Below are 72,089 nucleotides of genomic sequence, written 5' to 3'. Positions count from 1 at the left end.
TCATGAGTCTTGTACTATCTTAATGTTCTTTTATTCTTGTCGCGAGTTTTCTTCCAGTTTTTACAATGCATGGAGGAACACGGAATTTCATAGATGACGTTTTTAAGATTCTCTTTGGAAACAGAGAGGAACAAAACAGTCTATCGTTTCTTGACATATTCGTCAGCAAACAAGCAAGACAAATAACCAAAACTGTATACAGAAAACCCACCCGCTTCCAGTCCTATCATCCAACCTCGATAAAACGTGATATGATCCAATGCCTAAACAAGAGAGCATAAAACATTTACGATAAGACTTCCATCAAAGCAGAATGCCAAAAATCATAGATAGTTTTAAACAGAATGGTTACACCACCTCCTTCATTGAAAACTCCTTGAAGAAGATCATGACAGAAAGAAAAGATCAGAAAGTCACCACCACTACCACCATTTACCTACCATACCTACAACATTTCAGTGAAAAACTCAAACGCATAGCTAAAAAATTCAACATAGAAGTCTGGTGGAAATCCTACAATACCTTAAGGTCAATTCTGGTAAAAAAACAAATAGCGACCTACCAATGATAATATCTGAAACATCATCTATGAAATTCCGCGTTCCTGCAACGACACATACATTGGAAAAACGGGAAGAAAAGTTCCAACAAGAATAAATGAACATGAAGATAGTAGAAGACTCATGAAAACACAAAATTCAGTCATTGCAGAGCACGCCACGTCAACTGGACACACAATATACTGGAAGAAAACTAGAATAATCGACAGACAAATTCGGGAAAACAAGAAAAATCAAAGAATCATTTTATATCAACACTATTAAACCTTCACTAAAGAGAGATTCTGGATTAGAGTTGAGTAACCTGAGGCTGCCATTGGTTGAATCTACAGGAAATCTCTCCTCCAATCAGAAACAGTGATAATCCAACCAATCATAACATGCTCTCCACAATCCACCAGAACACTATAAAAGACCAAGAACATCTGCACACATACTGACTTTCTCCGGGTACTCCGGTTTCCCCAACATCTAATTTCTCACCATTGGATTTATAGATCCCAGGCATCCTGGCCCTGAAAGGACCTTCTGTCTCTATTCCTATCTCTCTCCACTCCTCCCTTTCCTTTCTCTCTCCCCCTATATTATTCTCTCTCTATCTATATCCCTCCCTATGTCACCGGTCTCCTGAGGAATGTGTGACCTGCTGCAGCCTTGGTCTCCCTGCTCGTGATCACGATGATTTCCGTCCAAAGCAGACCAGTCCAGCTCTCCCGGTCCTCAACTTTCCTATTTTATAGTTATACTCTGTCATACATCATTCAATTTGGGTGTTGTTGTTTTTTCTCATGACACTTACTTTATACACGTGTGGGGCTGAAGAGAAACAAAAGTTTCTGAGCGCCCCAGGTTTATTTTAAGGGTCTCCCCTAAGGTCTTTAAAACCTAAAATTCTACCAAGTTTTAAAAAAACAACAACACACACACTGACTTGAAGACGAAAGGCGGAAGACTTTTGAAACGTCCTCTACACTTGTGTCTCCACAACAGGCAGTTGCTGTTCATTCTACAAAGTTTCATCATGAATACTCTGCCTAAACAATTTATCAAAGAATAGCTATACCATTAGTTTGGATGAGTATTTCTTCACTAAACTAAGAGTGGAATTCTTTCGTTGCAACTTCTACAATCTTTCAAAGACTAATTTCTTAATTTCTAAAGTTTATCGTTAAGCACAAAAATACATTATGAATAGCCTGTGTTGTTTCCAACGCAGTAATTGAACCCGAAATCTTAACATTGTAAACTTACCACTGAGCCATCAAGGATCCATTCAGAATGGCAAACTTGCTTAAACGTACTGTTTAATTTAATGATATGTTGTTAAACAGTGACATAACATTAAAACTAACCAACACTTGTCCAAACTTGTAAAATAAATGTTTATAAAATATCTATTGAAAATTAAGAAAGAAGGATTAATGTGTGAAATGATTTATAATGAAATTAAACCAGTTGGCTTACGCTATAGGATGTTTTAAGAATTACTTAAAGAATAGAAAAATAGCTGACCTATGATACTGATTATATCATGTATAGGTACTTTCACTAGCAAATATTTTGGTTGGGTTTTTGAGCCTTGCAAAGTTATTTTTAAATTAATTTTTGATAAACTAATCTACATTAAGAATTTGGACATCGCGTATTTACACAAAAATGTACCTTTTATAATGATGAGCAAATAGACAGAGCTTATGGGGATTAAAGGTTGCACCATATTTGTGTAATCTACTTTTAAATCACCATGAAAAATGTTGGTTAAATACGTGTCGTGAACAGTTTAAACCATGATGTTATAAAAAGTGCGTAAATGAAAATTTTGCTCTATTCAAATATAAACATGATGCTTTTGAATATCAAAAAAATATTTATATAGTAAAAATGTCAATATTGAATTTACTCTTGAAGAAAACGTTGAATCCAATCTACAATTTTTGGATAATAAAATAGTTCATTTGAGAAACGATCTTGAAAAAGTAAATATTACTTACCATAAATCAGCATCTACTGAGTTATATTTTCACTTTGATAGTTTCTTAATTTGGAACATACGGAGCTTACAAAGTAGTCAATCTGTTAAAGAATTTCATTTATGGACAGTATTATTAAAAACTATTTGACTGGTTTGTACAACTGTAAAATTACTATGTGTACTAGAACTAAAAAAATGAAAAATCGACTTATTAAGTGTTCTTGGGATAACGGCCGAAAAAGCCACTACACAGCGAATGATACTTAACTAACAAACTATGGGAAAGTGATCACAGACGTTTTTAATGTCTACCTGTCACTCATAATTAAGAATAATTACAATTAACAATTACAATTAACTTGTAACTTTTATTACATACCTTTAACAATTGTTTTGGTAGAAGTAACTACATAAGTTATGTGAACGTGGGGTGACTTTGTTCTTTTACGACAACAACAATGAACTAGAAAGAATTCTAGCCTTAACTCAGAACCGTAACTTGAACAACAATGTAAGAATAGGCTAGAAACACAGGCATGGAAAATGGAATAAGACATAATAGACTCATAATTTACGGTTTCATTGTAATTTTTTAATGTAAGACATCAAATGGTGCAAAATTATTAGTATTTTAAATCTGATTTCGTGGTAAGGCAAAATTTAAACACTGAGCAAATGTTAGTAAAATTAAACAAGAGAACTTAAAAGCAAAACCTCTCTGTGATTCAGTAAATACCGAGATTTCATTGAAGCAGTGAAATGTTTTCAAACAGAATAAATTTATGTTGTTCACGCTGGTTGACCACGTGTGCAAGAAGCATGTTTAATGAATAACTTGCAACAATAAAATAGTTTAATTCACCAATGAGGTTCTTATTTTAATTTCTAAATCAACAATTTTCAGTCTTGTCTGGCTGAATTATTTTAAATTCAGAAAATTAGGTTTAACATTTGCTCTCTTGCATTGGCTGAGATAATTTAAGTGTAGAATACATACATGCAATTTAAGATGAGTTTTTATGTTTTCGGTATAATAAAAAAGTTGGTTTACCATATAATTTATTACATGGTAGGATAAAGAAGTTCTTCTTTAAAATTCTAACATTGATCAAAAGTTGTAAATCGGGAAAATAAACAACCATATTTTAAAAATAATTAAATGTATGGTACTCACAATTAAAATAAAAACTGTTTCATCTCAGCCTGCATCACCGCTCTTAAAAGTAGGAGTAACATTACAATTTACGAACTTAAGTAACGTTCCTGTTAACAATTACCAAAACAACTTTTCTTCCAGCTAGAGAGGGCTATGTAGCTAGAAGGGGTATTACTGTCCATTAACTTAAACTTATGTGAAAATACTGTTAACAATTAACTACAAAACATTTCCTCCAGCTAGAGAGGACTATCTAGCTAGTAGTAGCATTACTGTCAATTAACTTAAATTTATATGAATTTACTGTTAACAACAAAATAAACAATATTTCCTCCAGCTCAAGATGATATGTAGCTAGAATGGGCACTACTGTACATTAACTTAAACTTATGTAAAGTTACTGTTAACAACTAGCTACACAACATTTCCTCCAGCAAGATAGGACCATATAGTCAGAATGGGTATTACTATCCAATAACCTAAACTTATATTATGTTACTGTTGCCCACTAACTAAACAACATTTCCTCCAGCTATAGAGGACTATATAGCAATAATGCGTATTACTGTCCATTAAGTTACATAATGTTACTGTTAACAACTAACTAAACAACATTTCCTCCAGCAACAGAGGACTATGTAGTCACAATGGAAATTACTGTTAGTTAACTTAAACTTATGTAAAGTTACTGATAACAACCAATTAAAGAATATTTCCTTCAGCTTGAGAGGACTATGCAGCTAGAATGGGTACTACTGTGCATAAACTCAAAGTTATGTAATGTTACTCTTAACAACTAACTAAACAAAATTTCCTCCAGCTAGAGAGGACTATGTAGTCAGAGTTGGAATTACTTACTGTCCATTAAGGTAAACTTATGTAATGTTACCGCTAACAACTAAATAAAGAATATTTGCTCCAGCTAGAGAGGACTATGTGGCTAGAATGGGTATAACTGTCCATTAACGTAAACTTAGGTGATGTGATTATTAACAACTAGTAAAAAATAGTTCCTCCAGCTAGAGAGAACTAGGTAGCTAGAAGGGGCATTACTATTAATTAATTTAAAGTTCTAGCTACATAGTCCTCACTAGTTGAAGGAAATATTGTTTAGTTAGTTGTTATCAGTAAGTTTACATTAGTTTACGTTAATGAACAGTAATTCCAATTTGACTACATAGTCCTCTCTAGCTGGAGGAATAATTGTTTAGTTAGTTGTTAACAGTAATATTATGTACGTTTAGGTTAATGAACAGTAATTCCCATTCCGACAACATAGTTCTCTGTTGCTGGAGAAAATGTTGTTTAGTTAGTTGTTATCAGTAAGTTTACATTAGTTTACGTTAATGAACAGTAATTCACATTTGTCTACATAGTCCTCACTAGTTGAAGGAAATATTGTTTAGTTAGTTTTTATCAGTAACTTTACATAAGTTTAAGTTAATGAACAGTAATTCCCATTCCGACAACATAGTTCTCTGTTGCTGGAGAAAATGTTGTTTAGTTAGTTGTTAACAGTAACATTACGTACGTTTAGGTTAATGGACATGTTGCTGTTAAAAAATTTTAGTTAATGGACAGTAATGCCCATTCTAGCTATATAGTCATCTCTAGCTGGAGAAAATATTGTTTAGGCAGTTGTTAACAGTAACTTTACATAAGTGTAAGTTAATGGACAGTAATATCCATTCTTCTGAGACATATTGTTTTCTAATTAATGAAAACACTGCATTTTTTTAAAGTAACCTAGATTAATGTAGTTCTTAACAGCCACTCAACTAAGTTTTCCGCAGCTGGAAAGAAACAATATTTATTGCGATTATTATGGATTTTAGATCAGAAGCATAGAAAAGGCCATATCGGTTTAATTTCTAGCGTACGTAATTATTATAACATTCTGAGCAGACTAATCTAGCAACACGTCCATTCCAGATGACGGGTTCTTGCCCTATATTAAACCAAGAAATTTAAAATGGAATTTTTACTTACTTATAGTTCGAAATTTCTTATAGACTAATTAAATATGCAAAATAAAAAATAATTGCAGTCTAGTGTGATTTTATTAATATTATTTAGACCTGTTGGTTTCATTGCTTCACTTCCTTTTAGCATTAAAATCCAATATGTCATTCTATTTAATTAGAAGAGTTGCTCCAGGTCAGAAATTTGCCTCCAAATAACGCCACCTGTCAACTTAACCATGTTACTGAGACAACTTTTCCCCTGTAGCTTATCCAAAGATAATACTACTATAAATACATTTTGTGACAAACTTCTCTCGAACTGGAGAATACACTAGAATTCAATAGCTTGTCAAGAGACAACACTACTGCAAATGGCTTTTGTGATAAACTTATGTCCAGTTAGAGAATACACTATAACTGAGTAATTTACCAAGATATAATACTTTTATAATACGTCCAACAAAAGAATACAATAGAATTTAATAGCTTATCAAGAGATAATGTTTCTGCCACCAGCTGTTGTGACAAACGTACCTTCAACTAGAGTAGATAGTGCTCTTCTTAACTGAATTATAACTCACATTTTCATTATCAACTACAATCTGTCTTAATAAAACGATTCTCTCATATAATTACTGTCGCTACCGTTTTTTATTCTCTTACATATCAAACTTCATACAACAACTTTCCATTGTTAAGTTCTCTGATAAAAAGCTGACATAATATTATGAATTTTATTGTAATATGCCCTCCAGTGGCAAAAGGGTATGCCTGTGGATTCACAGGTTTTGATACCCTTGGTGGGCAAAGCACAGATAGCCCATTGTGTAGCTTTGTGCTTAATTCCAAACAATACAATTTATTGTGATATGCTGTGTATTAAGATACTTCAAAAACTGCAAAAAGTACAATGAGGATCACCTAAAGTTATAAAACTAACATGACCAGACTTACAATAGGATACAAACTTATAATAGGATACAAACTTACAATGGGATACAAATTTATAATAGGATACAAACTTACAATAGGATACAAACTTATAATAGGATACAAACTTACAATAGGATACAAACTTACAATAGGATACAAACTTATAATAGGATACAGACTTACGATAAGATACAGATTTGAATTTTTAGACAATTTTCTTTCTTATAACATCAAAGGATCAAGGTACCAAGTGAATGCTACCATTAATCTTGCCATTCGAGGATAAAGATAGCAAATAAATGCTACCATTAATCTTGCCACTCAAGGATAAAGATACCAAATAAATGCTACCATTAATCTTGCCATTCAAGGATCAAGATAGCAAATAAATGCTACCATTAATCTTGCCATTCAAGGATCAAGGTAACGAGTGAATTCTATTTCATGACACAAAAACTATCTATGTATTACAAATTGCTCAAAAAATTTTAAAAGTCCAGTTCAGTATTATGTAAGCCTATGTTACAGAATATAAACCTAACAGTGCCACTTTTTTCAATGTTCTTTTGGAACACCATAAAAATATTTAGATGAAAACCAAATGAACTTGTACTAAAACATTTTTCTTGTGTTAATAGCTTAACTCTTTTTAAGATTCGTAAATAATGCTATTTTAAATTCTTTGATTTGATCTAAAAGAGTGTTTTTAAACTTAACAACCTTTGTTGCATCATACAAAATATCCTCCAAATTAGGACCCCCCCCCCTCAGTGGCACAGTAGAATGTCTATGGACTCCATCGCTAGAAACCGGTTTTCGATACATGTGGTGGGCAGAGCACTCTATTATGTAGCTTTGTGATTAAGTTACAACAACAACAACAAATCAACTTAGAGCTATCATCTACTTTATTTAATATGATTTTACGATTTTCATCATGTTTCCTCGTCACTAGAGTAATATTTTTTACAGTTATGCAATCTGTTTAACAAGATTACCAGGTTTATAGTTTTGAAAAGAAGAAAAAACTAGAACAGTTATTTGAGTTTTCGTACTATCAAATGACTTAAACTACTGGATGATATATTTTGTTTTGAAACTTGTTTGAATAATTGTTAAAAACTTAATTCTGAAATATAAGTTTCAAAGGAAAAATAAGAAATTTTAAACTAAGTATTAATATTATTAATTTCCAGTTTCACCAAATAAATAATTATAAAAGCTAAATGATTAGCGTTAGTATCATTTAGTCGATGTCATCTAAATTCATTAATTGTTTCTCCAAATTTTTGTTGTTAGTAAATATTTTATTATTTTGTGTGCTAATTGAGTTGATGGCATGTATAAATTCACACATACTGTCGACAATATGTAGTCATCACTAACTCATTATATATAAGAGGAACTGGGAACGTTAGTTGACCACTGCCTTTCTATACAGTTTATTTTATAAACGATTTCGTGTTTGTTTTCTTTGTTACCGTCTTTCTGGAGTTTGTTTTACGGAAAGAGCACGTGCTTATTTTCCTGCTTGGGATTTCTCCGATTTCAAGTTTTTCATTGTTCTACACTTCCAGTATTTATATCACGGACGAGTTGTGACTTTTCTTAAGTCGTCTGTTTCCTGTGAGCTTGCTTACAGAGAACATATATAAAAACGGACGTGGAACCGAGCGGATGTACTTAGCTTAAATCAAGACTGGTAGAGACAGCAGTGCAAAAAGTATTGATCTAATCTGTAATAGCGATTTTTCTAACATACGTGCCTTTACTGTTGTAGTCATAGCAACTATGTAATGCGCAACCTGCACAGTTTTACCGGAATAAATAACCTTTACTAAAACACGCTGGACCTTTAGATAGCACACGCTCAAAGCACTGGGATCGTTACCGCCTGCAGATTAAATTATATAACATATTATCTTATACTCTGTACTGAGCACTCTCCCTTCCAACTGTAAAATAATAACTGTCATGTCCTTACAAAATATTACCAATTAAAATAATTTTTATTGGATTGTTATTTTTTTCGCTGACACGTAGCTATTCTACAGAATTGCTAACAACTGCATCTGCTTAAGAATAATAAATTAAATAACATAACATTGAGAAATTCTGTTATTATCTTAGAGTAATAAAGTAGCTTTATAGCAATAACCATAGTATATGCTACTGTTTCATAGGCAATTATTATAACAGCTGCATTAATGATGGTTGTTCACGATCTGTGGTTTTTGTTTGTTTGTCGTTAAGCACAAAACTACACAATGAGGTATCTGTTTTATGCCCACCACGGATATAAAAACCTAGATTTTTTTGCATAATAAGACTAAATATTTACCGCTGGCCCATTGGAGGGCCTATTAATAGTAACAGTTTGTTTATCCAATCACCTCGTCCATGGTCATTCCTATAGCCTGTGAGTACACAGGCTAAAGTTCTGAATCTTTTGTAGTTTACTGATTTAGCATAATGAGGGTAATCTTTTGACCCATTTAAGCTGTTCTATCCATTAAATTCAACTAAACCCCAAAAAATCATCATTTTCGATCCAATCTTTATCATTCAAACATTTATTAAACTTTCTTTTAAACTTTCTTAAATTAACTGTACCCACCACAACTGAAGGGTTTCTGTTCCAGAGAGCAACCAGTGATTTAAATAAATAAAATTCTCTCAGCTCAAGATTAGTTTTGTCTTCGAAAGGTTTTATTTGTTTTCTCCATTCTTATATTTCTCATCATTAAGTATGATAAAAAGACGTATCAACACTATCAACATCCTTAACACCTTAAACACCTCAATGAGATCCCTTCTACCTTTTTTTTTCAAGGGAATAACATATCAGAGATCTTAACCTGTTCTCATATGATAGCATTTCTATTACAGGTATCGTCCTAGTAGCCTTCCCTCGAACTATTTCCAACGGTAAGGAGCCTGAACACATTAGTCACAATTTAGCCCAATTATCTATACAATGACATTATAACCTGCTTATACTTGTATTTATCGTTTTTGTTGATACAACATAAAATCATATTTCCTCTGTCACTAGCAACAGCATTTGGATGGCTTAAGAGACTGATCAACCAAAATACCAAGATCCTTTTGCCACCATAACATTGTTAGGGTTATTCCCATAATGTTCTTAATTCAAACTCTGTTATCCCACATGTATTACCTTGCATTTTTTTATGATTAAAAGCCGTTTACCATTTATTTGTCAAACTCCCCAAATAATTTATCTTCTTCACAGACAGCATCATCCAAAGTTTTAATGTCAAAAGCAAATTGAAATAATCTATTGATTATTCTTTTGACCTATGCCATTAATGTAAATTAAAATAAGCAAAAGTCCTAACAGTGGGCCTAAGACACACCATTTGTAACATTAATCCAATCTGATTGAACTTAATTTATAAGAACACTCTGCTTTCTCCTATCTTGTCAGTTCTCCATCCAATAAGTCAAGCTATCTCCTATATCTAAAGAGATAACTTTTTAACGAGTATTTTATTTGTCACTTTATCAGACGCTTTTTGAAAATCCGTATACATGCTATCCACCTTGAACCTTCAGCTACACAAGCAATAACTCTTTAAAGAATGGGCCTGGCATGGCAAGTGGTTAGAGTGCTCGACTCGTAATCTGAGGGTCACTGGTTCGAATCCCTGTCACACCAAACATGCTCGCCCTTTCAGCAGTGGGGCGTTATAATGTGATTGTCAATCCCACTATTCGTTGGTAAAAAAGTAGCCTAAGAGTTGGTGGTGGGTGGTGATGACTAGCTGCCTTCCATCTAGTATTACACTGCTAAATTAGTCACGGGTAGCGCAGATAGCACTCGTGTAGCGTTGCGCAAAATTCATTTACATCACCAGATGCATATCTAATGGACTTATGTGTCATTGGATTGCTTGAAAGAGTACCCTAAAGTCGTTGTCCGTGTGATGAGCTTCGGACAGCATGGAAATGTATTGCCTAAAATTAATTGAAGACGTTAATGTAAGGCTTAGGCATTCATCTTTATGTTGTTCCTATAGAACATAACTACTCTTCTGTATATGCCCTTAATAAATGGCATCTAATTCAAGGTTTCTACACAGAAAAAGAAGGCATAAACGAGACATGGGGCTAAGCAGTGTAAAAGACTGAAAAACCATTTATCCTTTTAATATTACTTAAATTTTTGTGAGAACTGTCTTATTTATGCCGATTTTTCTCAATACAAACAAATATCACTGTTACAGATAAAATAGAAACAAATTACTCTAACACTCTACTCAGGCGTAAGTCTGAAAGCGATAATTTGCTCAGTTTCTTTATAAAAAAAATCATACTAAAGCATAAAAGCCAGCTCACGATCCTGACAATAAATTAAGGTTTGCTGTTATTGTTTCGTCGTAAGAAATCTGATATACAGTCATGTGAAAAAGTAAGGACACCCTATGAAAGCCTGTGTGTAATTTTGTAACATTTTCGGATATATAGATATTTAATCTCAATTTTAACAATATTGAGATATTATAGGAATATAACTAAACAAATAAAACTGAAGAAAAGACTTTCAAGATCTTCTGTAAATGCCATACTACAAAAATGCTTATTCTAATTGAGGAAAAAATTTGGACACCCTATCCCTAATTGCTAGTGTTACCCCCTTTGGCTGAAATAACTGCAGTGAGACGCTTCTTGTAGCCATCTACCAGTCTCTGACATCAGTCTGAAGAAAGTTTGCCCCACTCCTCAATGCAAAATTCTGTCAGCTGTGAGATGTTTGAGGGGTTTCTTGCATGTACAGCCCGTTTCAAGTCACCCCACAGCATCTCAATGGGATTAAGATCTGGGCTTTGACTCGGCCATTTCGCGACTCTCCATTTCTTAGGTTTCAGCCAGTCCTTGGTGGATTTACTGGTATGTTTTGGGTCATTGTTGTGTTGCAGGGTACAGTTCCGCTTCAGCTTTAATTTTTGTACAGATGGTCTCACATGATCCTCAAGCATCCTCTGATACACAGTAGAATTCATGGTGGATTCTATGATTGTGAGTTGTCCAGGTCCTGCTGCTACAAAGCAGCCCCACCTCCATACTTCACAGTTGGTATGAGATTCTTTCCCTGGAATGCTGTATTTGGTTTACGCCAAACATGTCCTCTGTTCTGGTGTTCAAATAATTCAATTTTGGATTCATCTGTCCAAATAACATTTTTCTAGAAGTCCTGGTCTTTGTCTACATTCTCTCTGCCAAACTTCAGTCTGGCCTTGATGTTTCTCTTAGAGAGCAAAGGTTTCCTCCTTGCACACCACCCATGCAAGTTAAACTTGTGCAGTCTCTTTCTGATTGTAGAGGCATGCACTTTCACATCAACAGTAGCCAGAGCCTGCTGTAGGTCCCGTGATGACATATTAGGGTGTTTGGAGACCTCTTTTAGCATCTTGCGGTCTGCTCTCGGGGTGAACTTGTTTGGACGACCAGACCTGGGCATGCTGGCAGTTGTTTTGAAAGCCCTCCACTTGTTGACTATTATCCGGACAGTGGAATGGCTGATTTTAAAATCTTTTGGGATCTTTTTAAATCCCTTACTAGACTCATAAGTTGCTACAATTTTCTTTCTGAAGGCCTCAGACAGCTCTTTTGCTCTCATCATGGTGCTCACTCTCACTTCAACAGTCAGGAGCACACCAAACTAAATGTCTGAGGTTTAAATAGGACAAGCCTCATTCACAATGCTGAGTAACGATCTTCTAATCATGTGTACCTGGTGTGATACACCTGTGTGTGAGTTGAGCCATTTTAAGTTGGAATTAATGTGGGGGTGTTCTAACTCTTTCCTCAGGTAGAATATGCATTTGTGTGGAATTACATTTACAGGAGATCTTGAAAACTCTTTTTTTCAGGTTTACTTGTTTAGTTATATTTCTATAATCTTTCAGTGTTGTTAAAATTGAGATTAAATATCTACATATTCAAAAATGGTACAAAAATACACAGGCTTTCATCGGGTATCCTAAATTTTTCACATGACTGTACTTTCCACAGTGCACAGTTAAAACTGTAGTATTAACAATCTAAACACACTCTCTTGTTCTTTCATAACCTATAAAGAGGTTGTTATTCGAGGTTCTTTTCAGCACGTAGTTTAAGATAGGGATTGTGCATGGCACTTAAGATCTTGAATAGTCTATAAATTAACCTGTAGAGCTTCAAATTATTTTGCTTACTATCACGGCCCGGCATGGGCATTTGGGTAAAGACATTCGACTCGTAATCTGAGGGTCATGGGTTTGAATCCCAGTTGCACCAACCATGCTCGCCCTTTCAGCTGTGAGGGCATTATAATATGAAGATAAATCCCACTATTCGTTGGTAAAAGAGTAACCCAAGATTTGGCGGTGGGTGGTGATGACTAGCTGCCTTCCCTCTAGTCTTATACTGCTAAATTAGTGACGGCTAGTGCAGATAGCCCTCGAGTAGCTTTGCGCGAAATTCAAAACAAACAAACAAACAAGCTTACTATAACAAGTTTGTTTTAGAGCAAAGTTAGAATGGGCTATCTACTATGTCCAGTACGGGGAATCGAGCCCCGAATTTTAATATTGTAAGTCCTAGTCTTATCGTTATCCCACTGGGTGACTGCAAATAGGAAAAAAATTATAGAATTAATTAATCGCACTTTAAAGAGGGATTATAAAGCTTAGTTAAGGCTTAAATATGATATGAAGGAGCCAAAGCGTTTCGATGTGTGAAGTATAAATCTTAACAAAAAACATGGTTTGCATACGGAAAATTACTGAATCCTTGTAGCAAATAATGTGTTACTTAGACAATTACACAGGTTGTCTAATATGTTATATTAGAACGGTTTTGGAATCTCATCATGTCACACAGTCAATACTGACCATCATGCCAGGTTCCATTTGTAAACCATGTATTTTAACACCAATCCTGCAACGCAGTTTCTATTATAAAAGACTCAGTTGGTAAGACTGTCATATCTAAAAAACACTATTCCTCCACCTTTGCTTTCTATAAGCTATCTAGTGTACGAGGAAGTGCTTTCCCAGCGCATATTTCAACAGTCCGATCACATGGAAATCCACAGATGCTGTGTCCGGTATGTTGACTGGTATGTCTTGGTATGGAACTACACAAATATCTACTTATTCTTCAGCTACGTAAGGTATGACAAAGTTGAACAAATATTGTGCGGAAGTACCTGGTGTACAAGATATTTGTTTGGCTTTCTCAGATGAAGATCCTTCTTGATTATGTTGCCTGGATACATAGACTGTTGCCACTGACATATGTGTTCGTGAATTGTCATTTGCTACCAAACTGCTGCACTTCACTTATCACGGCTTAGGTAAAAATTTATTAGTTGTAGTTGTCACAAGTTCTACGATTTTATATTATTTTATTTGATAACTTTAATCAACTTATAATTCTTTACAACATTTAACTGTCAAGCACAACACACTCTTACACAGCAAAAGGTGAAATTAAACTCTGAAGAATCTTAAAAAATCAAGTACATACGTGATGCGTTTAAAAGATCAACTGAAAGATGTTGGATAGCATTAAAACATCTTGAAATAAAGCAGAAATCCATTCCTTTAAGACCTTTGATATTCATACTCTATTCTGGAATTGTTGTATAAATAAACAAACCTAATGTGATTGAAATTATAAATAATTATTTAAAAGTTTCTTTGTAATCCTTAGAAATTTGAATAAATAAAAATGTTAAGATTTCTTGTATTAATTATAATATTAGCTTAACTACCCACCGAAATTAACTGGATCTATTTTTTTTTCAGCAAAAAACGAAATTAATAGATGTAACTATAAAACAACCAATCTTCGGCATTTACTTTACGAAATACTACGAAGATAAAATATATTAAAGAAACAAACACTACATCAGATAGATTTCTCATTTAAAGACACAAATTCTCTATTTGCTACTTAGGTTGATATGAGCTGCTTTTATTGATACCTGAGAATGTTAGGTGAATATGTGCTTTGTAAAGTTTCTCGTTGTAGTATCCGAACAATGAATAAACATAATTTAATATGAAAAAAACTACGGTTAACGCTTGGGAGGAGTAACCTTCTTCTTATAAGATTCAAAATAACTCAGGTAATGTAAGCACTGACTCCTTATTAGTAAATAGGTTTTCACGATGAATTTTTATCAGTGATGACAGATTATATTGCCTGGTGAAAACGTACAAATGCAATAATTACCCATTTTTGTCTTGAGATGTCGCTGTCTTTTTTTTTTTTTTTTACTCACACACTGGTAAACTATGAAAAGTGTTTAATACTTTAATTCATAATTCCACAACACATTAATTACATTATTGTATTTGTTACTGGAGTATTATATATTATTATTAAATATAACTCGATCAGATGATAATAATTTTACATGATATATTTTCTACGCCCTCTATTTATTTCATTTTTTGTGGTGATGGTGGTAGGAGTTGATAGTGTAAAAAGTTTCGTGAATGATCCGTAAGTTGAGTGAATGTTTTTTGTTTGTTTTGTGGAGGGGACATTGAAAATATCATTAGTGCGTAATATTTACACATTTTGGTTAATGCAATTTACAGTGACTTGACCACGAAGAATACTACTGGCTTCTGATAGCCACATGGCTTTAGAAATTATGCTAATATTTCTTACAACAGTGAATTAGACTCGAATGCTAACGTATTAGATTAAACATCCATGTTATCTGCACAGACGATAGAAACAAATCACACTGTATGGTGGAAGACGTGTTACTTGTTTGAAGCATGGTTACAATAACATATGAAGTAGATTGATGAAAGTAGTTCCAAACCTCTTCTGTCCTTGAAAACTGGTTCGTTGTAAATCTTAAACTGTGACTAAAACTGATCACCGTAGAACAGTGAATGATTCCACTAACTGTATCTCTTCTTTTTGGTTAACAGCAGGTATACAGTCTTGTTACACACGTCTCATCGCTACGACTATTGTAATTACGTTTAATTTAATTTTCAACTGATTGCAAATCAATAACATATCAATCATGATATTCTCCATGATTCTCTATTCTGTTCTGCTGTCTTTTCTTCAATTGTAGTTTTACTTCTCTACTGAGAAATTCTTTGCGACTGAAGAATGCTGTTTTTGTTATTCCTTCAAGCCTTTCATTTCCAATTCATTTTCTAATGTCCTCTAGCAAAGCTAGCTTCTGTCTACCTCTTGCTTCCTTTCTCTTCGATTTTACCAATTAAAATCTCTACCTACTTTTCCTCCAGGTTTACTAGATATAATAAGCATTTGTTGTTTTAGTCATTGTATGTCTCAATGCTTTATCATTATTTTTCCTTGTATGTAATTGATATTCATAATTCGTCTAGAACACCACATTTAAAACGCTTCTAACTGTCGCTTTGTTTCAGCAAAGTCTGTGTTTCCAGCCCATAGAGTAGAATTTCATTATACGTAATATTTTAGTGGTCTCTTCTTCAATTATAGTTTGACTTTTTTACTGATAATTTCTACGAGATTAAAAAGACCAATTCGATATCCCGCACTCCTCTCTTCTACAACTTCTTTGGTCTTCTGACAACTTTATTTCAATATTATCTTTGATTCTATTGAAGATTCATTTTAGCAATGCTTTTGTGATATGACTTATCAAACTGACAGTCCTTTGTCGGCCATATTCCATAATCCTAGGTTTCTTGGGGATAGGCACAACAACAAACATCTTAAAATTGGTAGCGATTGTCCACACTGTAAATTTAGCTACAAATTGCAGTCACAATCCTACTAATTTTAGGGCTATGTTTCCTTACTTAATATAACTACAAAATTCTCCCACAGACTCCACACACCTTTTTAACATTCTCAATTTCAAAAAGTATCTAATTGTCTACACTTTTGATAGCTCCGCTGAAGACAAGATAGGTTTCGTTTTCAAATTTTTTATTCATATATACATTTTATGCATGTTACATATGCCTCAGTTTCCACACGTCTTCAGATACTCATCATGCACTTGCGTAAAAAAGGCCTGATCATTTTTTATTCACTTCTTTAGTCCCAAATATCACAACATATTGGAGGTTTGTATCAAATAATGTTTGATGAAACTAGAGACACATGCTATTTTTAAACTTCAACTTTTATTGTTTGAGACATCGTTCTATATTTTATGTTAATTTGTGTACAAACTGTTTGATGAAACTACAGAGACATGACGTTATTTTTAAGCTTCAAATTTTTATTGTTTGAGACATATTATATTAGTTTGTGTACAATGATAACCTAACCCCAACTATTGTCTTTTCAATGTGTATCACGTGTTTACTATTTTTCATTTGTGAAGTAAATGTTTTTATTTTGAGTTAAATAATTTAAATAAATTTAAATGTTCAGTATTTAATTTTTGTATCACGTTTTCTTTTCTTATTTTTTCCCCAACTTTGTCAGTTTACTTGTAAACGTACTTCTTTCATTTCACTTGATATTATCTTCTTACACTAGCTTATTTCTATTTCCACCAAATCGTATTTCCAAGCAATTTCACGTATACGCTACACGTCTGGAACTTGATTTATACTTCCTACTCGGTCACAAGCAGATGCTACAATGCTTCGGTGTTTCACACATGTTGCTTTGATCACATAGAATGTCTTAGATGGCTGAACATTGTAAGAGAACCTGGGGAAAGTTCCTTTTGTTAACAGCGTCAGTAAACATGAACAATAAACAGGTTTATATATATATAACTATATTCAGCACGATGTAAATTATTTTCTCTATAGGTTTCTGCTTCCCTCTTAATACCTTTCTGAGCTACATAAAACTACATTTATTAGTTCTTAATAGAACTTTCAGGATAGCAATGTAATTCATCAGGGGTAAGTATGCGGGTACGACAGGTTTTTCGACAATGTATGAACCACATGCCACAAGATCATAACACCAATTTTTCTCAGAAGTTCAAAAAATAAGAGGTAGGTCTTCGAAGCTTGTACTTATCTCAACAGTTGTGACCATATGTCCTTCCTTAACCCATTGTTTCCTTTAAATGTGGCATTGAAATTTATAGTAAAAGGCAGTAATAAATATTCGCCTTCCAATATATTGGCTTAACGTTAATCAGATAGCTTTAGGTTTACCAGTTTCGGTTTCCTAGGTTGGAATTACATAATATACACTAATTTGTACAATACTGAAAGAAACTATGTGGGAATAAACAAGATAATCGAATTTTGTTGAAACCAAAGCTTAAAGGAAAACAGTTTGCTTTGTTTTAAAACAAAGCCATACTGAGCGATCTGATATGGCCACCTCGAAAATCGAACCCCGCATTTTAACGTTGTAAATCTATAAACTTACCATTATCTCCCCGGGAGACAATAATAGGTATAGTAAACACATTTGCAAAAAGCAAATGTTCTTCTAGTCCTGTACGAGTAAGTTTTACGTTCTTTATATGAAGAAACACTAGAATAGATGGAATAATAAACGAATACTTATTGGTTACTAAAATATAACTGTGTGATAAAAAACATTAAAAGCACTGAAATCAGACACTTTTTATCGCTATTAAGTGATTTAATTTTGATATCAGAATAAAACACAATATAAGTAAATAATTAAACTGTTACAGTTAAACTACGACGATTCTCAAAACTTGGTAGATGATTTACTAATTTCTCTTGTTAATTTAAGGTCAAGTAGCGAAAGATTTAAAGTTGAGGCGAAATTAAAATAAGTTAATATATCTTAATATATTAAGATAACTGCAACTACACTGAACTCAACTGACAGCTTGAGGCTAGATATTTTGCTCAGAAACAGCGTCGGTTTTAACACTGTTAACCCGTGTCTCTCCTGCCATCTATTGGACGATCTAGCATTAAAAGTGGAACACGTATTTGTAATCTATACCGTGGAACCTATCCGTATCTCTAAAAAAATTGACAAATCAACTTGAAGTTCTGTTAACCTCCACAGAATTCGAACGGATAAAAACAGACGTCGAAAGAGTCGTAAGAGGTGCCAAAATATGAGAAAAATGAGGGGGTCGAGGATTTTTGTAATTCCTATGTTTGACTGAAATGATTTACTTTGATATTATTATAAACATACAAGTATTCATTTTAAAAGATAATCGAAATTTAGGTTTAAGAAATTTGAAAATATAAGCCCTTATACGGGAGTTAAAAGGTTTGTGGTGGTTCTAAAAACTGGATTCTCACATACACTTGAAATATTTGCGTGAAAATATTAAAGATCGTTCAAAATAAATATCCGTATTCAGATTTTCGAAAGTTTCATGCTAAAGCCCTGAAATGGTGAATCAAGTGGAATCACAGTGCGGATTTACTTGAAGTGGAGAAGCATGTGTGAATATTTGCTCTTAAATATATTATGTTTTAGGTATAATATAAAATAACTACGTCATTATAAAAAGTTTTGTCAACGAAAGCAGTTTTATATAAAACTTATACTTTTACTAATGTCCTTACAATTTAGTGGAAATGAAAAATATGTGTAAACTGTTAATCTTTTGGAGGTTTAAATTTAATTGTTCTAACAGCAAATATTTTGTATTCATAAAACAATGATTAAATATCTCATGATAAAAAGTTGCGACCTTACTTTGAATGTTCTTCAAAATTATACGTTTGCCGTTTACTATAACCAACACTATTAACAAAATAGTGAAATAAAATAAAAGTTTAAATTACTATAATTATTGTCTCGTATTATTCCCACAGATGGCAGTAGTCCATTAAACATTTATTGTTTTCAAATGTTATTTTACATGAGACATATCTTAATATATATACTGTTACAATTTGAAACTAAGCAAGAAAGTTAGTGCTTATGTAACTAACATTTATTAATATAATATAATGGTCATTAATTTATTATAAATTATTCATTTTAATCAAGAAAAATGTTTATATCCTTGAAAAGTTTGGAAAATAGACCATACGATAACAACAATCATGTTCCAGGAATCAGGACGTGAGACAATATAGATCAAGTTCCCGAATTATGGATACAATTCAATATGGAAGACTTCTCCCGAAACTGGAGGTGCGACAGAAATGATACAGTGATCAGTAATTAAAGATCCAGTTTGAGAGTCCAACAAGTGTGACAAGACAGGATCAAATAATTAGGCAACAAATCAACAATAATCCACATTCCGACAGCAGAGAATATAACAATACAGATCGACTGGTAAACCACTGAAGATTCAGTTCTCGGAGCAGAGGTCAATTCTCCAGCTGAGCAAGAGTTCAGATCCGGAAATCAAAATATAGAAAATGAGTAAACATGACAAAATATATCAAGTTCCAGAAACTACCAAGTAGATAAAACTAGGTACACATACATACTTTATCGAAACTCTATCAAAAAAAAAGAAAGAGAGAAGAGCTTAAAACAGCATGGCTTCATTTTCATCCTCTTATTGGAAACTCTTATACACGAACCAACAGTTGAGAACAACTGCATACTCTTGTTAACATATTTTTGTACTCTCGATGGCCAAACAATAATTTTCGATTAACTCAGAATATATATCTATATATCAACTTGTTCAATGAAAGCCTGCAGTGACTGACTAACCCTAAGGTTTAGGCTCCTATGTGTATTTTCTTCATCCAATGTACTATTAAACACTATTAAGCAAATAAAGCTTTAGTAGCCTACGGAAGTTCTGAAAGACTATAAACCCTGAATTAACAATTATGCAGTGCTACTGATCTGTATTAGTCTGACAACAAATATTATCTTCCTGTAAACGACGTATTGACTCTATGCATTAATTTGTATTCGCTTTAAACAGAGAAAACAATAACTAATGGTTGTGATCAACATAGGTCATAGTTCGTTAAATATTTTGTCGATGCTAAATCCAACCTCTAAAATCATGTGTTTTGTTATTTTGTTCTTGTTGTGTTTGATGAGATAAGTTCATTTAAAAGTCCTAGTTGAGATGTTCCAATATTTTGACAAACCTAGATTAATTAATTGTTTGCTTCATCACTTCAAGTGGTATAAGGAAATTCAAAATATTAGAAAGTTATAATAATAATAAAGTTCTGTTTGTTTCAAAGCTATGTGCGAAGCTATGTAGAGCTGTTCCTGTTCATGAACTTATAGACTAGAAGTAAGGTAGCTACTCAACAGCATCCATCGTCTATTCTAGTAGGACCTGAATCCAGGGATGGATACAGAGGGGAGATGGGGGATGCATCCCCCCACTGGCCATACCAAAATTGTGTAGGTTAATAGGAAATTAGAAATATAAAGTACTGATTATCTCAATTAGAATATTTTTGCTGTATGTTTACTTGTAACATGTTATTTAGGAATATATGAAAGTTCATTGTAACATGCCCTATGTTGTGTGATTCAGTATAGTGCTGTACGATTACTTGTAACTTGATATATTAAAATAAAATCAATAAATGAGAGTTCATAGTCATATATGTTTCTTTTCTTTGTTTCAAAATTAATTCCATGAAATTTACGTTGCAGTAACAAGGAAAAGTTTACTTGAGGTCGGGTTTAAGTCACTGTTACTTAGTCAATCATCCTCCCCCCAAAATCCTTTATCCACCACTGCCTGAATCGTTATTCTTATAGTGTACTTACCACCCCACAATGGAGAAACGCTTCTGAGGCAACGGGGTGCGAGCCAAAAACCTTCGAATTCACAATATGGGAAACACGGCACTTTATACTTATTCTACTTTAGCAAGTAAAAATGTTGTTTGATACTTAAGAAATGAAAATAAAAATAATTAATAAAACACGTATTTAATAGAAGATCCCTTAAATAAAAATAAAGACAGACGGTCGCTAACAAGAAAAGAGAGAGAAATCCCTTTGCTCTTCTTAGACAATAATTGGCATCGTTTGTTTTCCTTCAGAAGCACTGATGTAAGAATAATAGTTCGCCAAACTGAAAATGCGCAACAGTGGGAACGTGGAGGGATAGTGGAAACTTCTCGTTACTGGTGTACATTAATAACACGTAAGACTCTTTAATAGCTAGCTACCCGCTCAACGTGACTTCATTACAGTAAAATTACTGTCGTAGAAAATCAAAATATAATGATAATAGTTTGAAAATTTTATTTACTAAAAAAAGATGATTTTCTTCCCCTTATCTGTTTAATAACTTTAATAATAGGGATATAATTGGTTTGGTTTATTTGAAATTATGCACAAAGTTACACAGTGGACCATCTGTGCTCTGCCTACCACGGGTATCATAACCCGGTTTTAGTGGTGGGATCTGCACAGGGGCGTAGATCCTGGGGAAAGGGGGATGGAGGGCATACACCCCCTTCATTTTAGGTGGGGGATATGGTGCATACAATCATCCCTCCTACAGTTGGTCTGTTGAATTGTTTTATTGCATCACAGGCCTACAAATTGTTTGTTCTTGTGATTCTCGTGTTCTTACCAATCGAATTACATAATTAGGCCTAGATGTAGGCTTTTTCAGTAGCCGAAATGTACATCTTTAATATAGGCGTGCTTCTAAGCTTTTCGATCTAAGCGATAGTTCGTAAGTATCAGTCAGTAGGCCTAAACATACATGCAAGTATCGTGGCAACAAGATTACTCTGTGACTGCATGTTTACAGCTTTCAGGTTCACGTACTCAGAGATTACCAATTTACAAATTGAACAGTCTACACAAGTGGTTGCAAAAATCATCCCCCTCTCTGTCGGGTATAAAAAATCTACGCCCCTGAATCTGCAGACGTGTCACTGAGGGGCGGGAATATGGTATCTACAGGAATAGAAATAATATAATTACTCTTGTTTCTCTTGTAAAACCATGTAGTTTTGAAATAAATTCATGAAAACTAGAACTCTAAATAGCTAGTTGCTAGAATATAGATTTTCTAGTATATATATAAGCTCTGCATTGTATTAATGTGTTAAATAGAGGTACAAATGTGAATTCATTATCATCTTGTTTTAGAATACATAATTTGTGATCTCCTTGATACATTTTAGTAGGATATTTCTGTTGAGCATTGTTGTGGTAAACACTTTACCTTGGTGTATTACTTTATATTTTTGATGATCTGAGCATTAGAATAACCACTTTATCTTTTTGTTATATTCTATATATTTGGTGAATTGATCACCAGAATGGCCACTTTACCTTTTTGGTGAAATTATCACTAGGATGGTCATTTTACCTTTTTGTTTTATTATATATTTTTAGTGAACGGACCACTAGGATGGTCATTTTACCTTTTTGTTTTATTATATATTTTTAGTGAACGGACCACTAGGATGGTCATTTTACCTTTTGTTTTAATTTATATTTTTGAAGAACTGATCACCTTTACGAGCTATGCTAGAATACAGTCATACTCAAAAGATTCCTTTTTGCACTATATTATGAAATACGCTTTATTAACACTGAGAAGAGAACTGTAGTTGTTTTTTCTAGTTTCATTAGTGTAATCGCATCCCCGTCGCACCAAATATGCTCGCCCTTTCAGCCGTGACGGTCAATCCCACTTTTCGTTGGTAAAAGAGTTGCCCAAGAGTTGGCGGTGGGTGGTGATGACTAGCTGCCTTCCCTCTAGTCTTACACTGCTAAATTAGGGACAGCTAGCGCAGATAGCTCAGTGCGAAATTCAAAAACAAATAAACTAACAAGTACAATAAAATAGTTTTACTGACGTATAACTTTCTGGATGTTTTAATTTAAATACGTTATTTTTAACAGTTACGTTTTTCCTTTCACAGACTAAATTTATGAAATCTCGGTATTGAAAATTAGTACGTGAAAAAATGCTTTATACGTGGGAGATACTTTAGTTAAAATGACATCCAAGAAAATTAGAATAGCTTGAAGATAAGGGTTGAAACTATACTTTATCTCACTTATTATTACAGTGATAATAATAATATAATGACAAGTTGACGTCTTAGGACACTTATTCATTAATTTCTTGTGGCGATACTTCGTTTTCAGTGCCACACCTCCCATTACGATTAAATGGGTGTGGTTAAATCAGTGGACTGAAGAGAAGTGATTAGTATAACACTACAGCACCCTCTTCGTCTGAAATGTCGAACATGCAAGGAAACAAGCAAAATTTCTAGATCAATACAGAAGCATTAGAAGTAACGTTGAACTTACGGATCTAAGTAACGACGTGTGTTCAATATTGCAAACAGTTATCAGCAGGGTCCTTGAACTTAGTAATGTAAAACAGTAAACTTCACTCAGTATATCCAATAGATACTTATACTATGAAGTTATCACCAGCTGAGATTTCTCCTGGTCATATTACTGTAGTACAAACTAGTCATTAGTAGGAATGTGTTCCCTAATCATATTGCTATAGTTGATATCAGTAATTAGCATAAACGACTTCTCTAGTCATATTATCGTAGTACAGATCATTCTTTAGTATTACTTATCTTGCTAGTCATATTAAAAATGTAGTGCTTCCAAAGCGTTATTGTAGTATTAATGTTACCGCTATCTTCTCAAAGATTCTTTGATACAAAGACTGGCTATTTATTAGAGTTTCCATCTGGTATGAAATAGAACACCATTAATCGTGACAGCGGTCTGCATTTGATAAGGCATGGACTCCTAAAGATGCTGGAAGGTATCTTGTTCGATTTTAGACCATTCTTCGAGGATTATGGTGTGCAAATGATCCACACATATCGGCAGAGGCTTGTTCTGGTGAAGTTAATATACATTTTCGTTCCAATGATATTAAGTCGAATTTAGTTCTGGCGGACTTACGTCTCAATAATAAGATATAAAACCTGTCATGCGTTTTATTCCCAAGATACTCACTCGGATTGAGAGTTGGTGAGTGTATGTGCCAGTCAATAATAAGTAATAAAGTACCGTGATACTCTTCACAATAAATTTGGTTAGTACAGTAGAGAAGATTTTTGCGTTATCCTTGTAAAAGAGCTCTCATCCGTTGGGGCGGAAATCCGGGGTGTCTTAAAACTGACCTTCAATTTTAAGGACGACTACTTGCTTATTTAGATCATGACTGAATGTGTAAACAATATTTACAAAGTGGAATTGTTCTTAACATTATTACTATTTTCTCTTTCAGAGGTGTAGGAGGCAAATTAAAAGTGGGGGGTTGCAAGTTTTATTTGACCAATAGAATCATGCTTCACAGGCGCACATTATTGTCAGGGAAGATTTTGGATTCTGAATTAAATGTTACGCATTTTCCTGCCTTTCCTAAGAGCATTTTTCCTGATTTTGATGCATTTTTACTGGAACAGCTTGAAAGTGAGAATCCACCTGCCCTCCTACTTCTTATGCCACTCTTTATGGTATACTACGTAAATTGCGCATCACAATAAAATATTTCTCAGTGTGAAAAATAGTAGTTTTTGTGATTATTCATAACATGGATTACTTGTCTTTAGAATATGGTAGTCTAAGAAAGCTTATATGAAGTGAATAATGAATCAATGTCTGGTCGCGTATATGACATACTATTAATTTTTATTACGAATCTAATTTTTGCAAGACTTCATAAGTATGACGTACATTAAAATAAAAAAAACAAATCACCAGTTTTCAAATTTCCTTTTATAATTGAATTAATTAGAGTACATTATAAAAACGTAGCTACCATAAATGGAAGAAGTCACATCTCTCATGTACTATAAAATGACACATTATACTGTTAATTAATTGTGAAAAATATTCCATGCTAAAATGCGTAATACCTCTCTACGTGGAACAGTCTGTATTTCTTCCGTAAGAAAAAATCCGTGTCTTATCGTCCACAAGTTTCTAATACGTCACATTTCAGAAGCAAATGTGATAATTTTCATTCAGTAATCAGTGCATTACTTTAGCAAAGAAAGGAAACCGTGACACATTTTGTGAATTGTAGTTGTTACAATTATTGGAAAGACAAATACTGGTATTCAATTTCTGTTACATAGAACATAGCACGTTTTGATGTATCATTTTTAAACACAAACGAATTAACACTAAAAATAAGACGAAAAGTCGTTTCAATGAAGAGATGTTAGAAGAGAATACTTTCAACAAAAACGTTTTGACTTGTTCCAAAATACAGATTAGTCACTTGTTCCAAAATATAGATTAGTCACTTGTTCCAAAATACAGATTAGTCACTTGTTCCAAAATACAGATTAGTCACTTGTTCCAAAATACAGATTAGCCACTTGTTCCAAAATACAGATTAGTCACTTGTTCCAAAATACAGATTAGCCACTTGTTCCAAAATACAGATTAGTCACTTGTTCCAAAATATAGATTAGTCACTTGTTCCAAAATACAGATTAGTCACTTGTTCCAAAATACAGATTAGTCACTTGTTCCAAAATACAGATTAGCCACTTGTTCCAAAATACAGATTAGTCACACCACAGATTGCCATAATCTTATCCTTACTTCAATAACAACCACAGGTGTTCAAAACCACTCAGGTCTGCAGTTGTTTTCAAATTAAATTTACTTAATAAAGATTGTGATTTAGTTTCATTACCTGTAATTAATGTTCTAACTCCACACCAAACGTCTAACGTAATTCAAGTTAAACAGTTTTTATTGCTCTATTTACAGGAAATAATAATTGAAAGAAAGTTCATGAAAGCTTGTCTCACTTCAGAAGCAGGTAATAAGTTCATATTTTGTAAATTTTATATTTTTAAAACTACCCCGAAAGGTGTTTTTCTCTGTTTCAATACATACGATTCATAATATATGTTAATAACGTTAATAGATTTTGTTACAAAAAAATGAGAAAAACAATTCCGGCTCATTTTTCAAGTTGTGTTCCAGATCAAACTCATTAAAGTTTGAATAGGTTAGAATTTCAGTGAGTTAAAACCATTCTATTTAATATTCGTATTACTTGTTAAAAGCTAATGCTGAGACTAAGCATGGTTCTAACCATCGATTATTTGCTAAACAGCTTTATTGTTTAGAATACGATTCATATAGCACAGTTTTAGGTTCAAACACTACTCATGTATTGTCTATCCATAAGCTGAGGAAGGTTATGTTCAGCAAGTTCATTGAAATTGTTTAATTATTACTACACAATTATTTTACAACCTGATACTCAGAGAACAATATTGATAATCTCTCTGTATCTAAGCTTACATTCGTAACTGCTCTGTCTTATGAATTGTAAGATATAATCTTAACAATATTAAATTGACCACAAATTAGAAAGAACAAAATTAAAAAATATTAGTGATAGAAGTTCTGTAAAAATTATAATTTCGAGTCGAGCTGGATGAACTTATCGTTCTATATTTTATTGCTTGGTTATTTAACCATTAACTCTTCAAGGTGTAGTTGTTAATACCACTTTTATTTCTTTGATGAGGTATACTAATAGCAATGACATTAGTATTTGTTATTCAGGTAGGACTGTATACGCAGGATTTTTAGTGAAATATTCTGTATGTTCATTGACCGGTTTAATAAGATACTTAATCATTACTCGGACAACATTTGGATAAATGAAACTAAAGTTCTTCTTTCACGGCTTTGATGCACTGTTTTTTTTTTTCACCGTATATTTTATATTCAAAATAATATTTTATAACGTGTCAGCCGACTGCTAAAAATTACGATTTATCTTCATTCTTCGATATTACAAAGTGAATGCTGAATACGTTTTGGTTTTTTTTTATGAACAGCCAAACTGGGAAATTTGAACGTGAAATGGCGTTTCTACATACAATGTAAATCTTCGTCAGCTCTGTAGTTTTGAGAAAACAAAAGTCAAGTTTAAGGACGAACTCAGGACTATCAAATTACGTATCATGTTTTATTGAGTCAAGAAAAGACTAAAAGAAAGAAAGAGGAAGAATCAGCAACCCATGAAAGACGAAAAGATCAAACACACCCAGGGCACGACATAAATAAAAAGTAGTGGTAATCAAATTCAATGTCGGAGAAGAAAACGGAAGACAACAACAGCAGAAACTTACAAAGTAAATCCCAATGTTCTTTCGTATTAAATAAAATATATAGAAACTCGTAGAAAAATTGTTCAATCACGATAGAAGGATTTTCTTTTTCCAGTAAAATATTTAGAGAAACAAAGAGAAGTTGAATAGACATTTGACGTGTAAAAAAAGTGAAAAGCAGCACACGGAAACAACTGAAAAACTCTAAAAAACTAATATATTGGAAGAAGAGTTACCAAAGAATAGCAAAACAACTAAAATGTTAATGAACTGAAGAAAAGGGATGGAAGACGAGTGGTAAAAGAAAGCTTAGAAACCTCAGTTAATTAACTAAGAACATAATTGACAACATTAGGGTAAAGATTAGAAAGCATTTGTCTGTTCTTAGAAGTAAACGTAATGGGTTGCTTCAGGTTGTAGATTCATCTGGCTTACTTGATTGCTAAAAAAAGAGGAGACCAGGTACAATCTTAATCAGTGATGACGAGAAAACCCACTTGTAGAGAAAAATATATATGTAAAAACGGCTGGTTTGGGTTGAGAAGTTTTTTATGTAGAGGAGCGAACAACGTTGTGAACCTGACGATGACCGAATAAGGTCGAAACGTTGTTCGCTCCTCTACATAAAAATTTTCTTAACCCAAACTAGTCGTTTTCACACATATGGGTACAATCTTGATGGCAGTATAATTAGACTGGAAGAGAGCTGAGTGGAACTATTTGGTACTAAAGAAAATATAGATCCCGTATAGTGAAAAATGTAGTCCAATTCTGGATTTCACGTGAAGGCAGATAAACTTGACAAAACGATGAAACATTTCCAAGAGATATTTATTAGGTAAAGATAATGCAGGTTTAAAGAGAGATCTGAAATGAGGTATTTTAGAGTTGAATGTAAAAGAAAAACGGTTAATGTCACTCTGTAGTTGAATGCATTGAATATAAGAGAAAAGAAATTGTATGTGAAGCTTGACAAAAGACGCAAGTTTCTTAATGTGGTTTTTGATAACATGCGAATATAGTGAAGAAAAAAGAATGTTTTAAGAGTATACACAGAAGAGTTTAGAAGAAAAAAAAGGCCCAAAGTACTAGAATATTTTTAAACTGAAAAGTGAGCCACACATGATGGTAGTTTCATAATGTGAGAACACCAACAGCTGACTATGGGGAGAAGTTACATAAAATACCCACCGTTTTCTGGCTAACGAGTTTTAATAATTAGAACAAACATACTTGCCTTTACATATCTGACGAAAACAATTATTATGTGAGCTGTCAGGGAGGTCAAAATATCGCGTGAATTTCAATCAATAATTCAAACATATTATATTTAAAGAAAATTCTTGACTTCTTAAACTTACAAATATACGAAACAAAATAGAAATACGAAAAATAAAGTAGAAAGCACATAATAAATACAAATACATTAGCAGAAAACAAAGAGAATTAAAGTGGGTAATATAACTATCAAATTAGAAATGAAGAAACATTGTCATGATTGAAAAATACAAAGACGATAAACAATACATTTGATGAAAAAACGGACATGACGAAAATTATTGATACAAATTTAAACTTTGCAACATGAATAAAAGAAAATAATGTGGTTATCAAAGAGTTACAGTACAGTTCATTTGATGGTCTGTTCATTATGTGCCATAGTAGTTGAATACATTGTATTAAGTCGATTTTTAAGCATTAACACGTCATTTCAGATCGCGTTGTCACGTCCTATTAGGTTCAATCTGATATCCACGCATCCTGAAAATGCGTGTATTTTTCTTTGCAAAATGCTCCGTCCTAAAGCTTATTTATCCAAAGCACATCATTCCACCCTGCATACTTTACATACTCCATCTAGTGTACGAAAACAGAGAAAACTAGAACACCTTTCGATAGTCTAATCATACAGAAATTCATAGTTGAGGTTTCCAGCAACTTGCAAGTATATCTTGTTACAGGTTTCTTTTTGAACTGTCCTAGTGCTCCATATTCCAATGTTTTCCATTGTCATTAAAAAAAATTAATGTCACTATCTTTAAAATTTTAAACTCTTGGTCTCGACACATCTTTATATTTGAATGTAGAAATATTTTGCATTTGAAAAAGTTGTTGTATACACTTCCAAAAAGTAATTAATTTTGGGCACATCACGCTACCTACAAATGTAGTTCTGAAACATACCGTATACCTGTAATTATATATCGGCATTGATTGCCGTAAGATTAGCACATTTTAATATGACGTACTGAGCCCTTTGTACGAGGTCAGATATTAATCCTCATTATCGCAGTGTTAGCATCAGAGATAGGAAATTCATCAGATATGAAACAACACAGACAGAAGTGTAGAAATACTAAAAATTATTGATAAATTTGTCTCCATTGCTTTGTATGCTACGTTTATTGATCATTCGTGTTTTCTAATGTTTGGTAATAAAAAAGTATCGCTGGTTACTCTGGATGACAAATAATCATTATGAGATAAAACTAGGGCAGTCCGAAAGAAATTACTGCGATATGAGCAAAAAATATGGGATTGGGCAGGAAAAGATCCAATATTAATTAGTCTTAGATTTCATGTTAAGTACAAAAGATCTGCACTGCAAGACGGATAAAAATGCATTTAATTTCGAAGATGTGTTAGTCGTGGATTTGAGTATGGATTTTAAGGAAAACACAGATAGTCCTTGGGATAAATTATCTAAAATCACCTCAATAAAAAATGTTGGCTTCCTGGAATTTGAAAAGAAAATTAAAAAATCTGAATAATGTAACGAGAAAAGGAAGTCTTTGGAAGATCTAGAAGGGTTTATTACATTATCGAGATAAACACTACGCAGTTCTTTTAGAGTGAAAGGAAAGAGTGGTATACAATGGTGAAATCATCTGCTAGTTTGTAACAATATATTGTGGTCAGATTTGTTTGGTGCCCAATAAATGTCTATCTTTATCGGTTCTTGTATGATCAGTCTTGACACTTTATTTTTGCGCGTTTGATATAATGGTTACTAATAATCAGATGTGAAACATTGCTACAACATGATTGCGTTGCAGTAGCGTAGAAGAATCGTAAAAAAAACACAAGAAGTTCTGAAAAGAATTACATAAAGTGTTAAGTAACTGACTAGTCTTAAAAAGAATCACTATTTTGAAAAGTAACTGTTGAGACCTGTAAAGGACAGCTTAATGTAACAAGTAACTGAGTAGTGTAAAAAGAAACTTATCATGAAAAAGAAACTGGTTAATCCTGAAAAAAAAGCGTTGAAACAGTGAGTAAAAAAAGACGAGGTAATGGGAGTTTAAGATATAATCTCAACCAAAGTTAAATTAAAGAAAACGTTTAAATGAAGTTAGAAACATACGGATGTAAGAAATGAAGAAAATGGTATCTATCAGAAGCTAAAACAGTTCGGAAGATATCGATATTCAAAGGACGTTTAATAAGAAACCTTGACGACTTCTATCAGAAAGTCTGAATTCAAATTAATCACACTTGTTTCATTTACATGATTTACCATGTTACATAGTAACGGCACGGACGTGAAAGGAAACTTTTATAAAACTTTAACCATTAAGCATTGAAGTTTGTATTGCGCTTGGTTAATTCTGGAACAGTGGTATATTGAATTGCTAAATATGGTTGCTAAGTCTCTGTTTTGAGTTTCATTCTTTTCTTTCTAATGTTAAAGGTAACTCTAATCTTTCCAGATTTCAATTGATTGCTCTATCAATACTTGTCGAACTGTTTCAGTCTGTGGTGTATGATGTTAATCACACGTTTTATTAAAGTTGAAGTGTTATTTTAACTCAAGCAGACTGTGTTTTGATGTCCTTTTAATTAAATGCCATCTTAGAAGTATGTCATTTTTCTTAAACAATAGTGTTACAAAAGGTTTGTATGTTCTTTCAAAGATGGCGCCACTACGGTGATTACCTTCATAAATCTTGATGGAAACGTTTATTTTAACTGCTGACCCAGAAGAGGGCTAATTAAAGTGAATCACATGAAATGTTTCCTTTCTTACTGTTAAACGTTAATTTGAAAACTGATTTAGTATGAAAATATCTTAGGAATAAGGATTATAATAACTTACTCTTGATTATACAGGATGAGACAAATGTTATTTGCCCTAAAATTATTAACAACAGCTTATTACTTCGTCTCGTATTTGATTATATTAAGAATAAAGATTTAACTTTCCACACTATGAAAAAAGCAAACTGTTGTCAACTAGAGAACCTAAATAATTAGATTATCTATTTTTTTTGCTTCACCATAGATTAAAATAAAGCACATTGTTTATGAGTCAACGAGTCGGCAGGTCTTGAAAATAATATTAATTTTTTTTCTATTACGAAAGAATTTTATTTTTACAAATCAGGAATTAAAAACTCTTACTTACATAAATTACTATTTCATTTACGACAACGAACATTCTTATTATTGTTTGTTTTTTTGAATTTCGTGCAAAGCTACACGAGCGATATGTACGCTAGCCGTCCCTAATTTAGCAATGTAAGACTAGAGGGAAGGCAGCTAGTCATCACCACCCACCGCCAACTCTTGGGCTACTCTTTTACCAACGAATAGTGGGATTGACCGTCACGTTATAACGCCCCCACTTGTTGTATTTTTGTTAACAAAGAAAAAACTGAATAAAAGGGAAGAATACTGACATAAAACGAAAATGTATCCTCATTCATTCTGGTGTTTTTTTATGTGTGAAATCTACGTCTTATAGTCTCAGATCTATGTGCCGTTGTCTTTCTTTTACATATTGTGAGTTGCATCTTGTTTCAACGACCAGCAGTAATCAGCCATCATGTTGATGTTCCATCTTCCCTGATACCTCCTCTCCCTTTCCATAATGTCTTGGTGAAACCTTTTCCCTTGTTCTTTGCTGAAGGAACCTCAATTTTCAGAAAAATAGTTAATATGTAAGTGAAACAAATGAGTTTTCAGTCTCATATTATAACCCAACTCTTTGAATTTATAGAGCATATTATGGATAATATTTTTGTAATTTGAGTCCTTATTTCTAAAAATTTGTCAGTAACATCTTCAAAGGCAACCCACTTTTTTTTTCTTTTTTTTTTACTTTCCTCAATGTCCTTTCGAACTGTTTATCATAAATCGATTTTCTAATCCAAGGACCAACAAAAAATTTCTTAAGTTTCACTTCCGAAAGAGCTGGAAATTGACCACATAGATACTTGGAACAGTCGCCATCTTTGTATAAGATCTTTAAAAACTGCTTCATCAATCCCAGTTTTATGTGAACATTATTTGAGCCAACTAAACTTCCACGTTCAATGCTTTTCATTCCTGGTACATACTGGCCCTGTGTAGCTATTACTTCTTTATCTAGTGCTAATTTTGTGCTTCGCTGACCTAATCACACAGAAAATATGGAAACTTTGCATAACCGGATTGTTGACCCAACAATATACAAATATACCTTCACTAAACAGAGATTCCGGACTAGAGGCGAGTAACCTGTGGCTGCCATTGGTTGAATCTACAAGAAATCTCTCCTCCAATCAGAAAGTGATAATCCAACCAATCACAACACGCTCGTCACCATCCGCCAGGACACTATAAAAGACCGACAACACCTACACACATACTTTGAGTTTTGTCGGGGCGTTCCCGTTTTCCCCCCATATCCAAATCTCAGGCATTGGATCTCTAGATCCCAGCCAAGGCAATATCCTAGCCCGGCCCCGAATAGTGCAGTTTGAGTTGACTTTTCGTTTCGTCTCGTTCGTTGTTCGGACTACTAGCTCTGGCCTACTTCCATTTTGCCGCCTTTATCTCGGTCCACTTTTTCACCTGTAATTTTCATACTGCCTCACCTCACTCCATCACCTTAAACAAGTCAAATCAAAATACAGGAAAACTCCCACGTAAAAGTAAATAATCTTCCATGAGCGGGGACGAAGAGGAACTACAACGTTCCTGACCTCCCCTGTCGGGGAGAGAATTCATCAGATTTCTCTCTCTCTAGACTAAACCCCTGCCAAGTTAGTTTCGTACACACACTAACCTGAAGACGAAAGGCGGAAGACTTTCTAAACGCCGTTCAAGTTTCATCAATATACAAAGGTAATTTAAGTCTCCACAAAGTAACTAATCACGTTTTTTTTTGTATTTGATTTATAAAGAAGAATTTCGAGATTTTCTTAAAGTGAGCCAAATTAGCAATAGGAACAAATGCACATATATATTACCACTGTGAAGGAGAACATCTTTAAGCCATCTTTTTAAGGAACCAATGAACAATTACCACTCACTTGATTCATATTGTGCAGCTCCTAACATTCGTATTATTTTAGCAATATTGTTGCAATAAACCAGTGAACCAGTAAAATGATCTCCATAGAAAATGTAAGTTCTTAGTCCAAAGTCTGGACCCTAAAATCTTGAATAATCCTTTCGAATGTTCAATTCTCTAACCAAATCATTAAGTTTATCTTGTGTGATAAGTTGTGGTTCACTAGACGTTCCGGGTTGAAAAGAATCTTTATGATTATTTCTGTTTATATCAGATTCACAATTAGATGAAACTGTATCAAGAGTTACCGATAGAGTAGGTACAAATATATCAGGTCCATGAACAACAGATCTTATAGTAGATTGAAGGTTCGGATAAAACATTTCCTTTTTATTCGAGTTTTGTAGCTTTGCACGTTACATGAGCGAAAATAACAGTTATCTCCGTGGTTTCTAGGCTCAAGCAAGACTGTTCAAATTCCAAAAGGTAATGGCATTTTTTTCCATAAGTATATTGTCTGAACTCTTCGACACAAATGGTGAAAACTTTGTGTGGAGCCCATAATTTGCCTTGGTCCCCAAGTTTTATCCCAAAATAAACGTAATACGTTTACTTTTGACGAATTCTGTAATGTTTTGCCATTGTGTCTTTGCAAAACATTTACCACAAACATAACAGAAGGTGACTAGTTCATTTACACAACCTTTTGTTGCCACAGCAACGAATAACTAATATTACAAAGAAAACATGATGTCAAAGTGCACACACAAACAAATACTATCCATAAGTGATACGTCATGCAGCCTAGCCCTTGATATACTGGTTGTATATATCTCGTGGGTTCTAAAAAGACTGATAAGACTTTCACGTCGCGATTGGTCTAAAGAAATATATGCTTAGTGGTTGTCATCATTTTAAGCATAACAAAAAGTGACCCGATTTAAATGAAAATGATTCAGTTACACAAAAGTACTTATGACGTTTTGTGAAACATTTGTACGTGATGTAGAAAAAGTGGATATCATTTTCGAATTCGGCGTTCAGGAATTACAGTATAATGTAAAAATGTCAAGATAATAAAACCATCGCAGGCCTGTGTTATTTATTAGTTTTTATATAATATTTACATTGCTGTAAGGAAGTTTATCGACATTAAATAAATATTTTTATTTTTAACTCGATGCTGGCTCAGCAATTAGCCTGAAGGCTTATAATGCTAAAAACTGGTTTTCAGATACCCAAGGTGGGTGAAGTGCAGATAGTCTATTATGTAGTTTTATGCTTAACTTCAAATAAACTAACATTATCTGAGCTTCCTTAAAAAAATATTTATCTTAATTTTAATGTGTTATTTATGTTGGTAGTGAGATTATTTAAAGCAGCACACATGTTAATATACTTTTTTTTTTTAATCTGATCGAAATCATTATTTAGAGGAACAGAAAGATTTAGAGTAGTTATAACTTGGACGACTAATCCATAGAGTTGAAAATGTAAAACAAAATATAAAGTGAAAATATGAAAAGAGTAATCATTTGTTTGTTACTCTCGCTTTTAATGACATTTACACCAATAATCTTCCGAAATATTTCTCAAACCTGACTATATCAGGAGATTAATAGAGGTTAGGCCTACATTCACATAAAGCGTCAACAATACACGAGTATTTACAGAAGTAATTACGTATTTAAAAGTTCTCAAGACTTTCAAAGATATAAATACTATTTATGACACGTTAACCAACAATATTTAACAATATTAACAATAATAAGAAATTAGAAAATTGCTTATTTATTTATAAGCACATAAATACACTACTTACCCATTTTATACTTAAACTATTAGTGAAACAGATGAGTAAGTTATAACCTCTCACGGTTATACTGGTACATATCGAACACTTTTATTGATGCTTAGTCCTAGATTTAAAGAGGTGTGATAATAAAACATAACGGCTATAAGTTCATTGAAGCATACATGTTGTATCGATGAGATTTTCAGTTAGGGAAGGTACTAGAATTTCTAAATATCAACATAATAATTCACCCAAACAACGCTAGATCACAAACCAAACCCTTGTCTATCACCATCGTCAATGCATAAAAGATTCAGCCTATGCGCATCCTTGTGTATAAATTACCAATTAAATAATATAATAACAATAAAAATAATATCAAGGTAAATATATTGTACTTAAGGAGAGGACAACCTTGCTTTTGCAGAGAGATGTACATTATATTACTTGTTACAGAACATTTAATTGGATTGACAAGGAAGATATATTTTATTTATTTTATTATAGAACAATTTGTTCATGTTAACATAAAGATTTTTGTGTTATGGAAGACTTATTTAAAATAAAAATAACATAAATAAATAGTTCAGTCATTGTTGTACAGATTACTTTGTGTTACTTTAATTTAAAACTGTTTTATTTACTCCATTAGAGAACATTTTGCTCACACAAACAGGAAGATTGTTCTTTTACAAAATACTATTGATATAAAAATAGCATAAATAGTCAAATAGTTTGTTTATTTTTCATGTTACTCTAACAGAAGTTACGAGTGTTTTGTTTACTCTGTTGCAGGGCGCTTTATTTAATTTAACAGAAGCGTTAAGTTATTTACTCGTCTATAGACACTATTTATTGTTAAAAGACAGCAGTGTTGAGTGTATTGATGTGGGCTAATAATGTAGTGGTATAGAATATAAATATGTATGCATATATAACAAAGGATTCTTTTCTCTGAATTTATGTTTCTGTAACTTATGTTCCAAATAACAGTAAAACATTTTTATTTAAATAAATAAGATTTAAACAAGGTTTACAATGAAAAACATATTTATGTACACTCAAAATAAATACACATTTTTATGAATGTATGATGCTTAATCTCTGTTTGTGTCATTTGTTATAAAATATTTAGGTAATCCAAAGTTTACTTCAGTGTGATGTATATACTCTGAGATTAACAATATTGAAAACTTTAACTTGAAACAATATCACTATAAAATCTGATGTGTGCTATGTGACATTTAAGGGGTGTGTTAATGTATGGTCTAATTATTGAGAAGACGTCATACGTTGTATATGATGAAAACAGTCCATATATCATTTAAACTCAAAAGTATTTTATACACCAGTATCAAAGTATAATAACACAAACTATCTAAACATTTCATTGTTAACACATCAGTATCAATGTACTTGGCACAAAGTACGTTGTTTAGACATGTCATCGTTAACACATCATTATCACCGTACATAACACAAAACAAGTTGCTTAAATACGTCATTTTCAAAGCTGTTGGTTATGTATTCTAAATGCTCACAAAATATATCAATATACATTCATATACACCTCAGGAACACTATAATTCGAGTTGTGTAAGATTATTATTGCTAATTATTAATTACTGTTTGCTAATTGGTTTATCGGAAACACTTGATTTTCTCTTCTACTTTTGTCCAATCACAATTCCCCTCATCTGTCCACCAACCATGTGAGATTCAATTGAACAACGACATACAACCATTTACACTTCTAACGCACGTGAAGCTCAGTTCAATCATTAACCTTTATTATTTTAACACTTAAACGGCGGCCATAGTCATTTGATGCTGCTACCTACAACATTCTTGCTGTTTAAGGGTTAATACTATCATGGGAATAACCAACCACTACTTATATATCTAAACTGTTAATGTGACCTTTATAAATTATCAAAACATTCAGTTACTCTTGGTCATTTTCTTAGATTTCCGTTCCTACAAGTTATTATAAGTGTTGTGTTATGCTAACAGATCCAATACTGAATAACCCCTCAGGCTAGTATAATCGTTTATAAAATAGAAAGGATCCTTTTTAAATATCCATTCTATGTTAAAAATAATTATACTTGGGTGACTTTAACATTTAACCTATTAGGCATCAACAGTTCATTTGGTTGGTAACTTTGAAAACTGACTTTTGACCTTTTTATTTAAGACTACTCATTTAACATCTCCTCTTAGTTTCTTTCTGGATTTGCTACTTCTTCGTTCATCACATCTAGTAGCGCCACCTCACGTGAATCAAAGTTACTTTCGGTTGTATGCCAGACACCATAACTCACGTAGATGAGAATACCTGATAAGATAAGAGAAAGGAAAATTTTTGTAACAATTTTTGTAAAGGTATGAATCAGAGCTAGACACTTCAAAATTTGTAACAAGACTTTTGAAATATTACAGTTACACTCTGTTGAACAGCATTTGTGATTAGGTAGCAAACAAAATTCATGAAAAATAAGTTCTTTTTTATATAATTTTTATTGACTATGAATTGTTTTATTCGCAAAAAAATAATAATTCGTCTATAAATAGACTAACTGCTATTTAATAATGTGATTTATTCAAGTTACAAGTTCAGTAGCTGAACATTAATACGACAATGAGTAAGTCAATATTTATTATCCAATTGGACATTATTGAATCATTCAGGTATCTCCTTTGCCTTGCCACTGTTCATTTATTATTATTTCAGTAACCACTCTTGACATAATATTCACTGCATAGATACGTTAACCAAGATATAAGGATGTGCACCATAAGTGATCGATATGCACATACATACAACATTTATGAAGTATTTTTATCTCTTATTCATCACTAAACAGTGAATGTTTTCATCCACATGTACATATTCCAAATAACTGGTCATTTCTTAATATTGTTCAGTGTTATCCAATATACAACTACTGATTACAGGTGCATAATATTCTGTTTATTAACATTACCCATAATAATTCAATTATAAGTCTGAAGGATTATGACGCCCGAACACACTGGATTTTGATAAACCTGGTGGACAGAGCACAGATAGGTCATTGTATAACTTTATATAAAACAACGATAAAAACAAAACCCAAATATTTTTCTAAGTTAAAATTCAAAGAAAAAAGTCGAATAACTAAGTATTTGTCATAAATTTGCAAATATATTCACTGACTTTTGTTCTCAAATAAATAAATAAGTTAATAAATGGTAAGGGCTTACAAATTAGGAGATGGTTAACAGCTATTCACAGAAGCACAGACACTTCAACCATGTGATCGCGTTTTGTTTTTTTGTTTCCAAACACAAATATAGATCCACAAACTAGATATTTCATATACATAAGCAAATATACTTTTAAATGGTCATATAAATTCTCATTTATTTACTTTACTCTGAAAAATAGGGTTATGTTAATTAAGTAATAACTGACTCAGCGATTAAAGTTAATGATGTATGCTGCTTTGAGTGTTCATATATCTACATAAATGTATAAGTACTGTCTGTTGTATGTCTATGTAACTAACTACTTTGCAGAGTGTGACTGAATCTTCCTCAAAATGGAGTTTTATAGGTCCATGCAGGGTACCTACAAATTTTAAGTTTCGTATCTTGAATTTTATGGTTTCTATGGGTGTATTTACATTTTGTTATCACTACTTCATCCTCTTTGGGTGGACCTTTACCAAATTTTGCATGAATATTTGTAAGATCCAAATGGAGATAGATGCTTATTTGCGGCTACATGTTTTTGATTTCCAGTTTCTATGGACGTTTTTGCGATTTTTACATTTAAATATAAAAGCAGCAACTTTTCATGTCTTAAGATAACCTTTCATTAACCATGAGTTTACATAATTTACTTCCGGGGGATGGCCACACAAGCTAGTATCTTAATAACATTTAAATCTTCAGATTTTATCATATAATAAGGTTGAGTTAATGATAGCCAATAACCTCTTACCTATCAAAGTCCACACAGAAAAGGTTGCCCATGCTATATAGGGAAGACAGGTTATCAGATGGATAAAGATCCAGATCGCGCAGACAGGGAGAACAGGAACGCAAGGTGCGTCATTTTTCCATCGGGTACAAGGATGTGGTCGTTTAAGCAGCAACCACCCACACATAAGTATTCCCACGAAAATCACACTCACCACTACTTTCAACCACCACCAGTTTTCATGTGCTAGACTAAACGTATGCATCGTTAATAGCCCTAAGACAGTCATGATTATGAATGTCGTTGATAACAGGATAGAAAAATATGTGGTTGATTTCTGTGTTGGTTCTTGCTTCTGATAGCTCAAGGATGTCAGGTCGGATACAGAGGTGATGTAACTCTCGTTCACAAACTCTACGGATGTTGTCTTAGGCAGGAGAGCTCCGTATTCTCTTGATATTCCGCTCAACATCACGGATACCTCTTCACTTTTTTCATCAGATGGACCAACAGCCTTGTTTGCTGAAGATTCTTTACTTTCATTTTCTAGTGCATAAGACGCTGCAGGTAAATCTTCCGTGAAAGAGTTAAAATAAGACGAAGAAGTTTGAGTACTAGAGTTCACCTGATTCAAATATTGCTCAACGATGCCTCCTAGTGACAGAGTTAATGTAGACTCTTGAGATAACTCTCTCTGTTCTAAAGGAAGACACTCAGCAACTCCATAGTGTAGACAGAGCACAGAAACTGCAACAGAACAAAAGGCCACCAGAGTTCCCATGCCCAACATCTTTAATAAACTGCTAGAGTCACAGAAGAAAGCAATAAATGCAGATAGAAAAGATGACGTCAGACTTGCACACCAATTTGTACCAGTTATGTCATTGTTTCGCTTTAGGAAGGAGAAGAGGAAACCATCATTTGCCAAGTTGTGCAGAATACGAGACAAAGCGAACAAACAGGCCCATAAAGATGACATTAAACCACAGTTGGCTCCAATGATAACGAAGGCATTTATTCCACGGATTTTTCGAATGTTGAATGCTTGGAGAAGAGAACCCCTTTTTTCAAGAAGAGATGATGGAACTACCAACGTGATGGCTGATGCTGTAATGAAAGATGTTACAAGACCAATAAGAAAAGTCATATTAACAGCTCCAGGAAGAACGGTAGAACGGTTTTCCATTTCTCTCGTAGATGTCGCTATAATATCAAAGCCAATAAAAGCAAAGGAACACAAACTGGAACCCGTAAGGACCTAGAACAAAAACGAAACATGCAGCTTTATTAAATGGCCAAAGAAACTTATAATTAAATATTTATTCCTTTCTAATAATATAATTCAAATGTTTTGTAACCCATGCAAATTTAATGGCAAAATAAGACTATATATTTTCACTATTCTAAACCACTGACATTAATATTTTCCTCTCATAGTTTCTAATGGGCTACGGAATTCAAATCAGTTTAGTATTTATTGTTATATTATTCATTAAACACTATTAATGGACCAATTCCCCAAAAAAAAAAAACAACAAACGGTACTGCAATGTTTCGACCCGGTATGGTCAGAAGGTTAGGGCGCTCGACTCGTACTCTGAAGGTCGCGGGTTAGAATCCCCGTCACATCAAACATGCTCATTGTTTCAACCGTGGCAGCGTTATAATGTAAAAATCCATCTCATTATTCGTTGGTAAATGAGTAGATCAAGAGTTGGCGGTGGATGGTGATGACTAGCTGCCTTCCTTCCAGTTACACTGCTAAATTAGGGACGGCTAGCGTAGGTAGCCCTCGTGTAGCTTTGTGCGATATTCAAACAAACAAACAAACTTTCATGAAGGCGCAAAAAATAAAATTGTTAAATATTTCATTCATTTATCATTTTTTAATGCATTGAAAATAGTTTATCTCTCTCTTTTTTTTTTCAAGCGACGTCTCGACGAACATTGTAGTTGGGTGGTTACAAAGTTTTACAATTTTTACAAGAAGTGCATCCACAGTTAAAAGATTAATCTTGATGGAAGTAGTTAGGCTTAACTACAAACTTTAATGGGACACATAGATTAAAGTTTCATTAAATATAAATTATAATGCTTAATTAAAATGACAAATTAATTTTATTTGAAACACTAAATCACTAACTATAAATGAAGATTGCTAGAAATTAATGTAATAAAAAATACAACTGAAGGTGAACGGGTAAGCTTCGGTGAAAGTTATTAAAGAAGTATTTTGCAGAGAAAAATTAAGTGCAAAATATCTGTTATATCATAAGAATGTAAACTAATTACCAGCTGAGGTGATAATAAAAATCCGCAAACTTAATTTATTTTGCTTTGGAAAAATATTTGTTAATAATTTCAGGATAGAAAATTGATGTATAAACAATATTTGAAAATATGTAGATTGTATTACTTCATTAATATAATAAGGAAAGTGCAAATCATATATTCACATGCGATTACAACTTAATATTAATTATACCACGTGTTAGGTGATCGGAACAATCTGTAGTAGTTATAACTAACTTATAAAGCACCTAATATTAAATTAAGTTGTGATTTTCTGTTATAGAACCTGAAACAACGCCAGAAGACAAGTTCATCCATAGTAAATCAGTTATGAGTTGACAGAAACAACATTGTCACAGAATTAATCTTATTGTATATACAAGTTTAAACAGTGTGTCGATTTTCTGAGTATATTCTATTCAATTTTGAATAAAATACATTATGTAACAGGCGGTCTCTAACTTTCTGTTTTTGTGTTTACACAACACTGTCATGTTAACAAACTAGGGAAATGATAACGCTCAGGATTTCAAATAACTGTTACACAAAATACGAATAAAAATACCAAATTCTTGCAATATTTTAGCATGACATTTTCTGTACACTTAGAGAAAACGTAAAAAACTTGAAGTTATTGCTTTAAAGAAACTAAGATATATCTCCTAAGTATTATTTAATTACAGTCTAAATGATTCCACTAGAACATATTCTATTGAAAGATACTCCATGATCTATATTAGTTTTCACTTAAAGATAACTATGGTATATGTTCACTTTCACTAAACATAGGCCCGGCATGGCCTAGCGCGTAAGGCGTGCGACTCGTAATCCGAGGGTCGCGGGTTCGCGCCCGCGTCGCGCTAAACATGCTCGCCCTCCCAGCCGTGGGGGTGTATAATGTGACGGTCAATCCCACTATTCGTTGGTAAAAGAGTAGTCCAAGAGTTGGCGGTGGGTGGTGATGACTAGCTGCCTTCCCTCTAGTCTTACACTGCTAAATTAGGGACGGCTAGCACAGATAGCCCTCGAGTAGCTTTGTGCGAAATTCCAAAACAAACAAACAAACACTAAACATAACTCACGTGTTACATATTCAGTTTCACTGAAAGAGAACTCACGTGATTTATGTTCGACTTCTTTGAGAACAAAATCTTTTACAGATGTTCAGTTTTACCAAAAGATAATTCTGTTTCAGTATTTCTTCAACGGAGTCAAAACTTCTGTTTTTTTTTTTCATGGAAAAATAGATCGAACAACTAGATTATCTCTACTGTGTGTGTGTGTTTTCGTATAGCAAAGCCACAAAGGGCTATCTACTGAGACCACCGAGGGGAATCGAACCCCTGATTTTAGCGTTGTAAATCCGAAGACATACCGCTGTACTAGCGGGGACATTATCTCTACTTTTAGAAGTTAGACAAGTTCATTATTAAATACGCCCCGGTTCGTTAATTTTATTTTTAATGTTATAATTTTTGCACTAAAGAAATAGATAAGTAAGCTGTTCTTCGAAGATTTCTTATAAATATCCAGACATACATGTACGTGTCTTGAAGTTATTAGAATGAAGCTGTGTTTGTAAATATATAATATAAAATTAAACCTCGATGGCATAGTTTTCAAAGAATTCAAATATATCAGCATGCTCGCCCTTTCAACCGTGGGGGCGTTATAATGTGACGGTCAATCCCACTATTCGTTGGTAAAAGAGTAGCCTAAGAGTTGGCGGTGGGTGATGATGACTAGCTGCCTTTTCTCTAGTTTTACACTACTAAATTAGGGACGGCTAGTGCAGATAGCCCTCATGTAGCTTTGTACGAAATTGAAAATAAACCAAACCTAAGATATCAGTCAGTGATTAGGTCCCCCCGCTAGTACAGCGCTAAGTCTACGGATTTACAACGCTAAAATCAGGGGTTCGACGCCCCTCGGTGGGCTCAGCAGATAGCCTGATGTGGCTTTGCAATACGAAAACACACACACGTACAGTCAGTGATTAACTCGTGGATATATGTTATAATTGAGTTCAGCTTTCTAACACTAAAAGAGAAAAGACATTTAAATAGTAATGGCATCATAAACACAAAAATAATTTTTACTCACCCCACTTACACCATGTGGGAAGAAACCAGTCCCTGCAGTCCAATTCTTAGAGTCCATGTTAAATAACCCCACCAGAACAATACCAACAAGAATCAGAAGATCCACAAATATCAGAACGTTGTTGATGGTGCAAGAAAACTACAAGAGAAAAAGAGCTACTTATAAGAAACTCTGAGTTTTACAAAATTTTGATTAATTATTTTGGCAGCTAATACTTCTTGTGTAAAATAAAAATGTCCCCTGATGATCTCAGACTTACAATGTTAAAATTTGTTGTTCGGTTCCTTGCAATAGACAAATAGTCTATTATGTAACTTTAAAAACAATTAATCACAATGTTTTATCCATGTTTGCAATAAATTTAACAATGAGCAGACTACCTTACGTATTCCAATTTTAATGTATGCATATTTATAATATAATTATAATTTACACAATTTGTCGTGTCAGCAACTCCAGAGAACTCATCAGAAGTTATAGTGTAATATTATAAGTCTCCTGACGTAAGATGTAATTCACAATGACACCGAAATAAATAAATTGGAAAAGTTTAGATTTTGGTTTCTTTTTATTATAATGTTACTTGTGTTTCTTCGACTAAGGAGCAAAAACACCTGAACTGTATATTAAAGCAGTATGTGCAATTATAAGCTTAAGGATGATATATATGAACACGTGACATTTTTACTCGTCAACATTCAACATCACATATTACTCTTCAGATATAACTGAAACTGTTTACAAGTTGACAAAACACTTCAATTTCAACTAATATTGTAATTTAAAATAAATGTCATCCGAACTAATACTGTGATTCCATTTTCTTCCTAACCCTGAAATTTCCTATCATATTCCAAAAATGAATCACAGAGGATCCAGTGCTCTAATCAAGTTCCTCCATTATCCCCAATTACTTCTATAGCTACCCCAAGGGGATCCATACTTAAAAACAAATCATTCAGGAGACCCACCTTTGGTACTTGAGCATGTTTGCCAGGTTTGCTTCTCTGAGCTAGATATTGAGGCTATTCACACATTTTTTTGTCCCGGCAACCTTGGAATTCTGGAGATATTCAGGAATGCAAATTTCAATGTCACGTTCGGGTTCAGCGTTCTAAAAAACTTATTTCTAGGTTCCTATCATGGTTGAGTTACCTTACCAGCATATTTTATCCCCACTTGATACCCTCTTGGTATGGGAACTGAGCATGACAGTTAAAAATATCCCCAAATCATCCCAAGTCCATATGAAAAAATTTGTTTTGCCAGCTGTAAAACAGTGGAGTAGTTCGTGGACAAGCAAACAAATTCACGAGCACACAGTTCGAATTCAAATAAGATGTTCATAATTCGACAATAAAGAGGCAAAGTTTTTTAATTAGATGGTATAAGTAATTTTATTTCGAGATCACTCAGCTGGTTCTGTGATAAGAAATTGTATTGTATACTTTATCTTCGCTTTGCTTTTCGAATTTCTCTGTGGGGGTCAGTGGAAAAGGTTATGGATTTACAACTTTAAAAAGCAGGAATCGATTTCTTGCAGTTGACAGCATGTAGGTACCCATTGTGTAGCTTTACACTAAGAAGACAACATTAACAGTTTTTGGAGATGCTTTCAGTTGGGGATTACAACAAATATTTGAACAGTGCACTTCACAGACTGTCGGAGTTTTTCTTAGTGCTAGAAATGTAAATAGGTCTTTCAGATTTTTGTGGAATTCTTCTTAAATTTCCTTTCGTATACGCTCTTAAAGCAATCTTATTTTAAGCTGTCAACAATGATTCTTCATTATTATGTAGGTATTCTACTATAAACCATAAGAAGAGCAAGTAACAATATCTTAGAATCTGTTTTACTTTTACACATATCCATGTTTTACTTTTACACATATCCATGTTTTACTTTTACACATATCCATCTTACCACAATTTAAAAGTAAAAAAATCACTACACCTTCTACATCAGCACCGTTCCCTTTCTTCAGTTATAGATTTTGCTTAACTAATGGTGAACAATGCTGATTGAAAGTTCTTGAAAGGTATTTTTTACAACCTTTTTTTTTTTTTTATACAAAGAAGAACGAATTGTTGTCTCTTCCTATTTTTTCCTTCAGGTTCTCCACTTTTTCTCCTGATTCTTACACATCCACTTGACTTTCTAGGGCTGTCAACTCCTCTGATACGTATGAGAGTCCTTCTTCCGAGTGTCTGCTGTAGTCTATATTTTTAGGTCTATTCTATTTTCATAGAGCACCAGAAATATAGAAGCATGCAAGAAAGCCAAGATGTAAACAATGGTATCCGTACAACTACTTCATATAACGTTTGTTTGCTTCACTCCTATTGGCAAGATAGTATAATAGCCTAAAAATTCGCAGTAACATGTTTCATCATAGATGATTATCAATAACGTGTTCGAACTTAATTAACACACTTTGCCAAGATTAATTAATTGATTCAATCGTTCATTTTCAAGGACAGTCGCCTAGTGATGGGATCAAGCATTTCTTTTGAGCAACAAGGACGTGAAAACTTATAAAGCACAGTATGTCGATCACCCCTGGAAAGAAAGTCTTCCAAATACATCCAACTTGAACATGTTGGCGTATTCTGTAGTTATTTTATATAAACCGAAATGTTCTTCTGTGTAAAACACCACAACTGCTGTGTTTATGAGATAGTAAACTACAAAATCTCGTAGGTCCACTTAAATGAATGAACCTGTGCCAGTAAGACCGGAAATATAGGTATTGCATCTTATTGGATGAAATTTTAACAATTAACTTCATTGTATAACAACAGTTGATGATGAAGTTTAATTAAGGATTGATGAGAGAATTATGATTGATAATTTTAAATTATCAAAGTTTGGTATATCCTTTTCTCCTCAAATTATGCTTTGTTACTTTTCATAAACTTTATTTAGCTTATTACGTAAGTTACACTTTTACAATAATCTGTCCTAAAATGATTTTATCGTACCTAATGTTTCGTTTTTATAAACATCAAATGAGGCAGTTGCATTATTATTCTAGAGGCGACTGTTGTTTTTTATGATATAGTACACAGTTAACGTACTATGGCACAGGTTTTGTTTCTATATTGTCTCCTGTTGGGACAGCTGTAAGTCTACGGATATACAATGCTACAATCAGCGGTTTGATTCCCATCGGTAGACACAACAGATAGCCCGATGTGGCTTTGCTATAAGAAAACACACACACACTACTATATTTAATTTGTATCACATACAATTTACAATTATCGGCTTTATAAGTTGATTTTTTCTGCTAAATTTTAAAGGATCTATGTAAATAGATATGATTGAATGTTATTCTTATGTTTCTATAGATATTTTTCACAAATCTCTATCTACAACTTGCTTGCCCTCCGCTATTACAGCAGTAAGTCTTCGAATTTACAACGTTAAAATCAAGGATTCGTTTCTTCTCGGTGTGCTCAGCATATAACATGATGTGGCTTTGCTATAAGGAAACACACAACTTGCTTGTTGCTGGTATGGAACTTTATGCATAAAACTTTCTAGTTTTAGAGTATAAATTAGGAAAGAACTTTATGGGTAAATCAAAGCATCTGGAATGATTGATTTGTATAGACGTGTAACACCTTAATACCTTAACAACTGATGTAACGTTCATAACTGATGTAGTGTTTTAACCAAGACTTTAATACATTTCTAACCAACACAGCAAGCTCAGGCACTGCTTGAAAGGTCTTTTCAGCAGCAGGATGCACCACAAAGTGTTCATACAGTCCAGATGTTGTCACATTTCTTTTTGTCGGAAACCCACATTAATGGATCAGTAAAGAAATATTTATAAGTAAATATTATCAACATTATTCTTATGCACTTCAACCTTCACATAACACAAGAAAGCCATCGAATATTTAGTGCAGACTGAATACAAGTTTTTACAATTTTGTTTCTTAAAGGAAAACCATTTGCTTGACTACTCTACTTATCGTATGTATGTTGCTGCAATGACCTTTACTAATTTACGTACATATAATAAAAGTTTCATGAATGTTTTAGGATATAAAAACTAAAATTATATTATTGTGTCATATGGCATGAATAATAATAATGTAACTTGTAACTATAATAAGCATGATCTAGACAGGTTATGCACCTTTGCTTAGCAGTCTCAGGTGATAAATCTAATCATGTTTGTGAATGTCTGACATGATTTTTATGTGAATTTAAATATACACTTTATAAAGTGATTTAATGTAAAAGGATAATATGACTTTTCTTACAGACCATACCTTTTGTTGTGATATCACAGAACTCACAAGCATAATGCTGTTTTGAAATGTCGTCTATGGTACCTACGGTACTTACTATTCCAACAATCACACTATTTAATAATTTTTCTTACTGTACGAAAGTTACAATTAGTGTTCTAAGTTTTTATATGTTAGGTGAAATATAATAGTTATTGTTTTTATCACATGAAAGAGAGATGATTATTTCTTAAGCAGTGATCATTGACATGTATGTAGCTGATGAACAAAGGTCAAAACACTGCTTACAGAGATTTACCGTTCAGTATTACTTCTCGGAGTATTCCTTTGTTCTAGATTATATATATATATATATATATAATGTATCTATAAGTGTGTAAGATTAATAGAGATGTGGCTTATGAATGTGTATTTTGTGTTGAATATTTTCAAAATGTACAATCACGTAATAGTCATCTGTGCACAAATAATTTTGGCGAGTGTCGGTTTTGTTTATGGAAATATATTTTATTCATGCAATCATTTGATTGAGCATATTCTCAGTTACTATTACATTGAGCCTTTGAATTATACAATATAAAAAAATGCATTTAAAATTATGATTCGTCCCAAAGGTAATGAAGACGAGAAATATTCTTCAGAAGAAAATGAATTTTGTCTAAGTGATTGAAATTCAATGGTCTTTTTCTGGACCATCAAAAAAGAAAGCTATGCCTTACTGCACATGTCATCTGTACTAATGAAAAAGTTTGTCACTTCTAAAATTTACAATAAACAATAAACAAATGTTCATTGGTCTTGATTCTCAACTTTATCATAAAAGGTTAAGTTAGAGTCTTAATCATCTAACATTTGATCTCTCGTCAGGCTTCGAGTGTAGCTGTTCAAAATCTATTACATTTGAGATTGAATATTGATTGTAATTGACAAGATGAATTATAAAACTTAATGTCCCCCAGTGGCTCAGCGGTATGTCTGTGGACTTACATCACTAAAAACCGGGTTTCGATACCCTTGGTAGGCAGATAACAGAATGCCCATTGTGTAGCTTTGTGCTTAATTCAAAACAACAACAATAAAATTTAATGTTATTTCTATAATTGTAAAATATAATGCACCGTATGTTACAAAAAGATTGTTTCAAAATGGATGTTATAATGTCTTTTGGTAGGCAAAAGTTTAATGAACACAAAACGTTACAGAAATAAATAATATAAACTCTAACTGAAATAGTAACATAAACATAATGTACAAAAGTTGTAGGAAAACTAATTCAGTATTTTATAAATTAAGGTGTTTACAGACTTGTTTGGAATTAAGCACAATGTGCTCTCTGTGATCTAAACACTACCGGTATCGAAACCCAGCTTCTAGCGTTATAAGTCCACATAGTGTTGTGCCACTGGCGAGAGGTGGTTTAGAGAAATAATATATTAAGTGTATCTTAAATGCTGGTTAATAAATGTCTACGTGTGTTTGTTAAATGCGTGATTTTACATTGTTGATTTAAAGTATATTCTGTAACAATAAACACTGAATGTGACGTATTTATAAAATGTGATAGAATCGCCTTTTCTGGTAGATCATGTTTTTTATTGTAAGAAGCAACAACTTTGAAATATTTAGTCAATATCTTTGCAGATTTTACTTTTAATATATTCAAAAATAGACAACACGCACATTATTCATAATAAGTCGTAGATAAAGTCGTCTTTATTTAACTTGAAGTTTTGTTGATATGTGTTTCAGTATGTTTGGTGTGTAAATTTTATTGACATATGTCAATGGTAATATATTAGACTGTGATGAAACATGAGTTTTATAAGAAATATTAATGGAGACATTTATTATCTATGATATGTTTTTATCTTAGTTATGTTTGTTAGAATCTTATATTCATGGAGTGCAATCTATCATAGAAGACAAGGCTAGACATATAATTATTCGAACTTTGGTTATTAATCTGAAGACTGGTTTGTAACGATTTGAATAACGTTACAGTGAGCAGAAAGTACCATAACATTGTTTCGAAATGTATGTGAGGAAAATATGAAAACTTACATGTTCTGAATCTGAAACATCAAAAATTGTCATCAGTGAAAAATTATTTATTGTAACATGAGATCAGAAGCATGTTAATGTTAAAAACAGCCAAATTATGAGACAAAAAACATATTTAAAGGAGTGCTAGATATAAATACTTATTTAAGTAATGAAGAATGCAAAGTTTAGACAATATGTGTCCTGTTAAAACCGACTAGTACGTAACACGTTTTGTTGTAAAATACTACTCATATGGTTGAAATACAACAATTGTACAATATCAACTATAAACAAGTTCATCCATGTGTGAAGTTATATACTCGTGAGCTAAAACGTTTAATTGTTATAGTATAAATAAACAGGTTTTGTAGCTTAATAAATACAGAAGTAAAATTTTTGATTTCTCAACACATATTTAAAGTAATATATGTTTGAAAGTGTCTTGTATTTAGTAAAATATATTCTCGTATGTTTTCGATATCGTTAAAAACTAGTAAAATAAATAAATTAATATATATAGTTATTTATGTGTGCCTGTATGAGTGTGTTACAAAAGTTTATAATTCCAGATGTTTACTTTCATTACTATTGACCCTATATTGTAGCAGTTTTATGTGGGGACTGGTTGTATGGTAACATGATGACCTCTACAGCCCTTTGTATTTCCTAACAATCAAAGTTTATCAACGCCATTTAAGTTGGACTTCTTAGATAGTGTTAAAGTGAGCTAGAAATATGTGCAAGATAATCGTTGCAGATGTTTTGATTTATGCATAGCTTTGTAGTGTGGATAGATCATGCATAGATCAAATAGCCACACTGAATCATCACTGAGCAATTAATGAATGGCAGACACCACTATACACCAACTTTGTAGATTTCGAAAATAATTTCAACAGTATCAACAGAAAAGTAATTTGGAACCTACTCTAAAACAATGGCATCAAAGAAACATTTGTGAGCATCACCAGATAATTCTGATAGGAGTCAACATGAAATATCATACATAACAGAAACTCTTACAGCCCTTTACAGTTCAGACTGTTGTCAGGCAGCAATAGTTGCTTTAGCCAATGACCTTCCAAATTGTGATCAACTGGATGATGAGGCAGCCTACCAAGAGCACAAAGACACATATCCAATGTACATTCATAAAGCACCTGGAAGAAGCGTTGTCCTTGTACACTAGATGAATTATGGAAAGTCAGCAGGGAGAAGTGTCTTGTTTTGAGTAGAACACACTTATGATTTAACAATGAAGAAATTATGAGCAGTCATTGCAACATGGACTGGAGCGACGTGATGAGGCTCCAAACTCGCTAAATTATGATGTATTCAAACTCTGTTTTTCGAATCAATAATAGAAATATTTATCTTCTTTTATCGATTAGTAGTAATTAAACTACGATTGTAGTACTTAATCTTTGCGTAATTAATTGCCAGTCATGCCACCAAAAAATGGATTATAGTCAGTTCTTTTGTGTATGTTTCTTCTTATAGCAAAGCCACATCGGGCTATCTGCTGAGTCCACTGATTTTAGCGTTATAAATCGGTAGACTTACCGTTGTACCAGCGGGGGACTAATCACTTTTAATTAACAATGATGTTTGTTACACAAAAGATACGGACTTTTATCGGTGTATGGAATAAAATATTAAATGTGTTTTTATTAAAGTTACAGAAAATGTAAAGTTTCTTTTGAAAACATTTTAGCGTTATCAAAAGTTAAGCTAAATCGCTCAGTTTATGTTACAGCTTTTAATTAATGAGTTTTTAATTATGTATTTTAAAACCTGTAAAACAGAGTCGAAAAAAAGGACATCAGAAATGTTATTTCATGATCCGCATCAATGAATCTTTAATTGGAACGACCTTTTTCGGACCATTCACTAATTAAAACCTTGAAAAAAACAATTTCCTTTCGTAATAGGCCAGACATAACCTTGTGGCCAGCGTGTACGAACTGTGATTCTAACGTATCGTGGTACTCGTGACGTTATTGTAAAAACATTCGCTCCTTGTTTTGGTGGTCTTGGGTGCGCTATTTATCTATAGAAAAGTAGCCCAAGATTAGTGAGTTCTTTTGACTAATTGTCTTATATTTCCGGTTTGTCACTTTACGTTAGGTGAGCCCTTGTGCAGCTTTTCGCGGGCATTCTAAATGAAACAAGCGCATCAACGACTTTTTAATAAATTAGGAAAATGATGGATTGCCAATTTTTCGCAAAGTTTATTCTGACTGAAACTGAAATTTTTAACCTGATCATCACCTTACATGCACATAAAATAAACGATTAAGGAAGAGATATTTATGTTTCAGTTATAACCGTCCCTGATTCTGAACTAATGATCAGAAACCAGCAGCACTCGTTGCCATAAAGGCTTTGCTTGGTTTTCTTTAATCAAATAACGGAATTCACTCTGATTTATAATGCAATCTGAGCGGAAAGTGCAAATTGTGTTCAGCGACACTACCTTTTGAACTCAGGATCATTATACCTACACTCCATAAAGAAATCCACTACATAATGACTAGCCATTATTCTTATAGGTTAGTGTTGAAGACACAGTAAAATACTCATGATCTTAAGCGAGTGGTTTACTTAAAAGTCGAATAATAGACTCAAAAATTATTTTTAAACTTAAAAATTGTCTTTACTTATGTTTTATACACATGATGTTGCTGTTTTCACCTCTATCATTAAACATAGTTCGGTAACGTTTAAGCCTCTGTTCCTTTTCACTAATAATTCACTTAACACGGTATTTATATTTTGAATTTCGCGCAAAGCTACAAGAGGGCTATCTGCGCTAGCCGTCCCTAATTTAGCAGTGTAAGACTAGAGGGAAGGCAGCCAGTCATCACCACCCACCGCCGACTCTTGGGCTACTCTTTTACCAACGAATAGTGGGATTGACCGTCACATTATAACGCCCTCACGACTGAAAGGGCGAGCATGTTTGGTGCGACCGGGATTCGAACCCGCGACGCTCGGAATACGAGTCGAACGCCTTAACACACTTGGCCATGCCGGGCCCCACTTAACACGGACATGGATGCATGTTAAGTTTAAACGTTCGAATTTTCGCAATTCGTTTCTATGTTTGTTTGTTTTGAATTTAGCCCAAAGCCATACGAGTGCTATCTTCGCTAGCCGTCCCTAATTTAGCAGTGTAAAAGTAGAGGGAAGGCAGCTAGTCATCACCACCCACCGCCAACTATTGGGCTACTCTTTTACCAACGAATAGTGGGAATGACCGTCACATTATAATGCCCCCACGACTGAAAGGGCGAGCATGTTTGGTGTGACGGGGATTCGAATCCACAACCCTCAGATTACGAGTCAAGTGCCTTAACCACCTGGCCATGCCGGGCTACGTTTTATGTAAACTTAACAATACATGCGATTGCAGAACCAGGCTTGATGTGAGTTCATGCTTGTAGAAAATACAGTCTGATATTTATCGTTGCTGTTACTGTTTTTATAACTGTTTTACATAGTGTGTCAAACACACGTGACTAGAGAACTTCTTCCTTCGTTCCAAATGCTGAAAATGAAACTTCACTAATGTGTTTTAAAACAAAGTAACCCTTTATTTATTTCTCATCTGGAATGCAGTGAATTAAATCTATTGCGTATGAAAAACTAAAATATTGTAACATTAATCTTATTATCGACCTTTTCGTGTGAATAGAACATTGATAATGATAAACATTTCAAACACTTATATGTAACCGAAAATGATCGTACAATTACACTCTTTATGACAGAATATGTAGCGAAAATAAGGAAGATTACATTTTTCAAAACACCTAAAGGCAACCGTACTGCAATTTAAACGTTTCAGCCAACTTCATTAAGTCAATAATACACTTCTTTATCATTATCTCCCTAACTTAAACGTTATTTTTATCTTTCCTACAACATGCAGTGTTCGTTCAGCTTAGAGATGAATAAAGTCCATTTCATCACTGTTACACATCTATAACACTAAACACAATCCTGAAATTGGTTCCGTACAGATCTAGTGATAACACTGATAGGATACTTCACTTTTTATCTGCTCATAGAAACTTTACGATGTATTGATTTTTTTTTCAGCAACAGTCAGTAATAATAAACGAGGTTAACTGACACCTTTCTTTTCAATATACACACCCAGTGATAGTAATTCAAATCAATTTCTATCACCTTTATATATATACCTAGAAATAGTCCTTCAAGTTAATCCATAAACTCTTTCTTCAAACACACACCCAGTGACTAACCCAGGCTAATTCACATCACCTTTCTTCACACACACCTAATGACTAACCCAGGCTAATTCACATCACCTTTCTTCACACACACCTAATGACTAACCCAGGCTAATTCACATCACCTTTCTTCACACACACCCAGTGACTAACCCAGGCTAATTCACATCACCTTTCTTCACACACACCCAGTGACTAACCCAGGCTAATTACATCACCTTTCTTTCACACACCAGTGACTAACCTAGGCTAATTCACATCACCTTCCTTCACACACACCCAGTGACTAACCCAGGCTAATTCACATCACCTTTCTTCACACACACCCAGTGACTAACCCAGGCTAATTCACATCACCTTTCTTCACACACACCCAGTGACTAACCCAGGCTAATTCACATCACCTTCCTTCACACACACCCAGTGACTAACCCAGGCTAATTCACATCACCTTTCTTCACACACACCCAGTGACTAACCCAGGCTAATTCACATCACCTTTCTTCACACACACCTAATGACTAACCCAGGCTAATTCACATCACCTTTCTTCACACACACCCAGTGACTAACCTAGGCTAATTCACATCACCTTTCTTCACACACACCTAATGACTAACCCAGGCTAATTCACATCACCTTTCTTCACACACACCTAATGACTAACCAGGCTAATTCACATCACACTTTCTTTCACACACACACACAGTGACTAACCCAGGCTAATTCACATCACCTTTCTTCACACACACCCAGTGACTAACCCAGGCTAATTCACATCACCTTTCTTCACACACCCGGTGACTAACCCAGGCTACACATCACCTTTCTTCACACACACCCAGTGACTAACCTAGGCTAATTCACATCACCTTCCTTCACACACACCCTAGTGACTAACCCAGGCTAATTCACATCACCTTTCTTCACACACACCCAGTGACTAACCCAGGCTAATTCACATCACCTTTCTTCACACACACCTAATGACTAACCCAGGCTAATTCACATCACCTTTCTTCACACACACCTAATGACTAACCCAGGCTAATTCACATCACCTTTCTTCACACACCCCAATGACTAACCCAGGCTAATTCACATCACCTTTCTTCACACACACCCAGTGACTAACCCAGGCTAATTCACATCACCTTTCTTCACACACACCCAGTGACTAACCCAGGCTAATTCACATCACCTTTCTTCACACACACCCAGTGACTAACCCAGGCTAATTCACATCATCTTTCTTCACACACACCCAGTGACTAACCCTAATTCTAATTCACATCACCTTCCTTCACACACACCCAGTGACTAACCCAGGCTAATTCACATCACCTTTCTTCACACACACCCAGTGACTAACCCAGGCTAATTCACATCATCTTTCTTCACACACACCCAGTGACTAACCCAGGCTAATTCACATCATCTTTCTTTACACACACCCAGTGACTAACCCAGGCTAATTCACATCACCTTTCTTCACACACACCCAGTGACTAACCCAGGCTAATTCACATCACCTTTCTTCATACACACCCAGTGACTAACCCAGGGTAATTCACATCACCTTTCTTCACACACACCCAGTGACTAACCCAGGCTAATTCACATCACCTTTCTTCACACACACCCAGTGACTAACCCAGGCTAATTCACATCACCTTTCTTCACACACACCCAGTGACTAACCCAGGCTAATTCACATCATCTTTCTTTACACACACGAGTGACAGTAACCTAAGTTAATTCACACCCATTTTCTTCACACATTCGGTGAGAGTAACTCAGGTTAATTCACATCCCTTTTCTTCACACACACACAGTGATAATAACCTAAGTTAATTCACACCCATTTTCTTCACACATTCTTTGAGAGTAACTCAGGTTAATTCATATCACCTTTCTTCCCACACACCCAGTGACAGTAACCTAAGTTAATTCACACCCATTTTCTCACACATTCGGTGAGAGTAACTCAGGTTAATTAATACTCCTTTTCTTCACACGCACACACCCAATAATATTGATATTAATCCAGAAAAATTCACATCCCTTTTATTCACACACAGACACCCAGTGACAGTAACCCAGGCTAATTAACATCCCTTTTCTCAACCAGAAAATGTAGAATCAATGATAAAACTCCTTACCTTTACCTTACCAATAAATCCGAGACTCATAATGAGTATCACTAGAACAGCTGGCACATCAGGGTTGGAATCAAATCCTGGTATACCGACAACACCTATTGGCTGGTTTAAACTGCGAAAAAGACTGCCGTTCGTTACTACATCAATATACTGACTCCAAGATTTCGCTGCTAGGGCAGCACCAAGTGTGTATTCTAATACCATGCTCCAACCAATAACAAAGGCACAGAACTCTCCTGTTGTGGCATAGGTATAAATATAGGCAGAGCCACCTAGCGGAAAACGGGTTGCGAGTTCGGAGTAGCAAAGTCCTGAAATGTTACATATATGTATATACATATTCATATCGTAAAAACGAAGAACAATTTAAAATGTACAGTGATTACTTATGTATAAATACACAAAGTTAATGGCACGTTAAGTAACCGTTGTTTCGGATTCCATGCTGTCCTTGGAACTAATTCTTCCATTGTCGATAAGACTGTTGTGATTCCACTGTCTCTGCCATCCTTCTTATGAAAACAACTGTTGATTTTAAAATGTGGCTGTAAGCTTGCACATTTGTCTGTTGTAACTTTTGTCATGTCGATATTTTTTAAATTATTTTGTTTTGGGCAAAAAGAGATATGTTTAACTTCATTAAAATGTTTTTGTAAACATAGCCTCAACATTATCGACGAGGAGTTTGTTCTGGAATAGTGTGTTTGTAAGACATACTACTGTGCTGAAAGTTTCGAGTTCAAGTTTTCTGATTAAATAGTGAATATTGAAGGGTTTCCTTCTTCTAAATATTATTTTCTTTGACTTTACACTGTTTTAAAAGTCTCATTATAAAAGTCTCGAATAATTTGTGATTAGCTATGAACCAGATAGATATGTAGGTGTTAAAAACTACGTCGTGATATCACAACTCGTATCTGGAGCAACATGCTGCTTGCTGCATCATTTCATAAAGTTGTTTCATAAGGTGCAATTCACTCTCCGTAATTTAAATCTTAAAAAGTTGGTACTGTTTGTTTTTTTTTTTAATTTCGCGCAAAGCTACACGAGGACTATCTGCGCTAACCATCCCTAATTTAGTAGTGTAAGACAAGAGGGAAAGCAGCTAGTCATCACCACCCACCGCCAACTCTTGGGCTACTATTTTACCAATTAATAGTTGGATTGACCGTCACATTATAACTCCCCACGCCTTAAAAAGCGAGCACCTTTGATGCGTTGGAGATTCGAACCCGCGACCCTCAGATTACGAGTCGAACGCCTTAACCCACATAGTCATGCCGGGCCTGAAATTGTTGCTATTGTTCTGTAATGTCATTCTGGTGGTAACCTTGCTAGGGTTTGGTAGAATCATCTACGTCTGTAATTTTGTATGGTTACGTTACATATGTAAAACGTGAAACATGATTTACTACTACCGTGATATTATTATTTGCAAAATGAAGTTTATACATGGCATTCCTTTTATCATATAATCTATAAGCACTAGTGACATTTCTACTGACCACAGAAATTGTATATTAACGTCAATATTTGTTTTTTTATCAAATAAAATATTTATTTCCATGAGGTTTCTACTTCCAATAAGCATGGCCAAGCGCGTAAGGCGTGCGACTCGTAATCCGAGGGTCGCGGGTTCGAGCCCGCGTCGCGCTAAACATGCTCGCCCTCCCAGCCGTGGGGGTGTATAATGTTACGGTCAATCCCACTATTCGTTGGTAAAAGAGTAGCCCAAGAGTGGGCGGTGGGTGGCGATGACTAGCTGCCTTCCCTCTAGTCTTACACTGCTAAATTATGGACGGCTAGCACAGATAGCCCTCGAGTAGCTTTGTGCGAAATTCCAAAACAAACAAACAAAACTTCCAATAAACTATATACCAGCAAATCCTACCTTTCTTCTTACTAATGAATATAACACTTACCAAAGATTCATATTTTCACTTACCACAACATTTATTTCTACTTACCTATCAAATTGTTCCTTACCGACTAAAAATGATGACACTGCCGCAAGCAAGTAAGACAGTACTATGGCTGGGCCTGCATGACTTCTTGCGGCTTCTCCCATGAGGCAGTACAACCCTATTCCTAATACTGATGCTAAGCCTACAGTGGTTTGAATTCAAGATGAAAAATATTAGAACGTTTTGCTTTTGAAGAAAATTATTGTAAAACATTAAAATTCAACGTTAGCCAAACTATTGATGGTAAACAGATAGTATTTATACCATTCTTTAAAGAGCGTTATAACCTTATCATTTTTATCATCTTGATGGTAGATAAACCTTGCACGCACTACATTCATTAATATTGTGTAATTACGGCTGACACTATTGTAAAAGTAATATATTGTTTTAGTTTACTTAAAATACCCCCGTTTTTCAAAATAAATTATCCAACGCTCTTAGAGCTTATCAATTATTCTCATGCAAAATGATATAGCTTAACCATACTAGTCTTCATGATAAATTACACCAATAAGTATCGCCAGAATCAAAGAGACATTAAGAGCTGTTAGATAAGAAACAGTAAGGAGAGTGATTAAAATAAGTAAGATGAACTAGGTTTTAAGAGATAACCGTTTTTGGAAGCTAGCTTTCCTTACATAGAATGCATACAGATTGCCAGTTAATATCCTGAACTGAGTCATTAGCGCGTTCAGTTACAGCCGAAATAGAAGTTACGCCCAACATCAGGTTTTCTTTATATTAATCTAGTCAAATTTGTAATATTACACAAGCATGAGCAAATATATTAGATTTACTGAATAGTCAAAAATATTATCGCGATTTTTACAAGGACGTACAATAAACGATATTTTTTGTAGTTCGTAAATTGTCTTTTTTTTTTCTAGATTAACATTAAATGTTCGACGTAATATTTCGATGAGGTATTTTACAGTCAAGTAAAAGAAATCGTAATGAAGTAATGTTGAAGCAAAATAAAAAGCAGTTTTATGTAAGTGTACAGACTATTGTGATTCCTTGAAGATTTGGGATAGTTTTGATGGGTTCTAGGATAAGTTTTGTATTTATTGTATTGTGTATAAATATTTAAGGATATCCATTATTTTACAAAGTGTTTTCAATCTGAAATATTTATCGATTTTCCGGTGTATTGTGAAAAACAGAAGGTATAAAGAATTATTTTTCAATGCATTTAATTATTACATTTTTATTAGTTTTAGGATAATGACATTGTAATTATAAATATACATATATATACTCGAAATCATGGAATTACTATAGACTAGTTTCGAAACGACCTGTCGTTTATTCGGCAATTTGAATATTAAGGCATGCGAGCTTATACTGTTTAATACAGGATTTCATAGGGTGTCCTAACTTTTTCACATAACTGTATATATAATTTCTGAATTGGTGTATTTGTTCAACAGTATATAAGATAACGTTTCGGATTAATATTGGAACATTTCAGTCATATCATTTGAAACTGAAACACTCTTAGAACATAAAAGTAATGTGTGTGTTTTCTTATAGCAAAGCCACATATGACTATCTGCTGAGTCCACCGAGGGGAATCGAACCCCTGAAAATCCGTAGACTTTCCGCTGTCATAAAAGTAATAGTATAGTAAAACTGATTTGGTAAAATATATAATTGATTTGTCAAATGAATCCAGTTAATGGATTCTAGGTAACTCATTAACATTTATGGTAATACTATCAAAACTATAGTTAACAGTAAAGCGAAAAGATACAAATGGAAACAACAAAGTTTGATAAATCAGGTTTCTAAACACCTATAGAGTTACATAACATCTGGTGTATATTTCTTTCAATAACGTAGTTATGTTTTAGTTTTTTTTTCAGGAGATTATTTCGTTTTAGTTTTCAAAAGCTTTAGAAAACTATCATTACAGTGACCTTTTTCTGTAAGCGTACTTCGACTGTAAAAACATTATTACATTTTTTCAGAACTCTCAAAATACATCGTGTAATTACAGTGGGGCCAATAAGTGAATATAAGAATTCCGAAAAATTTCTCTTTAATGGAGTCCACAAGGTTTTACGTCATTTAATTTGAATAGCAGTTTCTATACATCAACAAATGTCAAAGGACGAAAGTTTAATTACATTGAATCTAATGATAGGAAATCTGTGTACAATGTCAATAATATATTTCAATGAAATTTTAATAAAGCAGATGGAATTTTAGTTAAACTGTATGTAAAACTAAGCCTTTAAAGTAATGCTTCGGTTATATAAAATCCTAATGTTTCATACGTGATTGGTTGAATTTTAATTGCATAGAAATCGGCAATAAGTCATGGACTTCATGTTGTTGGTTAAAATGCAAATCTTTTTCAGAACTGGTGAGTTTACATTGCTTCGAAACATATTCTTGAACGAAAGGAAAACTTCCCAGTAGCGTAGTAAGTCTGAAGACTTACAACGCTAAAAACTGGGTTTCAATATCCGTGGTTGGCAGAGCACAGATAGCCCATTGCGTAGTCTTGTAATTAACTACAAAGACACAAACAGAAGTAAGAGTTTCTTATTCGTAACGCCTCTGTATAAAGGAAAATATTTTACTGAAAACATCGATGTAAAACAACACTATAGGGCACTTGGAATTAATACGCACTTACACACAATGCTTAAAGGTAATCGAATTAAGTTCTTCTGTTTTTGTTTTAAATGTTTATTTAAAAAGATAATTTTATTAATGTTTAAATTTATATTTATCTTTATTCCATGTGTTAGTCTTAGATATACATGAATCTGTATTAATAAAAATAAAGTAAGACCAGTGTGATTGGTATACAAAATATAAATATATTAACGTTATTATGTAGATAACCATTAATCCTATAACTGTAGGGGTATGAAGTTAGTGCTATTATAAAGAGAACATTATACATGCTATTGCTATTATATCAACAGCAACTGAATGAATGTACTAAACATAGAACATTGCTACTTGCTGAACAAGACAAGATAATATCAGTGGCATATTATAGTTAAGGTATCACGAAGAAATAGCATTAATTTGATAGTTCATATCCTTGATAGCTTGAACCTAAACCAAGCTTATATCCTTCAGAAACAGATAGGAATCATTGTTTTTATTTACGCTTGGTAATTAAAACATTATATGTCGTTTCTATAATCCCAGTCGTAACTAACCCTATATGGTTGAGAAGCATATCCCTAGTTATTACATAATTGAAAATCTAATTGTTCACTTACAATTGTTAATTTATGGTAGTTTTTCATACGCACTTACACACGATTAATAACCACACCTTTTAACAGAATTGCACAAAACAAAGCCAAGTGCCAATAATCAAAATCTTCTAACATTTCCTGAAAGCGATCGCTATGGGTTGATGGTTATCGTACGTTAAAAAAAAAAAAAAACCTATATAGCATAGTTACCTGATTTATCATAATGTTGTATTCTGGTTACCAACAGTAAAGTATCAAGTTTTGTAAAAAACAGCAGATACAAAAAGTATTAATCAGAGATTAAATCAAATACGAACAACAAGGGAAAAGAAACAAACGTAAAGAACACAAAAATTGAATCTTTCTTCGTTCGACAACTGATATTGCGGTAGCTTTACCTAGACTGACCGACTCTGTATTAAAGACTTCTGCTAGCTGTTGGAGGTAGTCGAAAACACGTGATGAAGGCAGGAGCAAGAATGAAAGAGTAAATAATTTTTAACTTAAACAGAAGTTGTCATAAGTCATTCCACATTCGCGCAAAGCTACACGAGGGCTATCTGCGCTAGCCGTCCATAATTTAGCAGTGTAAGGCAACTAGTTATCACCACCCACCGCTACCAACAAATAGTTGGATTGACCGTCACATTATAATGTCTCCACGGCTGAAAGGGCGAGCATGTTTGGTGTAACGGGGATTCGAACCCGCGATCCTCGGATTACGAATCGAGTGCCTTAACCACCTGGCCATGCCGGGCCCATTCGTAGGGTATTTACGTAAACAATAATTCCTATCTATATTCAATGGTAATAAACGTTACGTTTATACAAAGATATTCAAATTTCTGAACTTTTTTACAACAGTAAATAACATTCAAGAACCACGTAATAGAAAAAGAAAAGCAAGTAAATATAAGATTCACTAAAGAATTGTTTCGATATGTAGCGTCTGTCTGAGTTAGAGGAAAAACGCGAATTTACGAACTTAATGCATCCAGTTTGAAACGACGCCAACTAACTACACGCAGAATATTTGTACGAAAATTTTGAAAAAAATTACCTAAATATTTAGATATATTCTTGTTATTTATGACAAGTTTAAACACGACAATTCTTCAAATTTAAAAACGACGTGTAGCAATAATAATATCGTACTCAGGTAAGGTTAATAATATCGTGCACAGCAGTGTTTCCTAATGTATAATATTACGGTATGTAGGTTCAGGTAAGGTTAATAATATCGTGCACAGCAGTGTTTCCTAATGTATAACATTACGGTATGTAGGTTTTAGATAAAGAAATGTTATCTCGATCTGATGAAAGTTTAGGTTTTATTTAATGTACAATTATGAAACTGGGACAATGATCACACATTTATAACTCTTGGGCTGATACGAATAAAGTAGGTTTGCCTGTTTTAACATGTCTCATTCTGAATGTTTAATTTCTAAAAACTAATTATTAAAGTAAACATGTTATTCAAGTGAAACCTCGGGTGTTTTATTCTATATAAAAATTCCAATAAGTCAGATGATTATAGTTATTTAGAATATTTTTTTTTTGCTGAAATAAGCAGTGTCTATCCATCTTTCATATTAAATGGATCAATTAAATATTCATATATTAAGTATTAATTTATAAATGCTTACCTAGACAAGTCACATCCACGATGGACAGACATCTATGGACCCGTCTTCCGTCGTTTCCTGGGTTATACGGCATGTTTCTTCTAGACAGTGTCCTCCAGATTGTTGCTAATATGTTGCTCATGATGAGAAAATGTGTCTAATAAGTTAAGATAATTACAGGCAGGCAGGAAGTTCGCGAGAAAATGTTCTCTTGATCGTTAGTGTTGCTTTATAAGTTGAGAAAGGGGAAGATGGTACGATAAGTCTGTGTAGTGTTTGTCGACTCGTAAAATTATCTTTGCCTTAGCTGTATGTTGCAAACAAACTGCCTCTTACATCGTACTTTATCCAATAGTAGACGTTCTGGACATTAACCTTTAGATTAATATATCTCCTGGTTAACTTTCCTCCTTGTCAGTTAATCATTAATGTTGAATTTGTTCCAAAAGAATATAACAATCCATCAGCCATCAATGACAACTGCAAGCACTCTAACAGAAAACGTCACTAAACCCAGATGTGAACAACAGAAGACTTTCCCCTGCAACAAAGTTATTCGTCACTACTGATTATCCGAAAACATATAAGTGAACAATGAATAGCCATTAACCAAATACAAAAGACGATTAGCAGTTATTGGTTTGGCATACTTAGTATGAGTGCTGTAAGAAATGTTTAAACCAAAGTTCCAATGACATGATAATAATCTAATCTACTGAAATGAGCGTAAATGCTATCCAAATAAATAGATTGTAGCTATAATATTTAAACATTAAATAACCACGACTGCAACTGGTAGATTTGTATTGTCTAAAACTATTATTTTATTGAATGAATTGACTAATAAGACTGTATAGTTACTAAACAAACTTGAACACCAGAGAAATATAACCATCAACTTAGAACACCAAATTAATATCAGGTACTTAAAACTGTTCTGATATGCGACATAAATATATTTATCCAATCGTCAAATTTCGGTTCGAAATTACATCACAAGTTGCCACGACTGAGGTAAGCGTGATGGTGTGTGTTCACCAGGTAGAGAGTTTCTCTGCATCGGAAATATTCGCGCATGCGCATGCTTGCAGCTTATGAGGACTAGTACGGGTATTCAGTATTAGAAAGGGCTTCGTTAAAAAATAAAGTATAGCTTCGGTACTAAAGGAAGAGCTTGCGTTATAGTTCGTTCACATACTACTAGAACACAAAACCAACAGAAATTTATCCTGTTACACACAAACAAACTTTTAATTATATTTAATATATTAGAGATATTTAGTTTGCTCACGTATATTAAAACCCTCAATAAACTTCAGAATCATAATAAACACTTCGTCAGTGAATGCAAGACAAAAATATTAATTAATGTTAGAGATTTTAAAATATTTTACCTATCAACATGCACAATAAACCTTACTTGTCTTGTTCTTTACGTTGCGAACAAACTCTTTCTTACCTCTATTCTAGAGTTATAAATCAATCTGTTAAAGTAAAAACAAACTCTTACTTTCCTCTATTATAGAGTTATAAAACAGTCTGTTAAAGTGAGAACAAACTCTTACTTGCCTGTATTCTAGAGTTATAAAATAATTCTGTTAAAGTGAGAACAAACTCTTACTTTCCGCTACTCTCGAATTGTAAAAATAGCTTGTTAACAGCACGTAGTAAGGAGTAGTAAGTTTTACTTATCTTTATTCCAGAGTTATAAAATAACCTACTAGTATGAGCATAAACGCTTAATTAACTCCAAAGTTATAACAAAAACAACAAATCGAACAATATGTTCGGTGTTTCTTAGATGCGTCTGGAGTTTCGTAATTTATCAATAACTAGGTCAGGGCAAAAATGATTAAACATTTGTTTCATTTAGAACATAAAGTAATTTCTAGATTGTTACAATAAGTAAGTTGGTTTCTTATTGCCTTTTTAAGATTTTTCAGTACCAACCTTATAATATCAGGTATACTAATTGTACGAACTCTATAGTAACTCTTGTCCCAACCTGTCAATGTATGTAACAAACGTATTAAGTACTAATTAGATATCATAGGAGGTTATAAATAATTTGAGATGTTTTATAGATTTTGCAATGTCGGACCACAATTATATACCAGCATGCCTTGGCACGAAGTTTTCAGATGGTGGAAGAGCCTTCTGGTTAACAAACAGGTATGATTTCAATATATATTGGGTTTATTATAAATACTTATCACAGTTTAATAGAGACCACGAAAAAAAATATGTTTCTCGTGAAATACGGGAAAGTGTACAGGTATGCCGAATTAATTATTTATATGGGGTGAACAAAGACACTTATGTACCAGTAGACTAAACACAAATGATCCAAGTAGATGAGCATGAAATTATAATTTTTTAACGAGGTAAAAATACGTCCTAACAAAATTTAATATAAGTATATTCGAATGAAGTATATATAAACAATGTCTTAATGAAACAAACGCTGAAAATTTTAATAATGCGAACGAGCGACATCCTTATGACGTCAACACAAAAATACTAATCAAGTTAATGAAAAAATCTAATGCAGTGGACACAAAATTTTTAACAACGGGAAATAACATATTTTAATAAGGCAAACGCAAAATATTTTAACAAGAGGAAAACAAAATACTTTATTACAAAGAAACAAATATTTTAACAAGGCGAACACAAAAATATTTTAATAAGGAGAAACAAAAAAATATAAAGGAGAAAACAAAAGGAGTTGATGGTAAAGATGAAACATTTTAAAATTTCAACAGAAACATATTATCAGACCTGTCTTTTTTAGGTACCCCCTCCAAGTAGCATAGTGGTATTTCTGCGGACTTACAACGTTAGCAACCGGGTTTCGATACCAGTGGTGGGCAGTGCACAGATAACCCATTGTATAGCTCTGTGCTTAACTTCAAACAAATCTTTTTAGATAATTTATCTTAAATATTTTCGATAAAATCTTCTCCAAATAGGTAAAACATATTACATTCATCAACTTTATTAATTACATTTAAATACATACATGAAAGTAACAATCTGTAATTCATTTAGACTTTATTGTCAGATGCTTGGTTGACGTGACAGCACCGAAATAACAATGTCTTAGCTTTTTAACTATTATGAATTACAACATCGAAACAATACTTTCTTAGATGCTTCAGCTTGGATGAATTTTAACACTGAAATAACATTTCCTTGCCGTAGTTACTTTAGCTGGGACGGTTTGTTTGTATGTTTTGTTAAATTGCACAAAGCTACACAAACCACTATCTGTGCTCTGTCTATCAAGAGTATTGAAAGTCAGCAAACATCTCACTATATCAGTGGTGTGCTAAATGGGGTAGATCATAACATTGAAATAACAATTATTTAGTTATTTTACGTGAGATCAATTACAACACTGAAATAACACTTCAGCTACTTTTGCTGGAATGAATTACAACACCGAAATAACATTTCCTTACTGACTTTGGCTAGAATTAACTATAATATCTAAGTATTATATCCAAGCAGAACGTTAGCGATCATAAATTTTCCACAGAATCCCATCCGCTGTTGTTTTTAACACCTCTGATTTAGTCACATTTGCCCATTTATTGGGACTACTGATATAAGTCAGTCTAGACCTACCTCTCCTTCATTTCCCTCCGATCTCGTCCCCTGCTGGTACAGCGGTAAGCCTACGGATTTAAAATGCTAAAATCAGAGGTTCAATTTCACTCGGTGGACTCATCATTTAGCCCAATAAGGCTTTGCTATAATAAAACACACACCAATAAAACACACACCCTTCAATTTTTTCTGTTTTTGCTAGATTTTTTTTTCTCAGTACGTGACTCAGGAACTGGAGTTCTCTTCTAACTGGTGTTATCATACCTTTGTATGTTCCTGTTTTTATAGGTATCTTGGGACAAATAACACCAAATAACACTTCCTTAGAGCTATATAAGGGCTACGTCTAAGCTTATAAGCTAAACACTTTACACATTCACAAATAGACTTAAGTTTACCAGTTAAGGTACACAGTAGTATAATTGTATATAGGTACATACATTGATAAATAATTAATCTATGTACGTTCAGAGGTTATATGAACTAGTAAATATATCATTTTATAAGAGTAAAAGAACTGAATTTAAATCTTTCAAGCTTTAAAACAACGTTATTGGAGCTGCACATTTCTTGTTTCGCCAGGTGTCCACGTTCTCAAAGATTTCAGACGTTTCTCTAGTGGTGGCATAGAAAAAAGAAATGTTATCCTATAAAGCTTCAAGTTTCTCATAAAACAACCAGAGAAACGCATGAATCTATATTGTTAAGAAATTCCATTTTCTACAATAAGTCCTTTAAGGAAAAATATGTTCTTACGTTTTTGCAAGGTTTAATACATACGAGCTACTTTTATTATTATTATAAACATCTTTTGTCTATGATCTGCACTGTTCAAAATGGAAATAGCTAATTATTAGGTAAAATATTTTACTTATTCACATCAGTTTCAACCTTTGTACGATTGTAAATTTTCCGAAGCATTTGCCTGATCAGAAACTACGTATTTGCCCACTGTTACAAATATCTAATGTCAAGATCTAACATAGCTTAGAAACTGCACTAATATCATATAGCACATGATGCAGTTTATTGTGTTACTTAAAATGACGCAATACATGGTTCAAATTATCTGTATTATTTATGTTATAGAATATGGTGAGCATTATCTATGTTATTCAATATGACGTAACTTTGGGTATGATACAAGTATAATTTAATTTGAGTTGCCATGTTCCTTTTTATTTAGGTGTATTATTGTGTATACATTCGATAGAAAAGTAATTGTATACAAATACACACATGTTGCATAAATAATATTTTTTCTCATCATTGGTATTTTAAAGGAACATTCAGTTTAACGTATATCAACACCTTGTCTTTGGCTGTCAAAAGACTAGTGGAAAAGTTGCTTATTTGAACAAAATTCCGAAGAAATACGAAAAGCGCTTTTATGACCAAATCGTTTATATTTACTCTTTGCTAAAGCGGCGTTTCATAGATTATATATAAAGTGCTTTTTGTAGGTTTTTTTGAGAATAAATAATCTTACTATTGAGTTTTATCATATGTGAAGTCATACGTATTTGTTTTGTCTGCATTGTTCAAGTTTTAAAATGTTCCTAGAAATACAGAGGAATTTTGAAAAGTATGTATACACATTAGCAACAGCTTCGACGGCGACATATTTTCTTTAATTAAAAAGTCAACTGCTACGTTTATGGAACATGTTTGTGAATTTCAGCGTCACACGACGTAGCTGTAGGAACCAAAAATTTAATCAGATAATTAGTTTTTGCATATTAATTTAATATAAAGAGCATTTTATAATTTTAGTGGAAAACTGCCTAATGAAATAAGTATATAGTTAAACATAACTGAAACCAGTTGGCTGTCATGGTAAATTACGAAATATCTTATAAAACAGATTTGTACTACATCGAAATTAATAGATTAGCCATTAAAGTGTAACAACGTACATGACAAGATTATTGATAGTATCCAGCTTCAACATGTTAAATTACTTATAAACATAATACACGCATTCTGTATTTCACTTTTTTAATGAATTATGTAAACAGGTTATTTTTTTCAGAATTCTACAAGAAACATAAAATTAGAATGTTTTAAAACTGGAGATAAAATACTTATAAAGGCTCTGTTTTAAATCAGTATATCAATTGTAATAGTAACGCTTTCCTTTCAGAATAGTAAATGGAACGTAAGTGTCACATTTTTGTTTTAGAACAGCATATCGAACGAACGAAGGGGTAGAGGCTTAATTTCAGGACCGTACTTCAAGTTGAATAGTAGAAGTTTTATAGAACTGTTCCTGAAATGTAAGAGTAAAGATTTTGTTTTAGAGTCCTAATTGAAATTTAATAGCATAATTTTTATTTTAGAGCCCTACCGGACATCTAACAGTAGACGTTTTGTGTCAGGATTAGAAGTTTATGTTCTTGCACTTACGTGTAAGATTGGAGATTCTGGTTTAAGACTCCACCTGAAACGTAAAATTACTCTCATTGTAGAACTGCACATCACTTTTAAAAGTGTAATTTTTGTTTTAGAAACTATTCATCAAATTCAAGAGCATAATATTTTTATAGACATACATATAAAGTTTTTATTTTAGGATAGAAGAACAAAGACAATTCTGTACCGACCACAAAGCTTTTGTTAATTTCTTATTACTTAAACCGCTTTCGCATTAAACCTTTCCTAACGTAAACAACTTAGTATTGTATTTCGTATAACTAATAGTGTAGTTCGAAGCAATATGTTATAAAGTCGTTAGCTAGTGTCAGTTGAAATAACATTTTTTTACACACCTTTCTTCTTTAAGGGTATCAATAATCTTCCAGGATGCGTTAGAAGGGATATTGTATAGAATCGCTTTACTTAGGATAAAACTTTGAGTCAAAACACGTTAAGTTTGCATGAAACATGCTGCATCAAATATATGAAGTTTCTGACGTAAGAAAAGAAATCAAACGTAACGTTCCTTTAAATCAGATAACCTTTCAGAAATCACACACATCCTAAACTCCTAGTTTCATAGATTTTGTTTTGTAATTATTATTTTTTATTAAAGTTCTTTGTTTTTCAGTGTTTTTAAGGAGATAGTTTGTAATCTTTATTACACGTATCTCATACATCTGTTAAAGGGATGAAGCGGTTTAACTAGTTTATTTCTGTCACAATGTCTAATAATAATAATCTCACTTGTGTTTAGTTGGAAATGTTGAATCACTTCTTATTTTTAGTAAACATCCGTTAGACCACAAGAAAATGCCATGTGCTGGTCAGTATAAAATGTATATTTAATTTAAATATCACATACAATAGAGCAATGGAATCTCTTCTTCCATACTATAAATCTCAGGGATTACGGAGTCTTTAAAGTACCATGAAAATAGAACATAAACTTTATACCTTCATCAAATCTACGGAGGGCCTGAGATTGCGTTTTATTTTCCGCTTCACAGAAAAGCCCTGTAGATAGTGAGCGCCAGATTTAAGCCATAGTACCGAAGCTGTTTTACTTTTTGCCATTATTGTGGCTCCAACATACGAACTGTCTGAATGTGTTATGTCAAAATCTTACATTGGATGTGTCTCCAAGAGTAAACATTATTGTTTTTTACTTATTTCAAAGGCTCAAAGGGGGAAACAAAATCTCTACAAAAATAAATATTGCACGAAATATCTACAATACGTAGATTTTAAACAATTTCATGCGACACCTAGAACCTCGAAAAGTTCGTTGTTTCTCAAAACGTTTCAAAAAATGTAAAAAATATTTGAAAGCTAATACTAATTTGATATTTAGAATCATCATATGAAATATTTTTATTTTAATCACTGTGCATGTATTTATTTTTGAAAAGTTTGTGCGTTTTTCTATTTTTTATTTTCTGTACTTAACAATTTGTAGATATTTATTTGGTTATTTATTTTCATTTTGTACAGATTTGTATACTTTGTCGCTTTGTTAATATTTCTATTTTAACAGTTGTGCATACTAATATCCTTGTTCTATTTTTCTTCAGTTTAAACAAATTTTTATATTCACAAGTTATGAATAACTAAGTAAATAACAGTATGGGAAAATATCTTTATTTATTTGAAATAATTTTACAAACACTCTTCTATTATTAAATAAATATAACTGCTCGACTCCCAAAACGAATAGTGAATTATATTCACATAAGACTTAAACTTTATCTTGTCATAAGCCTGTTGGTATTTAACAGAAAGACTAGGAGTAAAGTATCTTCACATTATAATAGTCTTAATATATCTTAAACATTTTACATAGTTTAAAAAAAAAAAAGATAAAGGCTTTTATTCAGATATGTTAGTTATTTAGAATTATATGAGTGCTGTCTTTTCCGTTTAGGTAATGGAAATGGTATCAGAATAGCAGCCAACCAGAGCTTGTTACAGGTTATCGTGTTATTAATGGTGTTCTCTGTCAGTTATCTTCACTATGAATGCTTGTGTTTGTTTGTTATCACATTACATGCTGGATATACTTCCCACTTACATTTTCCTCATTAGAAGTAACAGTTCAACAATCATTATCGTAACTTCCTCTCTTTAAATTTGAAATGTTACCTTTTTTTATTTTGTGTGTGGGGGGTGCAACGCTCAACGTTTCCGACGAACTATTACCGAAACAAACTTGTTCAAACATACACGTGTAGAACATCGGATAACAAACCGTCTCCTCATCAGATGTAATGGGCGGGAGCAGTTTTTGATGTACATCTCAGCCCGTCTGTACCACGTGGAATAGATCGTTGTGTTAAAGGAATTACAATGTTCCTCTCAAAGCATAAATTTACCTGCTAATCGATTAAGCTGACGGAATAGTTTGCTAGAACCAGTGTGCTGAATTATTCGAGAAATTCATCCATCATTAGTTACTTAGTCGGCAGAATAATCAGAGGGACATAGTAGTGAAACTT

The 72,089-nt window shown here is 33.3% G+C and overlaps 1 protein-coding gene across 1 annotated transcript; it reads right to left on the bottom strand.

Annotated features, from left to right (window-relative positions):
* Positions 1–35,436: 35,436 nt before the first annotated feature.
* On the bottom strand, positions 35,437–64,571 carry LOC143223104 (high affinity cationic amino acid transporter 1-like). The gene is made up of 6 exons (XM_076450553.1): positions 63,589–64,571; positions 58,735–58,854; positions 56,749–57,059; positions 44,019–44,156; positions 39,645–40,881; positions 35,437–37,994 (listed from the first exon to the last, which is right to left on the bottom strand). Exons 1-6 carry the CDS (start codon positions 63,707–63,709, stop codon positions 37,876–37,878), a joined length of 2,046 nt encoding a protein of 681 aa, XP_076306668.1. The 5' UTR covers positions 63,710–64,571; the 3' UTR covers positions 35,437–37,875.
* Positions 64,572–72,089: the final 7,518 nt, after the last annotated feature.

The sequence above is a fragment of the Tachypleus tridentatus genome, chromosome 8 (assembly GCF_004210375.1).
Source record: "Tachypleus tridentatus isolate NWPU-2018 chromosome 8, ASM421037v1, whole genome shotgun sequence".
NCBI lineage: Eukaryota > Metazoa > Arthropoda > Merostomata > Xiphosura > Limulidae > Tachypleus > Tachypleus tridentatus.
Note: the sequence above shows the minus strand (reverse complement) of the source record. Positions and strands in the feature narration are given on the sequence as shown.

Excerpts from the sequence above, each read along its gene's own strand:
- LOC143223104 (XM_076450553.1), bottom strand. The coding sequence starts at position 63,709 with ATGAGCAACATATTAGCAACAATCTGGAGGACACTGTCTAGAAGAAAC. Across the intron at positions 57,060-58,734 it reads AGTGTCATCATTTTTAGTCG|GACTTTGCTACTCCGAACTC; the intron begins GTAAGGAACAAT and ends GTAACATTTCAG. Across the intron at positions 40,882-44,018 it reads TCCCACATGGTGTAAGTGGG|GTCCTTACGGGTTCCAGTTT; the intron begins GTGAGTAAAAAT and ends TTTTTGTTCTAG.